The sequence below is a fragment of the Pteropus medius genome, unplaced genomic scaffold (assembly GCF_902729225.1).
Source record: "Pteropus medius unplaced genomic scaffold, Ma_sr-lr_union100, whole genome shotgun sequence".
NCBI classification, from domain to species: domain Eukaryota; kingdom Metazoa; phylum Chordata; class Mammalia; order Chiroptera; family Pteropodidae; genus Pteropus; species Pteropus medius.
Window position 1 is genome coordinate 13,854 of NW_024352540.1, and position 72,089 is coordinate 85,942.

General features: G+C 40.9%; 1 protein-coding gene and 2 pseudogenes across 4 annotated transcripts; 2 read left to right on the plus strand and 1 right to left on the minus strand.

Moving 5' to 3' along the window:
• Window positions 1-2,074: 2,074 nt before the first annotated feature.
• Window positions 2,075-5,432, plus strand: LOC120589484 (tyrosine-protein kinase JAK1-like; annotated as a pseudogene).
• A 6,223-nt stretch (window positions 5,433-11,655) lies between these two features.
• LOC120589483 (formin-2-like) lies at window positions 11,656-46,797 on the plus strand. 4 transcript variants are annotated; one of them, XR_005649496.1, is made up of 4 exons: window positions 11,656-13,824; window positions 45,657-45,823; window positions 46,239-46,383; window positions 46,581-46,797. XR_005649496.1 is itself a non-coding variant. In XM_039847003.1 (3 exons), exons 1-3 carry the CDS (start codon window positions 12,243-12,245, stop codon window positions 46,614-46,616), a joined length of 1,785 nt encoding a protein of 594 aa, XP_039702937.1. In that variant the 5' UTR covers window positions 11,656-12,242; the 3' UTR covers window positions 46,617-46,797. The 4 variants fall into 4 exon arrangements, 2 of the variants coding, with proteins under 2 accessions (XP_039702937.1, XP_039702936.1); XR_005649497.1 differs by having other exon boundaries at window positions 11,657-13,824; window positions 46,261-46,383; XM_039847003.1 differs by lacking the exon at window positions 46,239-46,383.
• A 19,512-nt stretch (window positions 46,798-66,309) lies between these two features.
• Window positions 66,310-66,428, minus strand: LOC120589485 (uncharacterized; annotated as a pseudogene).
• Between the last annotated feature and the right edge of the window lie 5,661 nt (window positions 66,429-72,089).

Here is a 72,089-nt window from a genome sequence, read left to right on the forward strand (position 1 = left end):
AGGGTGGCATATAATCACTTGGCTCCTACCCTACCTACATAAATAATCACAGCGATCGTCTAGTTCTTAAAAGATAGTAAATAATTCATACTCCATTCTGTTATATTTAAAATAGGTGATAAGTGAAAATATAAAATATTGAGACTTCCCAGAAACTTAGATGCTGTGAAAGAAAGGTCATAGATTCTGAGGCATGAAACTTCTTTATCAGTTGCTTTTACCAATAAACTACTTGGCTTCCTAATGTTGATTCACACATTTTCCTCTGCCCAAATACTTTTCTGACACTTTGCTTGTTTGCATCCTTCTTATCTCAGTCTTTGCAGTTTCTAAGAGTTGCTTCTTGGAGAGATTTTCCCTGACTACCACTTTAAAGAAGGTTATTCCCATTCTTAGACAAAGCACTCGTTCTTTTTTTCAATTAAAATTACTGAGGTGACATTGATCAACTAAGTTTCAAGTGTACAATTCAACACCATATCATATATATACATATATGTATATATATGTATGTATGTATATGCAATATTTGTAGTATGTATGTATGTATGTATATGCAATATATATGTAATATATATGTATGTATGTATATATATGCTACTACCCATGGTTAAATTAAAGCACTATTCTAATCTCCAAGTTCTCCCAATCACAATTTGTAATTACATAGTTTATTGACTTGTTCATTGTCTGGCCTCATCCATTATACTGTAAGCTCCCTAAGGGCAGGGGATAAGCCTGTTTTAATTACCACTATATATCCACCTGCTAATGTACTGCTTAGAACTTAAAAGAATCTCAACGAACCATTAACAATATCAGCAGTACATCATATGGAAAAAAGGTTTTTAACTATATGATGTGATGAATGTTAACTAAACTTATCATGGTAATCATTTCACAACATATACGTATGTAGAATCATCATGCCGTACATTTAAACTTATACAGTGTCGTGTGTCAATTATATCTTCATAAAACTGGGAAAAGAAACAAATAAATTAAAAGCGAAAAACAAAAACAGAAACACCAGGGTCAAGAAATGCCTTTAAATGTCATTTAAAAATCATTTAAAAAACTGCAGTGGCCACCTTCTGATCTTACCCTGGGAGTGTTCAGCCAGTATTGGGAAAATTAGTTAACTTAGCACATGCCTGTCCTCAAAATCCTCAGAGCTCAGGCCTAGACTGCCCACTTTCGGGCACACACTGTGCATGCCCTGCTTGAAGTAGGCAGGTCAGAGAGAGAGAGGCAGGGAATGTGTGTGGAAGGGAGTGGTTGGGACAGAAGGAGAGCAAAAAACCCTATTATCCATGTAAGTCCCCAACCCTCAACTCCTCCGGGCACTTGATTCTCCATGGAGCTGCCTGCTTGGACTTCTCCCAAGTGTAATTCATTTGCTTGCTTTACTTAATAAAATCGCTTCCCCTTGCTACTCTTTGCCCGTCATCTTTCTTCTCCGAGTGTGGGACCTCCATGCAAGTCTTCGTGGGAATCCAAGCACCTCCTGGGACTAACCCAAGGCAGACATCTAAGTGCCTGTAACAGATTCATTTCTGATCAGAACAAATTCCCACTTATTTCTGTGTGGAAGTGCAAAAGTCTGAGGCATTTGTTTCATATCCAGCAGGCAAACCCCTGCCTCTAAACTGCAATATTTATTTTCTCGTCTTCACCCTTTTTGGTCCTTTTCTATAGAATGATAATTAGCTAAATTGACTCTTACATTCTAAGAGAAAATGTTGACATTTAGAAGTCAATGTAAAAGCATATTTTAAAATGTATAAATAATGGGGATTTTAGGGAGCCACATGTTTTAAATCAATATTAAGATTGTCTTCCGGAGCAGACTGCAGGCTGTGCAGGCCTGAGTCGATGCCTAGGTCACCCACCCTGCGCCCCCACCTCTGCCTCGGGCACTCCCACCCAGGGGCCTTGCGAGGTGACCACTTAGCGAGCAGGCAGCTGGAACCCCTGTGTGTGCACACACGGAAGTGCTCAGCTCTGAACGGGCTTTGGAAAATAGAGAGGAAAAATCCAGTCTGCTTTTGGGGGACACTAGACAGCCAAATAAATGCAATATCTAAATATACAAGAGGACCACAATGCCATGGCTTTCTGAGCTAAAATGTGGAGCTCCAAGACCAAGGTCACCCTGGAAGTCCCTGACCCAGGGGTGGAAATACTCTTTTAACTGTCGGACAGGGAGCTGGTCCATCAGGGCGGCACAGGAATACTGCGACAGACTGGGCACTTCTCAGCCTCCAAAATGTTTCTGACTGTGGCTAGCAAGGTGGGCATCAGGTGGGATCCAAGAACCTCAGATGGGCTTTTTTTTTTTAAGAAAGATTTAGTATCTCTCCTCTGTGTCACAACCTCTTCGCTCCACGTGATGACACCAAACTCTGATATGTTCCAAGCCACGTTGTCACTGTTGACCACAGACATCCCTCTGGCTCAACTACCGGATGAGGTTCTAGTTCACCAATTGGCATGGGGTCAGTGATAATGAGCAGCCGGTATGGCGACATTCTCCAAAGAAGCAGAAAAAGGCTATGAGAACAAAAGTTTGAGAAGCACCCCCTCTCCTTGATGCCAGCTTCCTGAAGTATCTGCTTGCTTAGGGACAGTATGATTTAATAGGAGCCAAATGCCTGGCTCCTATTCGAGACCACAAGACTGAGCAGGATGAGTATGACATTGAGAAGGAATGTCTGGGAATGGCTATCTTGGCTGTCTCCCACTACACCATGATAAAGACACAGTTGCCAGAACTTCCCAAAGACATCAGCTACAAGTGATATATTCCAGAAACATTGAATAAGTCCATCGGACAGAGAAAACTTCTCACAAGGATGTGAATAAAGGATTTCCTAAAGGAATTTAGTAAGACCATTTGTGACAGCAGTGTGTCCACACATGACCCGAAGGTGAAATACCTGGCTACCCTGGAGACTTTGACAAAACATTAGGGTGCTGAAATATTTGAGATTTCCGTGTTACTTATTTCATCAGAGAATGAGATGAATTGGTTTCATCCAAATGACAGTGGAAATGTTCTCTACTATGAATCGATGGTGACTGGAAATCTTGGAATCCAGTGGAGGCAGAAACCAAATGTCGTTCCTGTTGAAAAGGAAAAAAATAAAAAATAAACTGAAACAGAAAAACCTGGAAAATAAACACAAGGAGGATGAGGAGAAAAACAAAATCTAAGAAGAACGGAATAATTTTTGCTACTTCCCTGAGATCGCTTACATTGTGATAAAGGAATCTGTGGTCAGTGTTACTAAGCAGGGCAACAAAAAAATGGAACTGAAGCTCTTTCCCCACGAGGAGGTTTTGTCCTTTATGTCCCTGGCAGACTGCTACTTTCGGCTCCCAGCAGGTGCACCCGTCATTACTTCTGCACCAGGGTGGCAACCCCAGTAATCGCCCACAACATGCAGAATGGCTGTCATGGTGCAATCTGCACAGAATGTGCCACCAGTAAATTGCAGCAAGAATGAAGCGAGGAGGAGATGTGTGAGCTATGGCGGAGCAGCACCGTCTCCGACAACATCCTCATGACGGACACCAGCTTTGAAGAACTTGAGGTGCCCGGGGACCAGAAACAGTTCCAGAACTCTCAGGTCGAGGCACACAAAGGTCACTACAGTCTGCACGGCTCAGACCGCAGCTTTCCCAGCCTGAGGGACCTCACGAGCAGATCTTGTGCATGGACGTCGGCTTCGTCCTGCAGCGCTGCTGCCGGCCCAAGCCCTGAGAAATCTCCGTTCTGCTTGGTGCTGCTGAGGAAGCCCAGGAGTGGCAGCCTATTTACTCCAGGAGTATTGATTGGACCTTCAAGAAAGACATTATGCAAGGGGAACACCTTGGGAGAGGCACATGAACACACATCTACTCTGGGACCCTGGTGGATTATAAGGATGCTGAAGGAACTTCTGAAGAAAAGAGGATAAAAGTGATCCTCAGAGGCTTAGACTCCGGCCACAGGCACATTTCTCTGGACTTCGTTGAGGTAGCCATCATGATGAGACAGATCTCCCACAAACATATCATGTATCTCTATGGCAACCATGTCCTAGAGACATGGAGAATATCATGGTGGAAGTTCAAAGTTGCTATGCAACTGGTCAGCACCCTGAGTTACTTGGAGGTTAAAGACCTGGTCCATGGAAATCTGTGCATGAAAAAGGTCCTCTTGGCCTGCGAGGGTTTTAACAGCAAGTGTAGCCCATTCATGAAGCTCAGAGACCCTGACATCCCCCTCAAGAATGTACAGAATGAATCCCATGGATTGCTCCCAAGTGTGTCGAAGATTCCAAGAACCAAGCATGGGCGTTGGCAAGTGTTGCTTTGGAATTACACTCTCGGAAATCTGCTACAGTGGTGAGATCCACCTGAAAGACAAGACACTGATTGAAAAAGATTCTAAGAAAGCCAGTATAGGCCAGTGACACTGTGTCATAAAGAGCTAGCTGACCTTATGTCTTGTTGCATGAGCTATGATCCCAATCAGAGACACTTTTTTCAAACCATCATGAGAGGCATCAGTAAACTGGAAGAGCAGAATCCAGACATTGTTTCAGAAGAAAAGCCAGTAACAGAAGTAGATCCCACATATTTTGAAAAACGGTTCTTAAAGAGGATCCGTAACTTGAGAAAAGGCCACTTTGAGAAAGTTGACCTCTGCAGGTATGACCCTGAAGAGGACAATACAGAGGAACAGGTGGCTGGCTGTCAGATCACATAGCGGGTCTGAAGAAGGAAATCAAAATGTTAAGGAACCTCCATCGTGACAACATTGTGAAGTACAGAAGCATCTGCACAGAAGACAGAGGAAATGATATTAAGCTCAGCATGGGATTTCTGCCTTCAGAAGCCTTAAGGAATATCTTCCAAAGAATAAGAACAAAATTGACTTCAAACAGTAGTTAAAATAAGCTGTTCAAATTCGTAAGGGGACGGACTTCTTGGGTTCACGACAGTATGTTCACGGAGACTTAATAGCAAAAAATGTCCTTGTTGAGAGTGAACACCAAGTGAAAATTGGAGACTTTGGTTTAACCAAAGCAGTTGAAACCGTAAGGAGGACTATACAGTCAAGGTTGCTCAGGAGAGCGCTGTGTTTTGGTATGCTCCAGAAAGTTTGATTCGGTGTGAATTTTACATCCCCTCTGAAGTCTGGTCTTTCCAACTGACTCCTCATGAGCTGTTTATTTACTGTGATTCAGATACCAGTCATGAAAATGGTAGGCCTCACTCATGGCCAGGTGACAGTAATAAGACTTGCGAATACTTTAGAAGAAAGAAAATGCTTGCCTTGTCCACCTAACGGTCCTGATGAGATTTCTCATCTTATGAGAAAATGCTGGGAATTCCAACTATTTTATTGGACAAATTTCAGAAACTTATTGAAGCACTTTTAAAATAAGAAGAAATGAATAACATTTAAATTCCACTGTCTATCAAGTCCTCCTTACCTTGATAAATATCCAAGCCATTTAAAAAACTTTTAATGGAAAAAAAATCATCTTCTGGAATATGCATAGACAAACTAATGTCTATGAGGAAAAACACATGTATGCATGCTATTTGTGGTTTCTTGGCTTAATAAAAAATACTGTGTTTGGCTTAATTTTTGTGAGCAGTCCTTAGTTTGGTAGTTAAGGCAGAGAAAGGGTTACTAAAACCTAGTGCTCTCTGGAATATAGTTTCCTCTCTTCTGTCCAGATTTTTACTAGACTCTCTTCCCACGGTCCTTCCTGTTTTATGAATTCTTTACTGCAGTGGTGGCAAGCTCTGTCAAGAGAAGGGACTTACCCTTATTAAAACTCTGTTAAATCGATCGTTTTAAAACGGTTTGTAGCGTTTCACCCACGATGTGTTAAATAAGAAATGTCATGCTTGTATTTGAAAACATGTAGTGCTGTAATACTTACATGGCATTTTAAGTCTGTCGAAATACATAACACTGTTTTAAACAATAATACAATTTGTATCAGCCTTTGAAGATTCTACGAGTTGCTCGATAAGCTCTGGAAAATTTAAGGCGAAGGCTGCATTGTCCAGAAAGAGGTAGCCATTCACCGTATGTGGCTATTGAGCAATTGCGATGTGACCAGTCTGAACAGAGATGTTGCTGTTAGTATAAAATTCACACTGGATCTCAAAGACTTAGTATATAAAAAAGAAGGTAAAATATCGTCTCAATTTTTATTTATTTGTTGTTAAGATATTTGGGATATATTTTGGGCAAAATATATTCTTAAAATTAATTTTGTCTATTTCCTTTTACTTTTTAATGTGTCTATTAGAAAACTTAAAATCATGTGATGAATCTCGCATTATATTTCTACTGGAGAGTGCTGCTCTAAGGATAAGGATTAGCGTCCTCAAAGGTAATTTCTTATTGGCTCTGTCCTTAGAATGCTTTTTGTTGCTTCTTGCCATGATGTACCTGAACAAGGTATATTATGGGCTGAGACAGAGTGGGCTTTTTAAAAAAAGTATTTTATTTTATTATGAGTTTCAAGTATACAGCACATTGGTTATATAGTTTATGAAATGATCCCTCGATTATTCTGTCACCCATCTGGCTCTCCACCTAGCCATTGTATTATTGCTGACTACATTCCCTATGCCGTGCTCCCCATCCCCTTGTCCATCTCTCAGCTACTAATCTGTACTTCCTCATCCCTTCATCCCTTCCTCCCAGTCTCCCACCTCCTCTCCTCCGGCCGTCACCAGATTGTCCTCTGTATTTGTGAGTCTGTTTTCGATTAGTTTGTTCTTTTTGTTCCCTCGATTCCGCATATAAGTGAAATCATATGGTATTTATCTTTCTCTGTCTGACTTATTTTGTTTAGCATAATAACCTCTAGGTACATCCATGTCATTGCAAATAGTAGGATTTCATTTTTTTTTATTCAAAGAAAACCAAAACACTATTATATAAAGATCTATACACCCCTATATTCATGGCAGCGCTATTCACAATAGCCAAGATATGGCAGCAATCTAAATGCCCATCAATAGATATTGAATAAAGAAGTGATGGTTCATATATACGATGGAATATTACTCAGCCATAAAAAATGAAATCCTACCGTGGGCTTTTTATCGATAATTCTGAATGGTTGACAACTTACTTAAGAATTCCTGCATTGTCCCCTTCAAGTATGTCAAACAAATTCAAAAGGAGTCTGGAAGCTTTGGCTAGAAACGAATGATAAAGATTTATCCAAGGGTCTTAGAGTTTGAGAACTGGAAACATAGCTAGGTAAAAACCCATAGTGTTCTGAAAAAGAAAGAAAAGTAAGAGTTGTTATAGTAAAAAGTGCATTCTTACGAATGATCGGTCCTGTCTTCTTTACTCTAGGATTGGCCCAGGACGATTATCAGTCAGATGTCAGATGGTCTGGATGGTGAATGCTAGTTGGGCCGGAAGATGGTCATCAGGAGGTCTGGTCACACCCAGTGGTCTAATGGCTGTCAGGTGGTCTGGAAATGTGAGTCCTTCCAAGCGGGGGAGGGTGATAATCAGAGGCTTATCTGGAGGCCAGGTGTGTATCCAGGTGTTGACATATAGTGAACATATATATCCAGGCACTGATGCAGGACCAGAAAGTTCAAAAGTTTAAGTTTCCAGGTTAGTTAGGGCAATTGTTTCCTCATGCCTCAAATTTCATAATGTTAATAATTTTAGCAGCCTCATTAAAGTGACTCCATTTTATAAAATCCCTATCTTCACTGTTTCCTCAAGTAGAAAGGCCAACTTCACTTACAAAGGGTACATCTAGAGATTCAACACCAGAACTCTTCAGCTTTGTAGGAGATTCCTTGTGACACATGAATAAAGTTAATGCTTTCAGTTCATTTGTTTCTCAATCACGAATATTTCAAAAACTTTTTGGCTAATATGTATTGAAAGCTAAAGTATGCCTACATATCTAAGAAGGAAATTTAAGTTCCATTTGTGTCGGGGAGGAACATATGTCACCTAGAATCTTTACCTTTAACTCTTCTCTAGTATAGAAACGAACTTATGGTGCATACTATATTGCTTGGGGAAATAATATTTGACTTTTTCTCTATCTCGTAAATATTTTATTTCTAAGTGCCGCAGTGGTAGTAAAAAGAAAGATGACGTTAAAAATTCAACTTGTTTGTGCTGTACATAGTTCTCTGTATAAACAGAGCTTTAGGAATTCTGTCCTGGTTAACACAAAATTTCTGGTAAGAAATGTTATCAAGTGTGTGGAGAATTATAATATTTATACAGATTCATTTTATAGAGTATGAATGTCCCAGAGAAAAGTTAATTCCCCATGTAAAATATTTAGTACGATCGAGTGTTTAAAACCTTCGTTGTGTGCTGTTAAGTTCTGCTTTTGAGTTTCTGATTTGGCTTGATTAAATGAGAAATGTGATTTCGAAAGAATGTTTGTTCTTTCACTCATTCAGTGAACATTCGTTGACTGTCAGCTCTGGTACGAGGCTTCATGAAAAGCAGGTATCTCAACCACAGCATTATTGACCTCTTGGGCAGGATCATTCTTAGTTGAGGTGGAGGCTGTCTCATACATGATGTTTAGCAGCATCCCCGGTGCCATTAACATCCCCCCTCCCTTTGTGACAATGAAAAATGTCTCCAGACAGTGCCAAATTTCCCCTGGGGAGCAGAATCATCACCCCAATTGAGAGGCATTGATGATAATGTGAGAGAACAGATGGGAGTCGGAGGTGGGGGTGAGAGGGAGAAAAAGAGTGGCAGTTGGGATGAGAAATATGAATGGATTTCAGAGACATTAAGGAGGAAGAATAGAGAAGTCTCTGTGACTGGTAAAATGTGGAGGCTGGGGTGCGGGGAGGCATTAGCAACAAGTCTGGCTTGGGCAACTGGAGAAACTGTGGTACTTTTACTGAATGGAAAAATAAAGGAGGATGAGGTATGCAAGAGATGATGAGTTCCATTTCAGACACATAGGGTTTGAATGGAGGTGATGGTAGAAGTATTCTCTAATAAGTGAGTTCCGGGGTCTGGCGTGGAGATATGAAGTCAAGACAGAGAGGTGGATTTGGGAGACAGTCTTAGTAATTGATGTTAGGCAGAGTTGTCTTTTAAGGGAAAGTCGTTCACCTGCTGGAGAAGATGAACTGGATAAGTAAAATGCAATCTGATTGTTTTGTTGGAGATTCTCAAACATTCCACCAAGGTAAGCAGAGAGAAAACTAAAAGAACAAGTAACAAAAATATTTCAGTATTGAGACATATTGAATTGAGAGAGTAATGGAGGAAGACAGCTGAAAGATGAGAGAGAAAGAAAGGACATGTAATTCAGACAAACAGGTAGATAAAAATGGAGAGAGGAAGGTTGTTTATTCATTTAGTGTTTATTGAGTGCCGTTAACCATTACGTGATTTTAATTTCAAAGAAGCTGGAAAATTCACTCATTCCTGCAGCCCAACATTTTATTATGAACAATTTTGAACATACAAAAAGTTGAAAAAGTATTTATAGCAACACCCATATAGCCATCAGCTAAATTGTACTATTAAAATTTTACTATAATTGCTGTATTGCGAATCTGTCCATAATATCTATCATTAAGGCATCTTATTTATTCGATGCATTTTAGAGCAAGATGCAGAGATCAGTACATTTATTCCAACTATATCCATTTATACATATTACAAACTGGAGTTCAATATTTGTTTAAATTTTTCCAATCTATTTTAAAATATTATTTTTAAAGTTCATATCGAAGTCCCTCTGTAGGCACCTAGTATATGGCTGGGCACAATTCGGATCTGTAATTATTTGTTAAACGTGTTTTTTGCAGTGTGATATTCTTTCCTGATTGAATGGAGTTAAGCTTAAGCCACATTCCAGGCATTTTGGGACTACTAAATACCAAGGGATGCTTTGCAGGTTGCCTTTATGATGCCCTCATCAGTCCCTGAAAGAGTAAACTATGTAGTGTTGTTCGTTATAAAGAATTTGGGATCTAATTTGTAGGTTTAAGTATTGCTTTTGCTGATATGTGACCTTGGACGAATCCCTTAGTCTGAGCTTACTCATTAATTATATTGGATTGAGAGTACCTACCTACATTTGATATGCACGCGTGTGAGTTTCAAATAAAATTTTGCATATAATAGAGCTTTACCAACTGTAGCCTGCTACATAACCATCATCTATTATTTTACATTCGAAAGAGGTAAAAAAAATCAGCAGTCTTCTCTCTAAATCTTTTTCCCTCTCTTCTTCCTTCCTCCCTCCTTGCCTTCCTTTTTCTCTTCTTTTGTCTCCAGAACTTGTAGGATATATCAGAGAAGAAAATAGTAAGGAAACAAATAGTTCAGAATTAAAGGTGTCCTGTTAAAGACAGAGCAAATATCGAGATTCACAGTATCTCAGCACTCAAAGAAGCATAAAATTCTAATCGCCTCAGGCAAACTGTGCCCTTTGAGGAGCCTACAATCTAGAAGAGTAGTCTTGTGGAAGAGGTGAAATGAAGGCTTTTCAGACACTCCAGAATTGCTCGAAGACTGGAATATTACCCTGGCAAAGTTATTAAAGTTGATTTCTAAAAAAAAAAAAAAAAAAAATTTATTCAAAAGGGCCACCTGAAGACAACTGGCCACCTGCCCTTATGTGATCATCTATTTTAAAGAAAACTATTAGATTAAAAAAAGTAATTATTGCTATATAATGATTTTCCATCAAGGATTTACAGGACCAATTTTTTTTTTTAAATTTTGACCAAAAGAGTTAAGGAAGGAGGTTTAAAATGTTGGTTTGCAATATGCAAACATTTACTTGCTGCATTTAAATTGCATCATAGGTAGTTCTTTTTCCTCCTTTGTGCTTACTTTAAAAATACTAACATGTTGGATAGTTATTACATAATTGCAGAGTGGTTAACAATGGACTTCTAACTAAATTACTTGAAACGTTGTCGATTAATGTCACTTTAATTTTATTTTATTTACTGCATGGAGCTTTTTAAAATACCAATGATTTTTAAAAATGCTTTTTGAAATCTAGGTAATTATATTTCCTAAATAAATAAAATAGCGACAAGATTAATAAGGAGGGAAATTTTAATATTAATAATGAAGCCAGAATGTTAACAAACTCCATCACAGTGAACTATTGCAAACTTTTAAAATGAAAACAAAGACAAAATTTGCTTTCGAGGGTCTGCTTGAGAAAGTGGATTTATAGCCTAACATCTACTTTCCCGTGTTTGTGCCAAGGGCGCTTCCTTTTTGTCTTTTTCCTTTTTACAGGCAGCAACAATAGAGACATGTTTAATATTGATGAGTTTGACCTCCTGGGACTTATAGGACATGCACTCTTTTAAAATACAAATTCTGTTTGATTTATATGGTAAACATAGAATTTTAGAGATTAGCATTTTAATCAACTCTAATGTCTCTTTTTTTTTTCCTGATTACCCCATTTAGCCATTATGTCAAAAAAAAAAATATATCCTTTTGAAATGATAGCCATTTTCCCACTGACATGTAAGGTTGGCATGAAATATAAAAGCAGCACTATGAGTAGTAACTTTTCCTAAACCATATGTTCAAACATAGCAGTGTTCAAGATGATTAATTACTAAGGAAAGGAACACTCCATTCACCCAACAAATATTTATTGAAGAGCCATGCTTACGAAGGCAGGTTGGGCGAGTGTCTGTGGTTTAGCACCTCTAAACTGAAATTTGGCTTTTTTTCCCATTCCTGTTTAGACTTTTTAACTTTTCTTGTGGCAGGTCCCGGAGCTTTGAAATTCTGTGTGCATCTTCCAGCACGAGCTCTTCGGGAGGGTACGATGCATTCAATTCGCACAGCGGGGATTACAGTCGCGGAGACGCAGGAAACGCTTTTTCGCGCTCGCGGGGCGTGGGCCGGCAGCAGCAGCGGCGGGCTGCGAGCCAGGCCCTGCCTGCGTCCCGCGCAGCCATTGGCTGGCGCCGCGCGCTGCACTGAGCATGTTCGCGCCCCGCGGGTCCCCGGCTGCAGTCGCAGCCGCAACCACCGCGCATTGTGCAAAGCGGCGGCGGATGAGAGCGGGGCCAGTCGGGCTCGCCTTGGCCTCCCCTCCTAGCTGCTTGCCGGCCCGCCCAACTGGCCAGGAGCCTCCTCCCGCCCGGGCCTGGGGCCCAGGAGGGCCGGGATGGCCTGAGTGTCCGGGGGCGCGGCGGTGCAGCAGCTGCAGTGCAACATGGGGAACCAGGATGGGAAGCCGAAGAGGAGCGCAGGTGATGCCTTTCACGAAGGCGGCGGTGGCAGCGCGGAGGATGCTGTTGGGCCCAGAGATGTGGAAGCCACAAAGAAGGGGAGCGGGGGCAAGAAGGCTCCAGGCAAACACGGCAAGGGGGGAGGGGGCGGCGGCGGCGGCGGCGCTGAGCCCGGCAAGAAGAAGAGCAAGTCGGACTCCAGAGCCTCGGTGTTTTCCAACCTTAGGATCAGGAAGAACCTGTCCAAGGGAAAAGGCGCTGCCGGCTCCCGCGAAAATGTGCTGGACTCCCAGGCCCTGCAGACGGGGGAGCTGGACAGCGCTCCTTCCCTGGTCACCAAGACCCCGGACCTCAGCCTCTCAGCAGACGAAACGGGCCTATCGGATACCGAGTGTGCCGATCCTTTTGAGGCGACCCGTCCAAGTGGCCCCGCGCTGGCGGAGACGGGGTTCGGGGGCCCGGCGGCCTCCGAGGATTTGGAAGCTGTGGTAGGGGCTCAGGATGGACAAAGGACCAGTTCGGGCTCAGACACAGACATCTATAGCTTCCATTCGGCCACGGAGCAAGAGGATTTGCTCTCAGACATCCAGCAGGCGATACGCCTGCAGCAGCAGCAACAGCAGCAGCAGCACCTCCTCCAGGGCTCCGAGCTGCCTGCAGTGTCCCCCACCGCCGCCTCCCCACTGCCCGGGGCCTTCCTGGGCCTGGACCGGTTCCTGCTGGGGCCGAGCAGCGCGACTGGAGAGGCCCCGGGCAGTCCGGACACGGAACAAGCTCTGTCCGCGCTCTCTGACCTGCCCGAGAGCCTGGCCGCCGAGCCCCTGGTGCCTGAGCAACCGCCGCCCCCCTGCGGCCGCCGAGCCTCAGAGGCGCGGGACCTGCGGGTAGCACAGCTCACGGCCGCAGACTCGCCATCGTCCACCGCCTTCCTGTTTCCCGACGCCGGACCCGGGGAGGGCGCAGCCGAAGTCCCCGTGCGAGAGGCTGGGGACACGGATGAGGAAGGCGAGGAGGATGCTTTTGAGGATGCTCCCCGAAGCTCTCCGGGGGAGGAGTGGGGTCTGGAGGCGGGAGAGGCCGCGCAGGGGCTGTGGGGAGAGGCCGCAGAGGGGGCGCCAGGGCCTGGCGCTCCCACCGGCGCCTCGCTGCCCGGCAGCCCGGCGCCCAGCCCACGCTGCTTCAAGCCCTACCCGCTCATCGCCCCTTGCTACATCAAGACCACCACCCGGCAGCTCAGCTCGCCCAATCACTCCCCGTCTCAGTCCCCCAGCCAGAGCCCCAGGATCAAGAGGCGGCCGGAGTCATCCCTGAGCCAAGGACCCAGAGCTGCCTTCCCATCCGCGGCCGCCCCGGCCAAGAAGCACCGGGCCGAGGGTGGCCTCGCCGGCGGCCTCAGCCGCTCTGCGGACTGGACGGAGGAGCTGGACGCGCGCACGCCGCGGGCGGGAGGCTCTACACACCTGCTGGAGCGCGGGGCGGCTGCGGACCGTGGGACGCCTCGAGCGCTGGCAGCCACGGCGTCTGGGGTGCCGGCGGCAACGGACGGCTTCCAGAACGTGTTCACAGGTGAGGTCTCTCTGCCGCTGGGGCACCCGGTCGCAGGTCGCCTGCCATTCAGGGCCTTCCTCTGCTACTAACCCTTCCGGGCTCGGAAAAGCCAAGTCCGCTTCTGGCATATCTCTTTTTCGAAGGGAATTCTTTCACGTCCATTCACCTGCTTAGTGAAATCTCTGTTTCCTTACAACGTTGTAAAGGGAACCACTCAGTCATGTCTGTCCTGTCATCTCAAGAGAGGAGGCTCCTCTGCCTATTTCTCCAAAATATCTACTGTTCTCTGTTCCAGGGTCAACCAGGCAGATAAACTCCTTTTCTGCATTGTTAGCTGAGGCATCATCCTTTTTCCTTCCTCATCCCCACCCACAGCACGAAAAAGAACAAAATTGTTCATTGTCCTTTGAAAGCGTGGAAGCCAAATCATTTATTCTAGTACTATCCAAAGGTGATCTCCCACTGCTCTGATATACATTTAACTAGGTGCATAATAGTTTCTGTCTTGCAGCAGTCTGGGTAGACTACTTAGTGAAGTTAAGTGATCACTCCTGTTTGCTAATGCAATCAAATCTAAAACACGGTATTAGAAAATTAATAAATAGTGAAATAGAATATTAAGAATAATTTTTATTTCCCTAATATTCTGGTTTCGTGGGCCAATCAGAACAGGGTGGAGATTGGAGATAGTGAAGGCGAGAAGGCCCAAAGCAGTTATCCCACTGGTACTTCTCCTTAATATTTGTTAGAGACTCATGGACAGGTAAAGCTCAGCTGAAGCCTCATTTTACTGTGGCAAAGGTCAAGTTGTCTGCATTTGTTCTTCTAGGTTTATAGGTTCCAAGGCCTTACCTTAAGAACCCACTGATAGTTTGTTTCATACTTACTTCTACTCTTATTAAGTGGAATATTGAGTGTAAGAATTTAAGGAATAGGAAAAAAAATGAAAATCTATGAAGATACCAGTATGTTTGTGATAAATATTAGAATGACTAAAAATTTTAAATGTAATTGGAAAAGCTGAAAATCATATGTTTAAATTGGTTATAAAATATTACCTAGATGACATTTCTCAATGAGCATAGCTACTTCTTAGTAGGCTAAATGGTGTTTATGTTGTGATATTTTATTGATTGACCACATTTTTATTTTCATGTATAGGCTATCTTTTGTTTTACATTTATTGATATTTATACTTAAGAGTAGCATTTATATGCTTGCCCCCCCCCCACTTTTTAAACATTTTTCCCTCTCCTTTATTGCATAGGTTAAGATAAGAGGAATGTTCATAGTCTAATACCCATTAGGTAAATTGTAAACAAACAGCCCATCCTCCCAAAAGACCATTTTTGAAAGAAGAAGTTTGGAAAGTTCTTGAGTTGATTTTTGTGAATTTAATGTTGATGAGAAATCATGTATTTCCTCTTTATTTAGGTAACATTCATTTATATAATGTTTTTCTAAAAGCGAAAATGTCACCCTAATTAAGACTGTCATTCATTAATATTAATTGCTCTTTCTAGTAGCATTAGACTTTGGAAATATATTCATTTAATTCCTTTAAAAAATGCATAGGTATATTTATACACACACACATGCATGCACATGCACACACGGCAGCCACGTTGTGTCAGGAGATATTGCTAGATGGTGGGAGAAACGAAGACCACTATAGTTCTACCTTTCCAGGGCTCCCTGAGTGCTCAGGAGCACATAGGTATATGCAGTAAAATGCTCTGGGAGCATCAAGGATGCAGTAATTTACCTCTTTGGCAGGGGGTAAGGGACGAGGATGGCATAGAAGGATCAGTCAGAGTCCTAGAGATCATAGGGCACTAAATTGGTTCAAGTTTTGTTTAAGAAATAAAAAAGGTTTACTCTTGGAACTTACATTTTCATTTGCCAAGTATTTCCAAATTTACAATTTGGAACTCTTAAAAAAGTCTTGTTCAGGAAGTACTTGGGTTTTGTTGACCCCTCTAGGCAGAATTTTTTACTGTGCAAAGTAAAAGTGCAGAATTAGTGGTTTTAATATGGACATTACCTACTTTGCATTTAATGGAGGAGATAGTTGGTCAGTGACCAGTAGATATTTGTATAGCAGTTTCCACATCTTTATCTCACCCACTCACTTTCTTTCCAATAAACAAACAAACAAACAACCAAACACCACATACACACACACACCTCCCCCCCCACACACAGACACACCACACACATAATTGGTAGGTTTAACCTAATCTTGTAACTGGTCAGGGAATGGAGATAGATAAAGAGATGAAATAACTTTCTCAAGGTCACACTGATTCATTCAGAGGCAGAGCCAGAAATAGAAGCCCCATCTACTGATTTTAGTCTGAATGTTCTTGCTTATTACTCGTTTTGGGAAGTTCAACACTGTAAGACAACATACAGAATAAAAACTTGAAAAAAATTATAGAATTTTAGGCCTTCGCTTTGGGGATTTTCTAGTTTCTGTTTTTAATAAGGTGGATTCTTTTAGTTGTTGGACATGTGGCCGTACTTGGGCTCTGCAAAAGGTGGTTGTGGATCGGAGTGAACCATGTTTTCTCTAGGCAGCTCTCATGGAAACTGTTCTTCGGTGGTGGAGTGAATCCAGATTGACACAGGCCCCTGCTTCTCAGCTGTTGCCGTTTTCTTGTCATCTGACATCACATTTGTTTTTTTGCTATCTTTTCAGATTTTATGAGTGTCTTGGAAATTACCAGAGGCCTGGGGAACACCAGCATTATCCCTAGGGAAATTGTTTTTGGGCCTTAATTTTGCCTGTCATATAATCGATTAATTGCCAGCCGCTTTTGAAGCAGGCGATCATTATAAATTTCCATACACATCTTTTATTTTTAAACCATAGAATGGAGGTTGTCAGCTCTGCAAGGAAGGAACAGATGTTTTTTGCTTTTCACTGACTTTCAAATGTAGGAAGAAAATTCAAATGAAAAGAGATCTCTGTGTCACATGTTTGTGTTTGTTTGGCAGATATAAACACATTTAGCAACGATGGAGACCAGAACTTGACTTGTTTTAGCTGTTAAGGAACTGTTGATGTCCTAGGTCATTTGCACTGAAATATTTCCCAGTTAATTTGTTTGAAGGACATCTCTTTCACTGTTTAGGAGAAACAATTGCTTCTGAAATTTGAGAGGTTCTTTGCACATTTAAATCTAGCAGAAGCTTGTTAATAGCATTTTGCAGTTAATTAAAGTTTAGACAGGTAAAGTGTTAAATTTGTAATGATAAATCACTTTTGATAGGAATCTTTCCAAAGTCGTTTATATGCTTCTCTCTTTTTAAATCGTGGAATAAAAATTTATCTGTTTTAAATGGCTTAATGTCGCCTTCAGGCTCATCATTGTTACATCCTTTGAAATCGTTGGCGACGCCCTCACCAGCTATTGACATGTGTGGGCTTGTGGCTCCAGCTGGCTGTTTCAGAGTTTTTGTATCTGTGTAGTTTTCTTGAATCTTTCCTTGCTGTCAGCCATTTATTCTTACAGCTATCTTTAGTCTCTTCTCCCCCAACTCCATACTTCTAATTCCATTTTTCCGATCAATTAGTTACCGGTTTCTAAATCCAGTAATTATTATATTAGCTATATTCATTACACTTCTCCTAAATGCCACTCTGTGTTGGTGCATTATATAATTGTCTATAATCCTTATAACTATATCTATAATCCTTGAAGTACAGCTGTTTATCCTCATTTTTCCATTGAGCAAACTGAAAGTTCAGACAAGTGGAATAAGTCGCCTAAACTAGTAAATGGCCCACCTAGGATATGTACTTAGAAACTCAAATCTGTTGTTAATGTGTATAAAATAAAAACCAGTGCACCAGTGAGCTCTTGGATGACTAGCAAATTAATAAAGGGCTTGGGGTTTAGAATTTGGATTGTGTCATTCTCATTTTGGCTTTTCTGAAGGTTATCTTGGTTTTTATATCGCTAGAATTTTCTCGTATAGGTTGGTAATTATTAGACGGAATCTTTTAAGGCCAGGAGTAGTCTTATGTCTCGCAGCAGCATCTGACAGAGTATAGGCGTCCACTTAATGTCCACTAAATGAATGAAGGTCAGAAATCATTCCTGATATGTAATGCATCCGCCTTACCATAACAGGAAAGGTGATTGCAAAAATGCTGTTCTTTTCCCTATATCTTGCCTTTACTAGGTTCCATATATCGATAGAATTGATGAACATATGCCGGGACTGGGAGTCCTGTTCTTAAATCCTTGTAGTTTGGTCTGAAACATCCTTTCTCATGATTTCTTTGGACTGTGGTTTGGATCAAAGTCAGTGATGGATTTTAATTACTGCTTTATGAGCTGAGGACTGGCCTAGTTTTAAGTGCATTTAGGCATTTGGATATAAGCCACGTGTATTTGAACTTGAACAGGAGCTTTTAGAGCGGTGTTTCCTTCTGATTCTCTACTGAAATGACGCTTGGCGATGGTAGCAGTCGTTATTCTTACTACTATTATTCTAGGTAAATTTGCTGCTTAGTTAAATGACTCTCAAAATAACTTTTTTCTCATGTATGAAGGTGGAGGAGGAATTTCAAATTAGTGTTAAGATTAAATGAAATCGTCTATATAAAACCCCCACAACTCTGCCTGGTACGTAAGTGCTATCTGCTTTCCTGTCCTGGTTTATCGCTTAATAAACTTTATTGCTCAAAGTGGTCAGAACCAAATTCTTAAAACAACTCTAAAATTGTATCTAAAAACTTGGCAGGTTATATTCATATGGTAGTTGAAAATTAATATTTCTAGTCACTAGTTTTTTGCAAATCGTTTATTTTATACATCATGTTTTCTTTTTCATAATTTCCTATGATCATAAGCACTTTTGTCACTATCAGAAATTGTAGTTTACTTTCAGGTTTGAATAAGATTAGCATACGGTGGGGGTATGGCTATGTGAGTAGGAAGAGGTGCTGATTTTTAAACTGTGGATGGGGAAAAGGAGCAGGTTGACACTCTTAGTATTTATGTTCTGCACAGCATCCGGCTACAGACACCTGACTTTGCAACCTTAACCTCCCACAGTTTCCTTCATAAACTTCCTACTCGAGGCAAGTTAATCTGCTTACTGTTCTATGAACGTGCATTTCATTTTCCTAAGTGTGCCTTACTTAGTCTTGCAGTTTTTACCCTCTTGGGGCACGCCATTGGTCTCTGTTGATTTAACATATGAAAAGGGCTGATTCAATTCTCATTTGTTTTGTATACTGTCCAGCTAGACCTAACTGGAAGTCATATCCCTGTCTCTGCACTTACTGTCAATATCATATTTCATGTCCCTCTTGGATTTAGGGATGATTTTAAGTTTCTTTCTCACCAACTTTGGCTTTTCCTTCCTCCTTACATGCTTGCCTGATTCTATTCATTCACCATCCACTCTTCCAGCAACCAGTCCACAAATATCTGTTCTGTGCCTGCCGTGTGCCAGTCACTGTGACAGGCACTGACCTGCTGAGGTTTTTGGCAATAATCGTTCTCTGCTTTGTTTTTAAACAGTCAAGTTGGGTCTCCTGGCTTATTGCTGGCAACTAAAACTAACTGAATTTAAAGTGTAAAATTACTAACATTCTTTTGGTTGTTGCAATTGATTATTTTCATTGATGTGTGATTTAATCAGTGGTAAAGGTTTAATGTACTTTGATAGAACCTGTGTTAAGAGAACAACGTTTCCTATTTTTGTCCATTGATCTTAAAATAGCAATGATAATGCAGTAGTTTTGAGCTTCCACAGATAAATTTTATTGGTAATGAAAGAGGTAAAGGAAACAGAGACACTTTTATTACTCTGTTCATTCCTGCTTTTGGATTATAAGTAATAAAACGATATTAATGAAATTTAACACTAAGAGAACGTTAGGAAGAAACAAATAAGTACTGCCTTGTGACTTGATAGTTATTGGATATCATTTTAGTGGCTTAAAACTTTCTAAGGCTTTTTTTATATTAATAATATAAATACATAGAAAATATTACTCTAAATCAATTTTAAATGGTTGTAAAGCAAGGTATTACAACATCAATATTATAAGAATAAATAATAAAACAGTTGTTGGATACTGTCTGAGAATGCAAACCATGCTAGAGAGCGGTTGGTTATCCCTTGACATCTGCTCCACTGTGGGTGAGACAAAGGACAAAAATGAAGTCTTCCTCCTTTCCAGGGATGTACTTGGCTGCGTTGATCGCAAGGAAAATTACTGCCATTCTTCTGCATCCAGTCAATCTCCAGCATATCCTGGACCCCCTGGAAGCTTTATTATCTGCTACGCCAGAGCTGCAACGGGCTGAAATAGTCCTTTTATTTACAGGGGTAATAGAATAATTAATTGAGAAAATCAAGCCTGTATTATGTCTTAAAATTATGCTTAAAAATGTCGAAACAGTACTCAGTTGGCTCTCTTTTTATACTTCAAACAAAGGGTTCTTTGTTGTAGTACTCAGTGATGTAGTGGCTCTGTATGGAAAATAATTCTGTTTCATTTAAATTATTGTTTTACATACACGCACAAGGGAAAATAACTGTTTATCAGTAAATTAGCATTGCTAGGGCGATAGTGCAGGTTGAGAAGTCTTTCAGTCTGCCTCCCTTTTAAAGTATCCCATTGACGGGCCAATACTCTCTTAGCGCTTCTTAGTAGCCTAGTTTCCCAGGTTGCAGGAGTGAATACAGTCTTGCTGGGAAGCTGCTTCCTTTAAGTCTCAACCCTAAGATTTTCTAGCGGTGACGGTTCCTGCAATTACCTTTCCTCCTACTAGTGATACTCTGCAAATTTAGAGCTTTTCTTTATCAGAGCTGAAGAAAATCCCTGTGCTGGAGGATCCACTTATACCATGGAGTAAAGATACTTTGGGTATCGGTAATAGCTGATGGTGAGAGCCGTGATGTTTTGACATTGATAGTTTTGATGAATTGTTAATTGATTGGTTAGGAAATTTGGATTGATTAGGCTGTGTGAAATTAGTGCCTTGTGTTTTTGAACAGTAAGGTAGTGACTCTGTGTGGTGGGTGCGTTATTGAACCCCAATATGTGAGTCCGTCCACCTGTGCGCCCTGGCTGAAAGAAGTGAACAATCCGGGGTTTGCAGTGGTGAAAGGAAGTTATTTATTATTATAGGATTGGCCAATATGGAGAGTGTGAGCCCTGGTCTGAAAGGCCCGACTCCATGATGGTGTGTAAATTACAGATTATATAGGGCAAAATCATGAGACATTGTGTGTTAGGGGTTGGGGTCGCGTTAGGAGCTGATTGGTTGGATGTGAGGTTAGGGTAATCATTTCTTCAAGTCTTGAGGACAGCTCTGGTTTCATGGAAAAGTAGCAAAAGGTCCACCTTAGGGCTCAGGAGCTGAAACCTAGGTGCAGATGTTATCTTTTGCCTGCCAGAGGTCCAGACCTTATGACCATTAGTCAGGCCTGGGTTATTGTCTTCTGCTGCCTCAGGGGTAATGTTAATAAAGAGGAAAGGCTAGGTCTCTGAGGTGTATAGAGAGAGGGGGGATGGGAAATGATTTCAAGAACTGTAGTCACAAAGCAAATCAAAATCATGAAGACAGGTTCAGGTGGTTGACAAGTTAGTTTTATGGAAATATGTGAAAGGGAAAGCTGTGTTGTACAATGTATAACCCAAGGGTTTAGTGTATATGGAGTCTTTCTGATACCGGCAGCAAATAAATTGACCGAGTCCTTTTAGATTTATTATCTACAATATAAGTCATCTCTTATTCTTGGATAGATTATAACTTTTGTGTTTTTCCTTTGAGTTTAAACTGCTCAATAAAAGTAGTACTTTTAATTATCTTATTTCAGTATACTTTAGGATGTTGATTTCTGTTAGGTTTTTAATATTCTCTATTATTGTGTATATTTATCGAAATAATTTCTATGAGTTCATGATATTCCATTTAGAAGTTTGCACTGGTATGAAATATTTCTTAGAGACTAGAAGACTGAAAGATTTCGAGAGCTCTTAGGGTTTTTACTTTTTAAAGAAAGTTTTATTGGCTTTAAACAAGTGTGGCTTGTTTAAGCCCATTAAGAAGCAAATGGACTAGAATAGAACTATTTCAGGATCCCAAATTAATGCATTTGAATACTCTGGAAAGTTTTATAAGCAATGAGTCTCTTAATTATTAACATACAAGTCTATCTTTTAAAAGAGTAATAAAAACAATGAGATAACAATAGAGATACTTTTGCAACTCTTTTTTTAACCTATATACTTGTAGATAATTGCTTTTAAAGCTGTAGACCAATACTTACCTGTTTGCAGAGGTAAGGTATGTGAATTCTCGATGGTAGGTGTTACATTTTGCAGCCACCCAAGATGTTCTGCAAGCCAGTTCTACCTTCCTGTCCTTGTAGTGCTTCATATTAAAGGCTTTGAGGGTATAAAATGTTTGGATAGTATCCTGCCAGTTCATTGATCAGTCTCTATTCTGGTTTTAGAGAAATCCAAAAGCGTGTTGACTCTGTTAGATCCAGTATATTAGGGCACATGAGGATAAATAAGAACTGTAATGATTCAGGTAGAGAGATATTTGGACTGAAAATCTGATATAAGTGAAAAGTGATCCTTGGAAGCTATTTGATTCTCTAAAGAACCTTATTTGACTCTAAATACACAGATGAGTTTCATTATCATATGCTTTGGGATAATATAAACTAAGGAATGTGGTCTTAGGTTTAACTTTAGACTGAACTAGGGTTGAGCCACCAGTTTTCTTTGTGCTTTCTCGGCTTCATTACCAACTAAAGTTACCAATAGACACTGGGTCTGCATCTCTCGCCCCGTCTCTCACCTGGGCATCAGGCACATCCCTCTTGGATATTGCAGGTCTAGGAGATTGACTGTATCTAAACTATACTGATTATTTTTCCTACCCTCTAAGCACTGTTCTTCTGGGTTTCCTGATCAAGGCATTGCTGTCTAGCTTTGCCATATTACTTGATTCTTCCATTCTTCTCAAACTGGAACTTGACATCAACTAGTCTTTCCATTTTCTCTATTCTTAAACAGAGAAATAAGTCTTCTAATTTCTGTCCCCATTGTCTCTACATTTTCTAGAACAGATCACCCAATATTAATATCCTAAGCATTCTTCCTGCCTACAACCTGGCTCTTCTCTAATAATTCTCTAAAAGGCAAGAGAGTAAAATAGTTAAAATACAATGATGAGGCTCCCGGTCAAGATGGCGGAATAGGTCAACACTGTGCTAACTCCTCTCACGACCACATTAGAATTACAACTAAACTACAGAATAGCCATCATTGAGAGTTGCCTGAAGTCTAATTGTAGAAGTCCTACAGCTGGGGGCCCACAGAGGATGGCCATCTCGAGACTGGTAAAAGGGGCAGAGAGGTGAAATGGGCTGGTCCCACACCCGTGAGAGGCGGCAAGAATCGGGAGGGATATCTCACCTGCAGTGATCCCCTTGGAAGAGCTAGGGGTCCTGGCCCCACATCGGGTTCCCCAGACCAAAGTACCAGTGCTGGGAAGTAAAGTCCTCACCTCTTCTGGCTGTGAAAACCAGTGGAGATTATGGCTGAGTGAACTGGCTCTAGTCCCAGGCCTTTCTCTTAAAGGGCCTGCACGCGGACTTACCGCTGATGAACTCATTCTCTGAGACCAGTGCTGGGGCAGCAGGTCGAAAATTGCCAGGCACATATGGGGAGGAACTGAGTTGTCTGGCTTTGGGACGAGGGCTGTAGGGCAGCTTTCTTCCAGATAGAAGAGCTTACGGAGGGCATTGTTCCTTTGTTGAGCCCCCCTCTACCCCGCTACACACACAACCACCTGCTTGCAGACCCACGCAGTGCCATATCTAAGTCTCCATCAACCTGGCTCACACTGATCGCCCTGCCCTGGTAATTCCCTGAGACCCTGTCTGTCCCAGCTTGCAGGTCCAACCAACCTGCTTCTTTTGGGATTTCCATACAAACAGCTTGTCTTGACTCACGCTTTAGACTTTTCTAAAATCTTTCAAAGGTTCACAAACCTCAAACAAGCAGCATCTGGATTCAGTGTGCCCCGTACCTCTAGCTGAGCAGCCCCAAGCCCGGCACTAGCAGCAGCCAGCCTTGGTTTGTGGCTTGGCCTCTCAGGGTACATCTAAGCCTAGTGTGGGTGCCGGCCATCTGCAGATTGCTTGGTGGCTCATGTAAGGTTGCCCTGGGCAGGGCGTAGTCTACAGCTGAACTTGGCCTATGCCATTTCCTCTCCCAGGAAGCCCTGGCCTGTATGCTAGGTGGCCGGCCTCAGTCTGAGCCAGAGCACCACCCAGGATCACATCTGAGGATGACACACCCAAAGGGCAGACAAGGCAGGCACTAGAGCCCTGCTAAAGGGAATCCTGCTCTGTAGGGTCAGCCTCTGCACAACAGCTCCTCCACTGGCCATGGTTAGTCCGCACAACCAGTCAGCCTGAGAGTCAATTCCTCCCATTGACATGCAGACAGCAACCAAGGCTCAACTGTAACAGGAGGACACACATGATTCATACAAGGGGACATACCTGGAGTACCTGGCTCAGGTGACCAGGGAAGACTGTATCATGGGGCCCCACAGCACATCTACTACATAAAGCTACTCTACTAAGACTGGAGACATAGCAGCTCTACCTAATACATAGACGCAAACACAGGGTGGCAGCCAAAATGAAAGACAAACACATCCGAAATGAAAGAACGGAACACAGTTTCAGAAAAAGAACTAAACAGAATGGAGACAAACAATCTATCAGATGCAGAGTTCAAAATACTGGATATAGCAATGCTCAATGAATTTAGGGGAAGAGTAGATAAATTCACTGAGAACTTAAAGAGATATAAAAATCAAGTAAAATATAAAAAAAAATTTAAAATAAAGAATACAGTAACTGAAATGAAGACTACCTTAGGAAGAATCAAGAATAGATTACATGAAGCAGAGGATTGAATTAACGATTTAGAATTTAAGGTAGCAGAAGACACCCAAATAGAACAGCAACAAGAAAAATGATAGTTTAAGGGGCCTCTGGGACAATATCAAGCATACCAACAGTCGTATCATAGGGATAACAGAAGGAGAAGAGAGAGAGCAAGGAATTGGAAACCTACTTGAAGAAATAATGACAGAAAACTTCCCTAACCTGGCAAAGGAAATAGACAAGCCCAGGAAGTGCAGAGAGTCCCAAACAAGATGAACCCAAAGATGCCCACACCAAGACACATCATTATTAAAATGCCAAAGATTAAAGACAATCTTAAAAGTAGTTGGTTACCTACAAGGGAGCTCCCATAAGACTGTCAGCTGATTTCTCAACTGAAACTTTTTAGGCCAGAAGGGACCGGCAGGAAATATTCAAAGTGATGGAAAGCCAGGACCTACAACCAAGATTACTCTGCCCAGCAAAGCTAACATTTAGTATGGAAGGATAGATAAAGAGCTTCCTAGAAAAGAAAAATCTAAAGGAGTTTATCACCACTAAACCAGTGTTACAAAAATGTTAAAGAGACTTCTTTAAGAAGAAGAAAAACAAAGGAAAAATTCTAAGTAATATAATGGCAATAACTACATATCTATCAACAATTACTTTAAATGTAAATGGATTAAATGCTCCAGTCAAAAGATAGGGTGGCTGAGTGGATAAGAAAACAAGAACCCTACATACGCTGATTACAAGAGACTCACTTCAGATCTAAAGACACGCACACACTGCGAGTAAATGGATGAAAAAAAGATGTTTCATGAAAATGGAAACAAATGAAAGGCCGGGGTAGCAATACTTACATGAGGCAAAACAGAGGCTATAAAAAGAGACAAAGAAGGACCCAGTTATCCCACTTCTGGATATTTCTCTGTAGAAACCCAAAACACTGCTTTGAAGGGACATGTGAATCCATATGTTCATTCCAGCATTATTTACAGTAGTCAAGATATGGAGGCATCCTGGGTGTCCATCAATGGATGAATGGATAAAGAAGAGGTGGTACATATACAATGGAATATTACTCAGCCATAAAAAAAGAATGAAATCTTGCCATCTGCAACAACATGGATGGACCTAGAGGGTATTGCGCTGAGTGGAGTAAGTCAGACAGAGAATGACCACTGTCATATGTGCAATACAGAGAACAGGATAAAGAAACAAACAACAGAAACAAGCTCGTAGACATAGAACATTTTGATCATTGTCAGATTCAGGGGTAATTGGATGGATGAAGGGGAAACAGATTAAGAGGTAACTACATTTTGTAACTACAAAATGGTAGTTACAAAATAGTCATGGGGATGTAGAGTATAGCATGGGGAATATAGACAGTGGTATTGTAGTAACTGTATGGTGTCAGATGGGTACTGGATTCATCAGGATGATCTCTTTATGTTATATAAATGTCTAATCATTGTGTTGTACACCTGAAACTAATATAAATGTATATGTCAACTACAATTGAAAACAGTAAAGATGTAAAAATTGGAAAAAAAATACAATGACGGATTGGCCAGTCCCAGGTTAGAAACATTTCAGTGATTCCCTATTGCCCTGAGGCTAAAGTTTAAACACTTTAATATACATATACAGAAGTACAGTGTATAATATATAAATAATTATATCTATCAAAGTCATTGCTTCTTACTGGAATATAATATTCCAGAATGAGAATTTTGCTTGGTTGTATAACACCAGGGGGCACTGTTCATCTTTCGTAGTATGTGGATAACGTCCCCCCAGAGCCCTGCAGAATGGTGGTTGTTGACATTCTTCACATTTTGTCTAACATTTGCTCAGGGATGAACATCTACGTTCCTATTCTTCTCTGCCACCACAGATAACACTCTGAGAAACATTCCCGTCCGGGATCCTGTGTGAGAATTTCTCTGGGCTGTACATTCAGGAGTGAGACTGCTAGGTCATAAAATGAAGATTTACTGAATTTGTCTACACACTGCCAGATTAGTATAAAATGTTTTTCCTCAGCAAATTAGCATTAATCTAATTTTTTAACTTTTACCAGTCCAATGAAGGAGAGTGATACCTCATTGTTCTACTTTTTACTTTGTGTTTATCTGATGGCTAATACATTTGAGAAACCTTTGTATATTTTTAGCCATTTGGGTTTACTTATTCATATCTTTTAACCTTTTTCTATAGCGTTTCTTGATTTTTCTTATTTATTCACAGGGGTTCTTTGTATATGCTTGATATGATTCTTTTACCAGTGTTTGGGACGTGATGGGTTGTCATTAGTCCTTCTTCTTGTCTTCTTTCCTTCCTTATGTTAGAGGCTAATGTAAAAGTGATATTTCTCAGAGTCCCTTGCAGGTAAAGTTTCAGATGTGGTGTAGGTTTGGTGAATTTGTGCCAGGTTTAGAAGACCTCAGCCAGGCCTAGGACTAACTTTTGTTGTTTGCACTTGTAAGCATAGCGGAACTATCCGATTCCTCTCGGGCAGCATCGGCAGAGGCCTAGTGTCCAGGTACTAGTTTCACTGAGGCCCAGGATGGGGCGCGGTGCCTCCCTGCAGCTGGCATGGCAGAGCACAGCTCTGGGGCTGGCAACAGAGGTCGCGTTTGCGAATGAGGCTTCCTGATGCCAGTGATGGAAGTGTGCTGCTGGGGTAATGAAAAATTTTTAATGTCTTTCAGTTGTGAATATTGTATGATTTACCTTAAGAATATTTTAAAACCTAAAGGTTAGCTCATAATATCTGTAGTCGATAGTTAAGATTCTGACACCAACTCCTTTTGGGTTTTGAGGGAGGCTTAGACATAGGCATTGTAACTGGTCATTGATAACGGAAGTCAGTCTCCAGCTCCTCTCCTGTCCCCAGCGGTTTGTGTGGTGGAGGGTGGCACTGAAAGTGCCAGCCATCCAGTCACATGTTGGTCCCCTGGGGATCAGCCCCCATTCTTAGGTGCTTTCCAAAAGTCACCTTATTAACATAAGCTCAGGTAAGAGAGAAAGGCGTTTGTTATGAATATCAACACACCTTTACCACTCTTAGCTCTTATCGCTTAGGAAATTCCCAAGGTTTCAGGAGCTCTGTGCCGGAAACTGAATGAAGACCACACGTATATTTCTTGGAATAAGTCACAATATCACAATAGGCACATGGGATTTTAAAGGCAGTCCTTTTACTTTTTTACAGCACAATAATTGAAACATAATCATAGGACATAGTATACATTGCTTAGATTCTTTGGAAATGATTGTGAATTTCTCTTTGGCATTATATATGATGAGGTTTTGTGAATCTATGCTTTCTTTGGGGAGCCATAGCCTAAAACCCTGAAACATTATTCATATTTTAATTTAGTAGGTTGTATTTGATACTCAACATTAATAAAAATCTCCAATTATTTAAAATACTTCAAAAGCATCATTTAAACAACTATATAATATTTTTCATCCAATCAGAAAAACATCCATCTCTTGGTTCCCATTCCATACTTCTCCCTGGTTTGCCTTCATCTGGTCCTCTTCTTCCACATAATCCTTGCTAACAAAATGCTCCATTCTCCTTCATGCTTCGTGGTGAGTTCAACTTAACATCTACCCAAGTGAATCCTCTTCATGCGTCTTGACTCCAGATTCAGATTTCTGCTTCAGCTCTCGCTTGTGAATTCCAGATGTAGATTTCCTGTTGCCTTTAAACCGTCTTTAAACAGATAGGGGAGTAGATCTTATGAACTCATCTTTCTTCCCAACCCAAACTGTACCCGTATTTATTGCCTGGCCTAGTGGATGGTAATATCATCCAGTACAACCCTTTCCCACTTTCTTAAGCTGAAGAAAATCTGGCAGTTGTTTAAGTTAGCCAAGTTCCTTACACTTCCTCCTCTTCATCCAGTCGCTTAATCCTGTTATAACAGGGGTCCCATCCTCTGGGCAGAGGACAGGTACTGGTCCATGGCCTGTTAGGAACTGGGCTGCACAACAGGAGGTGAGCGGTGGGGCAGCCAGTAAAACTTCATCTGTGTTTACAGCCGCTCCCCAGTGCTAGCATCACCGCCTCACCTCCACCTCAGATCATCAGCCACTAGATTCTCATAGGAACACCAGTCTCTGGTGCCAAAAAGATTGGGGACCGCTGTGTATAATATACCTCCAAACAAAAACAAAAAAACAAAACAAAACAAAACAAAACAAAACACAACCCAAACAAAACAAAACAAAACAAAAAACTTATCTCCTCCTTCCAGAAGAATTTTTAATGCTCTTCTCAGAATTATTAAATGGCCCTCCATTGACTACCAGGACAAATTTTAAAACTCAGATTTATATTCCAGTGGAAAATCGAGTGTATTCACAATGCAGACGCCAGATTTGCCAGCAGTTTGTATGATTCAACTCAACATCAGGGAGGCTGGCCCTTATAGAAAGTTTGGTGTTGGGGTGGGTGGTTTGGAAAGGGGCAGTTTCACTGTTCACTGGCGATGTTCAGAGACTGGATGAAGATCTACTGAGGTGGTCACAGCCCTGCAGAGGCTGAACCTGATGACCCTGACGTGTCTTTCAACTAAGAGTCAATGATGTTTGACTTCAAAATTAAGAGCAGCAGCTTTGGTCCACCTGTCTCATTTCTTTTATCTGAGACGGCTTTAAATATGTTAAAAACTCTTCAGCCAGAGGTATTTTAGAAGCTGCCATTTATTAGATTTACTTTATGGATTTAACGAACTAGATTAAAATTACTTTTTTCTGTTACAGCATTTTTCTTCTAACATTTTTATATATTTTTTTCCTTTGGACTTTGATTTGCTTCATGATCTTTTTAAAAGTTACCAAAGAAATCCATAATTTAATATAGGTCCAGAAAAATGGTTGGTAGTCTTTGTCATATATGTTCTATGATATTCTTTGAACAATTTTATTAGATTTACCAGATTAAATTTCTTGGTTTATTCTTCTCTTATTTCAGCTCTTGATTAATTGAACTTGATAGTTTTTTTTTTCTTTCTTTTCTCCAGGAGAAAAGCCTTGATGTAAGCTGAAATTGACTTTAAATTTCTATAAATTTTAATAGACTGTGTAGTGACTGTAGTCAGAGCTCTCGGTACCAGGCCACTTTTTGAATGCTCTGTGTCAGTGTGATGTTTTATTGTAATTGATGTTGAACATTTTTACTAGTCTTCTAAATATTCTCAGTGTGTCATGTAATAAAAATGCATCAAATGTGAGTACCAGTTCTCCACATAAAGCAGCTAGCTTCTTTGAAACAATGATCTAGACACACTATTCGAGGACTCAGAAAACTAGCAAATCTGCACCGGTTGGGCAAGTGTTTTTATAAAGTTTAAAATATCTAAGGATTCCTTTCTTACTCGGAATTTTGTACCTGACGACATGCTCAGAGGAAGGGCTCTTCTTCTGAGTGTCTAAATCAGTGCTATCTATAGGTTCAATGAGTTATGAAGACTCCAGAGGGAATAGCTTTGTCCTCCTTTTTGTCTGAATCCCTTCATGAGTTGTGGTCTTCTTCTTGCAGGTGGGGGCCAGGGATTAGTTAATCTTCATGTGTCCTGTGACTTGTTTTTCCTATGATTTATCCAGCCAGTTGACTGCAAGTTTGTCTTATTTTCTGGAGACAATCCTAGATATTTATACTAATGAGAGTCTTCCCCTTACTGTAAAACTTACAATGTCAATTTTGATTTGATCGTAATTGGCCTTATCTGTTTTTTTTCCTATGTATCTAGAATATATGATACATAACGTGTGATATCTCTGTATTTACTGACATTGTAAACTTAAGCAATTATCATTAATGTCTAATTCTAGATATTATTTCCTATTATTATTTCAATTGATAGATAATATGGGATTTCAGGGGAAGTTTATTAGATAGATGTCTGAACTAAAAGATCAGAAAAAAATTTAATATAATGAGACTTCTGTTTCTCATTTTGCATAAGGTATGTGGCTTGGAAGAAGTAGCAACTTATGTTGATATCTTTAAAATATAGCAATTCTATTCTGTTCATCCTTCAACCAGTAAAAAATATGCAAAAGGAAAAAATATCAATGATGTGTTTATAATTTGTAAAAACATAAATTTTAAACAGATGATTACACATGAATGCTATTATAGGACATAAAACAACACAAAACTTATACTTTGCTCTCTTCCCATGTTGACCTTATATATATTACACGAATATTTGGGTCTTGCTTTCTTTACAGGCAAAATTAGAGGATTGAGCTAAATAATCGCTAAGGTTTCTTCTGGCTCTAAAATACTGAAAATTAAAAGTTGTGTATTGTCACTGAGTAATTTAATCCTAATAACAAGAAGTTATTATTATTTGGGTTCAATAAAAACTGAAAGTTACATGAATCATCAAGGCTAGTGGAAAAAAGTCTGTTGTTTGCATGGGAAGGTTTCAGTAGTGAAAATTTTTCTTTTTGTTTGGACATTTTATTGTCTCCAGCAAATGGAGAAAGTGCTAGAAGCTCTCCCTGCTCTCCGTCATCACCAGTTAGAAGCCAATATTCTGCATTTCTTATACAAGTGTATCCTGCCAACATTGTCCTAAGTACCATGTTATTACTTGTTCGGGACAGACAACATGTTTTCTTCATGATTATCTGCTCTGGTGCAGGGTGTCCCCAACCCTGGGGCTATAGACTGGTACCAGTCCACATACCATATCATGGCCTGTTAGGAACGGGGCTCACAGCAGGAGGTGAGTGATGGCTGAGGGAGCAAAGCTTCATCTATATTTGCAGCCGCTCCCCAGCCCTAGCATCACCACCGCAGCTCTACCTCAGATCATTAGGCATTAGATTTTCATAGGAACACCGGTTCCTGGTGACAACAATGTTGGGGAACGCCACTCTGGTGGACCTAGGACATTCTTGGGCAAGTGATAGACTCCTAAGTGCTTGGTTACATCTTGGCTTTGCTGCCTTTTTTTTCCTTCCAGTTCCTCTAAGGCTGTTTAATTCAGATAGCGTGTTTTAAATAGACTTCATTTTTAAAGTATTCCTTCTTGAGCTTTGGTCATTGTAACTTGATCGTTACTCCTGCAGAGGGTAGACTGTGTGGACTGTTCTTTTATATTTCAATACAGAATTTGATCAAAAACTTTTTCCAGAGTTGCCGGCCCACTTAGCAGAAGCGGAAGGTTTCTGGAATAAAAATTAGGAGAGCAGAGTATGCATCCAGTTTTATCACTGCCACTTTCCAGTCTTATGACCTCAGGGAGATTCTAGAACCTATTCATTCTTCAGTTAGTTTCTTCGAAATTGTGAGAAATCCTTGGTCTGCTTCACAAAGCTGGCAATAGATGTAGAAATGACTTTAAATTGTATAGTTCTGTCCAAATGAAACTCCAGTGCAGGGACTGATGATTTTACTTTTTCCTTGTGCAAGAGGATCACTGCATCTGTTGTGATGGTAAATAATCCTGATGACTTTCCCCCTGGCTGTTGTTTCCACATTTATCCTGCTTTGTGATTTTTGCAAAAAGAGTATTAGTAGATATGTATGACCGCAAAGCTGATTCCCCAAGATGAAGGTGGGACTCTTTATTAACTAGAGTTTATAAGTACATGTAGGAGAGGGGATCAGTGTAGAAATAATCGATGAATATAAATGATTAGTAAGTTTCCTGTCATTGGATGAATATTATTTTTAACATGAATTTAATAAATTTAGTAAAACAATGAAAGCTTTTTTTTTTTTAAATAGAGGTTAGGAATTATTGCAAGAGGCTTAAATACTATATATTACCTTATTAATATAATTAAAATCCATTGAATATAAATAACTTAGAGGCCTAAGATATTTTAATCTGTGATTGCCTTATTTTACTTTTACAAATGATTTTAAAATTATTTTTCTAATGCTTTTAGATTATGAATACATTTTTTTTTGAGTTCACTGTTTACTTATGATTTCCTTCAAGTCGAACCAAATATTTATTTATCTCACTTACAAGTACAGAGCCTTTGAACTGTATCTTAATAAAATAATAGGAAACATTTATTGGGCACTTTGTCAACTGATGGTCATTGGTGCCAATTCATTGCCAACAGGAAACTTTAATCAGTGTAAGTAGCTCAATTGTGATACAGTATGGCTATGAGGTGGCCCTGGGGTGAGGTGGCCCGTGGCCAAGTGGCCCTGGGAGTAGGCCTCTCTGGGATGAGGCCCCTCTACTAATAGACAGCTTTGTCCTGCTTTGCCTGCTTTGTTCTGTCTGCTCTGTCCTTCGCCAGTCTGTTCCTCTCTGCTCCAGGGAGATATCTTCAGCGTTTCTGCTCCAGTGGTGGTTCAGCTCCAGCTGGAGAGCACAGTCTTTAGTCTATGGTAGAAAGGGAAAGTGCTCTCCTAGCTGGAGGAGAACTAACTAATATAGAAAGAAGTCCCTGCCCCTTATCCCTGATTGGTCTGTAATTATGCAAATAAGGACTCCAGATCCTTGCAGTTTAATTGGTCCAAAAGGCACTGTCCTGGTTGGTCAGAATGTAGCCAATCTCATTGGTCAGTGAAGATATGGCAACACAGTTCTGATTGGACAGGTAGAGCCTCAGTCCTATTGGCTGAAATACAGTTCCGGGAACCTCCTTTTTAAGGGCTGGCTCAGATGTCAGGAACACAATGCAGGCAGGCCATTCAGTGCTGGAGGCAGGCAGCTTAGTGCAAGCTTCTCCCTGAAGTGTGGTTCGCATAAGAGGCCCATGTTTAGAAATGGCTGCTAGACTCAGCTTTAAAATTTTTAGCCCATTAGGAGCCCTTCTCGGTAGGTATCTTCTTTCTCAGGGTACATACTCATTATAAGATTATTCTCACACCAATCTTAGGGGTAAAAAGGATGATTATTTCCAGTTATAGATGAGAAAACTGATGCCTGAGAGGAGATGAGTAACTTGTCTATGGCCATAGCTATGTTGACATAAGAATATCCAAACCTGTAGAGGATTTTTATAAAATTTTTTTGAACCAAACAGAGAGGAATTCCTGGAAGCAAGATCTTAACAGACTGAGAAAGTGCTTCTTAGAATGGCAGTTTGCCATTTCTTTTATGTATTTAGAATTGAGAGAATGTGAGGAAGATTACATGAAAGTAGGAGAAAGCAAGGAGAGGATTGGGTTACAAGTTAGTTAATAAGATTACGTGCTCTGTTGAGAGTGGTTATGCTCATCCAAAAGTGTGTTAACCCAGATGCACAGAAACAATGGACAGGGCTGGCTTAAGGCAAAGATAAACCTTTTACTAAATAAGTGACATGCCCAGGGCATGACTGCTCACCAGGACCTGCCCAGTTAAGAATTTATGATCAAAATCACCCTGTGAGGTTGCATTTTGTGGATCTGCTTTTTTGTCCACACTTTCTCCCTTTGGCCATAAATCAGTTTGAAGGATGCTGACCAACCTTTTGGTCAGATAGTGTCGTCTCACAGTGCTAGGAAGTCTCATTCCTAGGAAGTCTCAGTGTTGACGTTACCTTTTTGAAATGGTGGACTATTGGGAACGGGGTGATGCTGTAATCATGAGATGTGAGTTGAGGCTGAATTTTCCCAAAATGGTAAGGGCAGGTAAAAAGGGAAGGGCAGATAAAAAGGCAGTCAGGTGTTATGGCCTTCATTGTGAAGAAACAAATTGGATCATTTCTATCCTGTAAACCCAGGGTACCCAACCCCCGGGCTGTGGACTGGTACCAGTCCGTGGCCTGTTAGGAACTGGGCTGCACAGCGAGAGGTGAGTGGCGAGCTGGTGAGTGAAGCTTCATCTGTATTTGCCGCCGCTCCCCAGCTCTAGCATTAGCGCCTCAGCTCTACCTCAGATCATCAGGCATTATATTCTTATAGGAGCACTGGTCCCTGGGGTCAAAAAGATTGGGGACCACTGCTAAACTATCATGATTTGAGTTTTGCCTTCTGCCTAATTTTTCTGTATTTTGTATAGAGTATAACATTTACATAAGCCATTAAAGGAACATTAAAAGTTATCTTATACATTTTCAGTAATCACAAACAGTTGGACTATATAGAAAAACCCAAAGAACAAGTATAACTATTATTGTGACTCATATTAGCAGATGGGCAAAGACAACGAAACAAAATGGTTTCTGAGTTCAGCATCAATCTACAGATATGCAGGCCTTGTCAGTGTCTTGAGATAGCTGTCTACCTCTGATGTTGGTGGCTTCTCATCCTAAGGGTGTTTTCAATGCCCGTTGTAGGCAGAGGTGAGTGTCAGAGATGGGTGGATGTCCATACATGGTTAGGTGACTGTTTTAGATGATAAATGTGAATCATGAGTTAACCTTTTTAAATTTAACTGCACATGGATTAATTAGCAACACCAATAGACAAAACCTTGTTGTAGCCAAGGTTTTTGAAGTCTTCGTCTCTTGGGAACACGCTATGAAATGAATCAGTTACTAATTTGTCAGTTTCTCTGAGCTGGTTAAAAAGTCCTTGACAATATTATAGAATGTCTCCTCTTAACGAGGTTTGTCCATATGCCTGCTTTGTCAGATTCATAGCGTGGCCAGCGACTGTTTCATAAGGAGGAAGGCTATGCTTATCTAAAGGGGTAGATCGCAGGTTGAGGAGCATGATAGGGATAGCTTTTGGCCATGGGAGATTGAAAGCTTCTGAAAATTGCCAGTTCCGTTTTAATTGTACTGTTGGTATGTTTCACCAATCCCAAGGACTGGGGGTGATAAGCGGTGCAATGAAGATGCTGTAGAATATGATAGAAGATTGGATAAGAAGAGGTGGTACGGTGGAATATCACTCACTTAGCGATAAGGAACCATGAAACACTGCCATTGACAGTGGCAATATGGATGGACCTTGAGATAATCATGTTAAGTGAAATAAGTCAGACAGCGAAAGTTGAAAGCCATATGATTTCACTCATATGTGAGATATAAAACTGAAAGCAATGAACAAACATGACAAAGACTCATGGACATGGACAGTGGATTAGTGGTTACCAGAGGGAAGGCGGGAGGGGGAGGTAGACGAGGTAAAAGGGTCACATCTTTGGTAATGGAAGGAAATCTAACTTTGGGAGGTGAACACACAATGCAATATACTGTTGAATTTTACACTTGAAACTTATTTGATTTTATTAATGTCACCCCAATATTTTAATTAAAAAAATGCTGTAGAGTAGGCCAAATGTTACAAATCGATTACATTACTTGCCCAGTGAAATAAGTTTGCGAGTCATTATGTAATTCAGAGGGAATTTCCCAATTGGGAATTATTTTTTCTAATAAAAATTCACCTACCATTAAGGCTGTTGCTCTCCTGCAAGGCAACCCAATGACAAATACCTCAACCCAATGACAAATACCTCAACCCAATCACAAATAACTCATATGATTGAGATGGTGACATTTGGATAAAGTCCTATTGCCAGACCTCAAATGGACCTAAAGGTAATGAGGAATGTCCCTGGGATCCATGGAGGGGTTTTCAGGCTTATGTTTTGGGCAGATGAAACATCTGCTACACACTTTATGAGCTACAGTGGGAGAAGGTTTCCAGTATTTGTTTACTCCACAAAGTCATCTTTTCAGGACCCCAGCATGTTGGTTCACGCACATTTGAAGTGCAGGCGATTAAGCCCCTATAGATGAGATCGGTTTCCCATTGGGTCCAAGCCATATCTGTTTGGGTCTGGGTCAAGATTCCCCCCTTTTTGTTGCCATGTCTTCTTTTCTCCTGTAGCTGTCTTTTGAAACTGTAAGCTAGAGTCTTTTATTGATTTAGCAGAGAGCAAAAGACATTCTTGGGTCTAGATAATTTGACTGCTCAGTGCTGTCTGTTTAGCTGCAGCATCAGCTAAATGCTTTCCTTTTGCTTTCATGGTGGTAGCTTTAGAATGTCCAGGAGATTTGATCATAGCCAGTTGTCTCAGTTGCTGCATGACATCTAATAATTCTGCAACATATTTTCCATTCTGTATAGCAGGGGTCCTCAACCTCTGGGCCGTGGATCGGTCCCGGTCCTTGGCCCATTAGGAATCGGGCCGCAGAGCAGGAGGTGAGCAGCGAGTGAGCGAAGCTTCATTTGTGTCTGCAGCCGCTCTCCAGCGCTAGCATTGCCGCTTCAGCTCCACTCAGACCATCAGGCATTCGATTCTCATAGGAGCACCGGTCCCTGGTGCCAAAAGGTTGGGGACCACTGTCGTGCAGACCGCCCTGAGGAAGTTCAGAAGCCTCCTTGCTTCCATAACATTTCAAAGTCATGCACTACACCAAAGGCATAGCAACCGTCAGTGTGAATCCTGGCTATTTGATCTTAGGCCAGTAGACAAGCTCGCATTAGAGCAATTAATTCAGCTTATTGGGCAGATCTTATTTCAGGTAAATAAGAACTTCCAGTTACGTCCACCATAGCAATTACTGCATAGCCATCTTAGTAATGTCCCTGTTCATCTCTGAGATAAGATCCATCTCTGAACCAAATTAAGTCAGTGTTATCAATAGCAGTTTCCTGGAAATCATTCCCACGAGCAAGACGGTCGTCGGTAAGTAATATGCAGTCTTGAGGATCTTCATCTTGTAAAGAAGGTAGTAAAGTTGCTGTTACATTGAGCTAAAGTAATATTAGGCAGAGAAAGTAGGAGTACTTTGTAAGAAGCTAGTCGGCTGACCGAGTATTGCTCAGTATGGATGGAGTTTAGCAAAGATTCAACAGAATGAGGGACATAAATGGTTAAAGGAGAGCCCATAACTGTTTCTTCTGGTTGTTTGCATAACATGGCTGCAGAAGAGAGGGACTTCATATGGGGAAGGAGCCCTTTTGCTACCAAGTCTGCTTGCTGGATATATTATCATATGGGTCTATGATGATCTCCATGTTTCTGAGACTTCCTAAAGAATTTCCATCATTTTCATGTGTAACAGGAAAGATGAAGTTTATATTTATGGTGTGCCCAAGTGGGAGCTTTAGATAATTCTTCCTTTCGAGCTTCTAAATCTTGTTTACTTAGGGTTCCATTGGTTTGGATCAGGTCAATCTGATTTTACTAAGGTATGTAGACGTTGAGCCATTAATGAACAGTCGGACCCCAGTTGTGATAGTACCCACTCAGCCCTGCAGAGCCCCTAAGCTGTTTCTTAGTTCTTGGAAGAGGAAAGGGTATGATTCTTCTGAGTATTTCAGGGTCAATTATTAGCCCGTCTTTAGCTATAAGATGGCCAAGGTGTTTTACTTGAGGCCAGCAGAACTGAAGGTTGTCTTTTGAGACCGTACGTCCTTTTGTATCAGCTAGCTGTCGTAATAGGTAAATCGTGTCCTTTTTGGAGTCTAATAATGTTCTAGAGCATGAAAGTAAATCATCCACATATTAGATTAGAGTGGAATCTCTGGGAAATTCCACATCATTTAATCAGCCTTTAGTATTTGAGAGAAATATACGGGAATCTTCATATATTCCTGGGGAATTACAGTCCAAGTAAATTGGTGATCTTCCCAGGTGAAGGCAAAGAGATATTGAGTGTGTTTTTCTACAGAAATGTGGAAAAAGACACAATGTAATTTTATTACTGAGAAATACTGGCAGTCCACAGGAATGGCTGATAATAGAGTATGTGGATTTGGAACTACGCAATGTCTGGGAGTAACTATTTTTTATAGCCCTGAGATCCTGTACAAATCTCTGTCCTTTTTCATTAGGTTTCTTTACTGGGTAGGAGAATTGGAAGGATAGGAGAATTACAGGGATTTGTATATGGAATTATAAGCCTCCATTTAAGTAATCTTGTATAATGGGTTTAATTCTGGCTAGCGCATCAGATCTTAAAGGATATCGATAATATTAAGTAGAGGCAAAGTATCGTCAATGGTTATGTTGATAGGATGGAACGACTTGGTCTTGCTGGTGTCTGTAGTGGAAGGGGCCCAGAGTTCTGTAGGAAAGTCCTGCAACAAATGCTCGGTCTCAAGATTAGTTTCCTTTAAAATCATTATTTTCTCTATCGGTTCATCATCTGGTTGAGTTCTCAATACATCTCTCACTTCTGAGACAAGTATATATGGGCATCATGGGTTTCAAGAAAGTCTCGCCCTATCGGGAAAGTCGGGGGTAGATCTGACTAGCAAACATATGTGTTGTCCTGTACCATTCCCTAACGGAGAGGGGATAGCTTCCGATTTAAAAACAGATAGTGTTTCATTAGAAGTTCCTAACATTTGTGCAGAAGCCATAATCCAGGGAGAGGGTGGCTTAGTTGGTAGGGTGGGGAACGGTGGCACCAGTTTCTACCAGGGGCTCCATAGCTTTTTTCACGGTGATCCCAGTTTCTCATGAAGTATTGGTAAGGGGGAGGGGAAATGCTCTCATGCAATCCTTGCAGCACCCCCATGCTTGTTTCTGGCTCCTTGAGTTTTCTAAATCCCATTTCGATTTTCTGCAATTCTTCTTAGGATGGCCTGGCTTTTGATGGTAAAAGCAGACTCCCCTTTCCTCTCGTTGAAAAAGGCCTTTGTGGAGGTCTGACTTGATTGCTTGGTTGCTGGAGCTGTAATTTCATAATTTTAGTAGCTTTATCCTTTTCTTCCTTTTTGAATAGTTTTAAGTAGCCGATTGGCCAGAGCAGCCAGTTTGTCAGCATATGTGGTCAGCCCGTTTAATTCATGTGGTTCAGTCAGAATTACAAGCTCCTCATGTCATCCTTTCAGAAATGCGGAGTTGAGCATCGGGTGAGTTTGACAGTCTTTAAAATTATCTGGAGACCATCCTGAATATCATTTGGAATTTTTTCTTTCTTTATTATTTTTTTTTAAGATTCAAAGGAATCAAGTGCGGTTTCATCAGATTTATGTCTACATTGCTGGATTTTCGTCCAGTCTGTAATCCAGGGAAAAACCTCAGGGATGGCTTGGTGAAATCAGTGGGTTAATTGCCTACATTTCCCACCTGTTTCTCTTTGTTTTCAAAAACCTTTCGTAGGACTTTTCCAGACTGGCCATTATGGTGCTTTGCTCTCAGAAACCAATAGGTACATTAGTCAGAACAGGTCAGAATAGCCAGGATCATATATGCTAAGGATTAAATTAGATTCCTTTGCTAACCCAGCAGGGTCTTGGAGAGGAAAATCTTTAGAGTCCTTAATTTTTTTTTTTTTTTACAATGCATGCCTTATTTTATGAAAAATATTTAGACCTAGAGGACAAAGAGGAGGTAGATGGAAATGATTAGAATTGTGAGTGGTTATTGTTTTTCTATGTATTGTTGACATTACCCAAATTGCAATGTTCTGATTTTTATAATAAAAATTGTTTTTTATGGGCTGGGGGATGCTAAATATGAGAAGATATTCAGCTTCACTCAGAATAAAAGAAATGCGATAAAACCAAAATGCGACATTGCTTTTCACCTATCACATCGGCGGTGCATCCATCCAGAAGTGGATGTGCCACAGTGGCAAGGCCAGACACACACCGCACACGCCAGTGCTGGGCGTGGGTTTGTGCTTTTGGACGATATTTCTCACCATGTGGTGCATCCTGCAGTTTTGCGCACACGTACACACAAAGGCAAGTGAAAGAGGTTTGAATGTACTCTGTTCACAACAGAGAAAGAGTGAGAACAGCCTAAGTGCCCAACGGAGGGGAACTGGGCAGGTAGTTTAAGGATCATCCGTCCAAAGTCCTGGCATAAATACTATAGCGCCGATGCGATGAATGAGGCCCCTCTATGAGCCGATGTGAAACCATCTCTGCTTTGTGTGAAAAAAGCAGGGAGTAGACCAGTTGGATAAAGGGTGATCCTTCAGGGGTTAAAAGGGTACAGCAAGCAGTGTGTGTTTGTAGGTTCAGAAAGCACTGGCAATAGCATTTGCCCCGGGAGAGTAGAACTAGATGGAACCTGGAGGTCAGAGGTGGGAGGGAGACTGACTTTTCACTGAATCCTTTTTTTTAACTTTGCAACCCTGAGCCATCTGCATGTGTTACTTTTCTACAGTTAGAAATTAAATCAGTGAATTGGAATAGTCTGGGGGGGTCAGGAAGACAGACGGCCTTGGCCCCTGGGTGTCCTCAAGCTCTGGTGTTCTGGAGAGGGCCTGAGAGGACAGAGCGAGGCCAGGCCAAGTCCCAGAGGCACTGGCCTGAGGCAGCGATCCACGTCCTGGTCGCTCCCACAGTACTGGAGGCCTCCGTGTCTCAGGGCATCCTCAGAGTTGGCAAAAGCCGGTTTCAGTCAGGGTCAGAGTCTCCACACCCAGAAATCTTCTCTGCTGTGGCCCTTAGTCATGGAATATCCAATTCTGATGACCCTTCTTCCGCAGCCTCACGTGGCCCGTGATGGCAGCCAGGCACCACGTACATCCTGATGATCAGCAGTGTGCTGCAGTGCTAGCGTCCTTACTTCTGCTTTAGTCCAAGGAGAGTAAATTCTCACTGGTTCCTCCTGTCCCGAGACTGGTTTTTCTCCAAAGAGAGTGACCAGATTTCTGGTTCTTCTAGTCTATCCTGTCTGGCTTTCTATTCTTATTTTCCCCTAAGTCTGTCGGGGCTGGGGGTGGTGGCTGGGGGTGGTGGCTGTGTAGGGGAGAGAAGAGGAGGAGGAGAAAGGGCGGGCAGGTCTGGAAAGGGAGCTCAAAAAGTAGTGGGGCTGCTGGAGAAACTGGGGAGGAGGGGAGCCGGCACTGAGCAGTTTCAGAAGCTTTCTTTAGTTCAGAGGCAGCCTTTAAAATTTTCTTATTAACTTCCCGAAGAGAAGAAAGTTTATTTATCTGTGCTCCTTTCAGAGGCTTCTGTTTTCCAATCAAGGTAAGTGTTCCATTCATGATTTAATTTTAGAGCTTGCTTTTTCCAACTGAGCATGCAAAAATTAGTTTGGAGATATCAAGAGTCCCATTTCGGCCACCTTAAGCTGATACGATTTTTAGTTAAATCTCCCCATTTCTGTCGATACTTGCAAGTTGAGCGTCCTCATGAACCAGGTATGAAACTCACTAGAGCTCTGAGGGGAGGGGCTGCTGGTGCTGGGCTTGTCAGCCTCGGAGACGTGTTTACCCGTAGTAATTTTAATTTTTTTTGAGCCGATACAAAAAAGCCAAAATTAAAAGCAGCTGCAAAAGAACAGCTCAACTAAAGTCAGAAAGCACTACCTAAAGTGGGTCGGTTTGGGATTCCAAGAGACAAGCCCCCCAAGTTCACCCATTAGAAGCAAGGAGCTAGTGGGGTACAGTGGCCTTCGCCAGTGCCCAGTGTGGCCGTGTCTGGGTGGTGGTCTGTGCGGGCAACTCTAGGATCCTGCCCACCACGCCAAGTTTCAGTGTAAGAACGTCCAAACCTGTAGAGAACTTTTATAAAAATTTGAATCAAATAGAGGATCCATCTGGAAGCAAGATCTGAACAGTTTGAGATGAAACACTTCCAAGAAATGATAGTTTGCAGCTTCTTTTTTGCATTGAGAATAAGAGGGAGGGGAACATAAGGAAGATTATGTAAAGGTGGGAGAAAGCAAGGTGGGGGTCAAATTATGGGGTGGTTATGATTATGTGCTCTCTCGAGGGTGGCCTGAAAGGGGGCATTTCAGAGGTGGGGTTAATCTGTCCACACAAAAACAATGTGCAGGGTTGGTTTAGGCAAAGAGAAGCCTTTTACTAAGGAAGTTCCATGCCTGGGCCGTGACTGCTCCCCGCCCCCCATGACTCACCCAGGTAGGAATTTATGATCAGATCACCCTGTGAAGTTAATTTCCATAGAACCCCTTTCTCATCGACACATCCCATGAGGAGACAGATCCCACACTTACATAAATTCAAGAGCTGAGCTCTCTGAAGAATAAAGGGGAATAAGGGGAAAAAGCGCTGGGGTGTGCGATTTTACAGAGGGTGGTGAGGAAGTCCTCTCAGTGGAAGTGACAATTAAGCAGAGATGTGAGTGAAATGGAGGAGTGAGTGAGTCGGATGTCTGGGGAAGAGCATGCTAGTGCGGAGACTCTGGGGTGAGCCTGAGCTCAGTGTCCCAGGAGGCGGGAGAGCAGAGGGAGGGGGAGCAGGAGGTGGTGAAAGGCGGGGAGGGCCTCTGTGGTCATGGTGAGGGGTTCGATTTTACTCTGAGGGTGACGTGATGGCAAGCCGCAGGGGTGTTTGGAGAAAGCTTGAAATTTGGACTTCGGGAGGTGGTACAGTTCCTGATGAGGACATGGGAGTGGGTCTCCAGTGTGGGGTGGAGAAAAGTCTGGCTGGAGGCAAGGATTCAAGGTCTAGGATGAGGTTGATACCTTGCTGAGATATCTCCCTGAATGATGATAGGATTAGAGGTGGAAATCAGGACAGTGAGTCAGTCCGTGAGGTATTTAGTGAATGGGGTACAAGGAGGGGGCAATAAGAGATTAGTGGATGGCACAAAGGAAAAGGAAGGCGGGGTATCTGGCCAATGGCAGGAGTTTCAAGGGAGCTGGTGGTTTTGAGGAGAATAAATAATTTGGAAATTCTCATGGGGATTGGGGAAGTCTTCCTCTCACTTCCTGTTCCTAAGATATATGGGACTTGACATTAAATGTCTCCATCTGAGCAGACAATGAGAGGAAGTCACGAGGGGCAGCCAGGTTACTGTTAACGCAAGGCGGGTGAAGTCTCCTTGAGAGGGAGGTTAACGCAGGGGTTCTCAGCGTAGGGCGAGTTTGCCACCCAGGGGACGTGTGGTAATGTCTGGAGGAATTTTTGTCTGCTACAGCTGGAGGTGGGTGTTTGCACCTCCTGGCCAGTGATGCCGCTTAAGGTCCTAAAATGCACGGGACAGCCCCGCCCACCACAGGCTTCTCCCACCTTCATCCAGCTGGGACATGCTGGATGAAGGATTCAGGTGGTATTTGCTCATCATAGAACTGAAGTTCTGGGGGTTTATAGGTCCCTGTCTTCCTCATTATTCCATAATCTTTTTTGAAAAATTGTGAGTTGATACACAGTTACTCACACGTGCATGTGCGCACACAAATGGAAAGATCCTGTCTCCCTTATTTTTGGTTGTACACGATATCTGAGGTATGGGAAAGAACTAATTAGTTTTATGGCTATTTCCGGTCATACCATGAGATGTGGAAAATGGGTATACTGCAATGATAATAATCACTTGAGAATTAGGGACGAGGTTTCCTAGGTGTTTGGTTCCAGTTAGGTGCAGGCAAACTTAAGTTCTGTAGGGGAAAAAAATTCTCTATTTCCCCTCAAAAAAAAAAAAATAATGTCTTGAGAGACCAAAGAATGTTCCCTAGTGACCTAAAGGAATGGAGAAAATAGGCCTCTTTTGTCTTTGTCTTTCCACGTATCGGAGGCAGATTTTGAAATTAATTTTGTTTCACAAGCAAAAATAGCAAAAGGCAAGAAAATTGCATTGCTCTTGTCTTGACAGAATTGAATATTTATTATGCATTTGAAATTTAGTTGTCGTAACTAAAATATAGACCTGGGCCTGGTTTCGTGCAGCTCCAGACTAAGGACATTTTTTACATTTTCAAAGTTGTTAAAAACAAAACAAAACAAAACAATATGCAACGGAGATTTTGCATGGCCTTCAAAGCCTATAATATTTATGATTTGGTGTCTTAACAGAAAGTTGGTGGACCGCTGATATAGACTGATATCTCATTTTCAGTTCTGGCCATGATGTGAGTGAGCCTCTGTCACAGAATTGCATTGTATTCATCCAGAAATCCTGAAAATATTTATTGATGCTTCTTATGTGCAAGTGGCTAGGTTTGCAGGATATTTGCTGGCTCTCAGAGAGTTTATGTTTTAGTAACAGAGGTAGGCAAATCGCACCAATAATTAACTAAAATGATTAATTACACAAAGGAGCTTTGAAGGGTGCCGAAAGAGTGTGGAAGGGGGTCACGAAATCTATTCTGGATAAGTGGTTTTAATCTGAATTTGAAGACTGAACCCACTAATCAGAGGGAGGAGCAGGAACAGGGCAAGAGCTGAGGGAACACGCCAGCCCTGGAAGGGACCCTAGAGATTTCCTGTTTCTTCTATCGAAGTTGATTAATGCGGAAACCAGCTACATAAATTTCTGAAGGATAATAAATTAGAACGAGTAGTATCAAACATGAATTAGGGACTGGACCCGTGGCTGCCAACTCTGGCTAATTGGAATGAGTTGGTGATCAATAAAAATACCGAGGCCTGGGTCCCACTTCCAGTCATCCTGGTGTCCCCCAGTGAGGCTAAGGTACAGCCGGGGTTGAGAGCCAAGGGGTTAGGGGGACCGAGGCCCTCTAGGGTCCTCAGCCAGTGTCGTTTTCTCTTTGTGCCTCTGTTTCCTTGTGTTTTTTTTTTTTAGAGAAATAATAAAAAAAATCTGGGCATACTTCAGAGCTATGTTTCTAGTGTGCATGTGGGAAAATGTTCGAGTTTCTCTCTATCTCTTTCCTCTTCTGGGTGACTTGTTTGGTGGTCAGCTCCCTTCCCTTCTCATGGGTCGATGCCTTTCTCTGCCTCCTGGTCTCTCCCGGCCTCTCCCCGTGGCCATGCCTGTGGGTGAATATCAGCCACCGACATTCCCTGCCCACGTGCTTGTTACTGACTCTTCCCGCAGAGACATGTGAGCGGGAAGAAGGAGGATTACCAGTGAAATCCCAGAGGCTCGGCCCTTCTTCAGCTGGGAGAAGCCGCGGAGCTCACAACGGGGCGTCCTGTTTCGGGGGGTGGCAGAGAAAACCAGAGCTGCCCCCTCCAGGCCTCTGACTGCAGAGTTTTCTCTGGGGTTGAGAGGCTGCTTTCTGTGCAGTCAGTAGCCTTGGCGACCGGGCTGCTCCCTGGCTGTGTTTGCCCGTCCTCTCTCTGGGAGACAGGTGATCTGTTGGTGCTCCCTTCTAATCGCCGTGTTTCACCTGCAGGGCGAACTCTGCTGGAGAAGCTGTTCAGCCAGCAGGAGAACGGACCTCCAGAAGAAGCAGAGAAGTTCTGCTCACGGATCATTGCCATGGGCCTCCTGCTTCCTTTTAGTGACTGCTTCAGGGACCCGTGTAATCAGAGTGCCCAGTCAAGTTCAGCTCCATTTGATGTAAGTAGGAGAACTCACTTCTGTTCGTGAGGCAGTAGCAGTTGTGATGTGTGTCTGCCCGATCACCTATAATTTTAAAAACATGTGATGCAAGCCTGCCTGCCCTCATCTCCTCAACAGCTCAGCGTGTCTGTTTCTATGCTTTCCTTTTTGACTGGGGTATTCTTAAATATATTTATCCACCAAACCTCCTTTTGGCCACTCCTGACAGTTTTCTAGCCTGCTTTAATCAGTGATGATTTTTAAGTGGCTCTGAGTCAGGGTTTCTGACTTTGCTGGCAAGGACATTCCTTCAGAAGCAGCTCCACAGGGCAAGAGTTTTGTTCCCACTGGGCCGCAGGTCTCCATGGGCCCTAGAATGCTATCACAGTGCGTTCACAGTTCACCTGTGTACAAGATATTGACAGTGGAGCAGCGTTGTCTGCTTTCTCCCCCAGCTGCCATTCACCAAGAGAGCTAAAACCGCGGAACAGTAATTCAAGCTGCATATTCATAATTCAGGACGAATATCAGCACAGCTGGATTATCATTTTCAAGCCACAGTATTGCTAATCTCTCAGGTATGTGGTACGACGCTGATTGTGATTAGTATGTCAGAGATCATACTATATATGAATTCTTGCAGATGAATTTCTTTAAGAAAATTAAAGGTTTGCTTGGCTCACTTGTGTGTAGGTGCGAGTGAGGCAGAGTTCTCATCCGGATGGGTTAGTTACATTTGTTCCATTGCTTCCATCTGTGCCCCCTTCTCTTACAGACTTCTTTAATTTTTATGCTGTTGATCAAGGAGTGAAATGATGATGAGTTTTGAAAGACAATGAAAATGAGCCCTGGCTGAGATCAAGATGCAATCAATACTAAATAACCAAATGTCCTTATGTGCCTGTTTTTCTTTTTCTGCTTTTTTACCCATTACAAACTGTGGTCTTCCTTGATCTTCCTTCAGTATTAGGAAAATAAATTGCATAAAGTATTGTGAGACCATTTTGGTAACTTCTCACGTGAAAGAAGACTCCTCAGGATGTGCTGTGACTTGTGAAGCTTCCTTCTTAAGACTTATCTGTTTATTTTTTTAATGATCTGGCAGCTAATCTCTGCTAGGTAGATCTTTTTCTTCCATGAGAAGAATGGGATGATTCAAATGATTTCCTCCCTTCCCTTTGTCCTCCGCAAGCGGTGTGAGGAGTACGGTGGGCTAAAAGTGCTGTAGAGCTGTGTTCTGAGTTGGAATTAAAGTGAATGCAGTACAAAGGCAAACACTAGCCGTGTCTAATGCTTGCTTTTTAATTAAAACTCTCTGGGTTGTCTGCTCTGTCCTCCCTTAAAGCTCAGAGGTAAAGTCTTATTCTGTAAATGTGAAGTTGGAGTAAACTGAAAAGAGTAGGATAATTCTAATTCCCCCCCTTTTTTTTAGTCACTAGATCAGATGCTTCTTATCTCTGCCTGCTCCATCCTTGTGTGTTAGAGACTAGGAACTCCTCCCAGCCTTGTTGTGGAGGGCAGTGGTGTGGCACAGAGAGTGAAAAGCAAACAAGAAATAGATAAAATCCCTAGTATGGTATAAAATAATTTCCTGGGAACGGGGAATTTCTTTCTCCCAGCTTCGTAATTGCATTTTCTCTTTGTTTTATTTGTTGACCGTGTGCTCTCTACTTCCCCTGTCAAACTGAACACAAAACAACTATGAAATTAAAGGTACTCTATTAAGAAACATTGTTGCCTACACTTAAACAGCATTTCAGTAACAGATCTGCATTTTTGTGTGTGTATAGTGGAGGTTTTCTTCAAAATACAGAAGGTAACAATATAAGGAGTTTTGTAGACTGAGGTCTTAGTTGGAGAAGAGGGAGGAATGCACTTATCTGTGGAGACAGAAGTTTCTGATTTTTAGTCTTTCTGCTGATTTCCAGAAAATGGCTGCTGAGAGGGTTTCTAACCAGTGTTTCCCTTGAGGACAGTTGCCCTTAGAGACAGAACACCCTGTGGGAATAAGCTCAAGGCTGGCACTCTTCCTGCCTCTGGCTTAGCACCCTCCCCTAAGTGCCCATCCTCTCTCCTCTCCACCTCTCTCTCTGTTTACATATGTAGTTAGAGCAGTACAGTAGTGACTTGGGAACCTCCTGCTTCAGCTTATGAATTTGCCTACTTCAATCAACTCCTTTGACTTAGTCCAACTTATTTTATACATTTCCAGAGCCTAACATTTTGCTTTAGAAATGCTGTACAAAATAGGAAAGAACTTCACATTTTCTCTTACATTTTGGCTTAAAGTTTCAAAAATACTGAAAGGCAAAGAACTTTGGGTTATAATGTTAATTCATTCACAGATGTTTACCAAATACATTCTACATGCCAGGCATTGTTTTAGGCTCCAGAGATATGCCGTTGAGCAAGAGAAATAAGATTCTTGTTCTCCTGAAATTCGTATTCTCTTCATGGTGTGAAGAGTCAGATAAACAAACAAACAAACAAACAAAAACAACATATAAATGAAAGCATAAGTAATACTATGAAGGAAATAAGCCCAAGTACTGACAGAGCGAATGGAGAAAGGGTAAGGTGAATGCAGAGGGAACTCTCACTCAGGAGTCAGGAGGCGAGGTCTAAGTGAAGGCCATTCCCTGAAGCCCAAGTGGCAAGTACAAGGCCTGAGGGGAGTGCAAGCATCACTTAGGAAAGCCATAGCCAGAGGGCCTGTGTCACTGAAGTTTCATGAGATGAGGACAGGAAGGATTTAGTAGCCAGAATATTGAATGCCATAGAAAGAAAATGGATTTTTTTTTTTTTTTAAGTGCGAGCTTTTATAAGGTGTTGTATAGGGGAAGAACGTATTTATTCTATATTTGACATGGATCACTCAGCCCGGTTTTTGGGTAATAGAGTATAGGGGCAGAAGTAGAAGTAGGAACACTAGGTAAGGTATTGCAGTGGCTGAGCAAGAGATGGTGGCAATAGCTTGGGACAGGATGGTGGCGAGGGAGATACAGAAGAGGCAGGGTGTGGGATGGATTCCGGAGGTAGAGCCGATGGCACTTCCGGTGAGTTTGACAAGGGCACAGTGGGAAAAGGAAATCGAAGATGACTTATTGGTTTTGGGGTTTAAGTAGTTGAGTGGATGGTTGTGCCATTTTACTGAAATGGAGAAAACATAAGTTTTAGGAGGAAAATGTTTTAAGGACAGAACTGGTGCTCATTAAATACTTTTCTTGAATAAAATTGTGTTTATTTAGAATACTAATACTTAGCATATTATCTGACAAACATTAGCTTTTGACTTTTGCTGAATGGAATGTTATTGACTTCATTAGCTGATCAAATTTAGGGCCATGATACTCAAAGTTATTTCAGCCATCAAAAAGTCTAACAGCCCTTTTCATAACCATGTTTTCATAAAACAGAAAGAATGAGCCTCTTTATGGACCTAATAGCATTGTCTGTAATCCTTTTCCATATCCATTACTAATCTGAAATTATCAACCTACTTATTCTCTGATAGTATTCTCACAGTTGCCTTTTACTTTTGTTTGTTTGTTCCTGTTACATATTTCAAATAGAATTCTAAGTTAGAACAAGAGAAAACGCACAGATACTACTACCGCTTGTGACTTGGTGGATGGAATCGTTGAGTGCCTGATTATGTTTTTTGTGGTCTAAGCAAAGACTTTTTTTCTTTCGGAACCTACTTTAGTCATCTCTCTCAAGTGTGAGGAAAAGTATGTCTCTTGAAATTTTTATCATGGTTTCCAATTCCTTAGAAACAACAAAACCTTCACGTATGATAATCATATAATTATGTTTTGGGCCCCTGCCCTGACACCTGTGAACAGGTCAGGCTGGTGCTCAGCCTGTTGCCAACCACAGGCCCGGGCTCCTTGCCCGTTAGTTGTGAATGGAGGTCATTCTGCAAGAACAAGTCCAGTATGTGGCCCCTTAAGTTTCCTTTTCCTTCGAATGCCTTTATTCATATCGTGGTCCCTTTCTTCTGGGTCATATTCACCAGCAGCTCTTTTCCAGAAAACTGTAATTATCTCACTTAATTATTGATTATCCATTAGCAAGTTTTTTCTAGGATTTCTTCAGTCCTGTCAGTTACCACATTATCTCTTTATGTCACAAAAAATTAAAGCAAGTTTACTTAGCTCAAGGATTTTGGCAGGAGTATATGGTCATACCGGTTTAATCTTTTTAGAACTAGCTTAAATGTCTTTCTAGTAGAATATTTTTGGATGCAGGTTTTGAGGCTTTTTTGAGTTTAGCAGATCTGTTGATTTTGCTAAATATGTAGTTATCTCTGTTCTTACGAGACAGGCAGGAGGTCCTCGGTATTTCAATGAACATAGGTTTACGTGAGTGTATTAGTGAGACTAGAATTAGAGGAAAGACATGAATATTCAGTATTCAGGAACATGATCTTGAACCTGTTGAAACATGTCAGTGATGACTACCAACAGCAACCACTACAAGAAAACTAGGGAAATGCACTCTGTTCATCGTCACCAGTGGTCAGAATGAAGACGTAAGTGAACAAATAGAATTGATTATTTGTATTTGAATTAATTATTTTTTCAGAGTAGGAAGAATTGCTATTTAGTCAAACCCACGGTCTTTTTCTGAGAAGCAGTAGAACCCATGACAGCTTTCAGCTCTAAGAAAATATATGTTTATGTGTTTTTTGCTGTATTTTTATTTTTGAAACATTATTGTGTATAGTATTAACTCTCAGTTCTTTTTATTTTAAATGTGGTATTAAAATTATACTTACTTTGCAGATCAGCTTTTAAAATTATTTCAGCTGCATATTTCTTTTCCTGGCAGACTGCTCTAATCTCAACGTAGAAGTCAGTAGTAAAATAGAAGCTTTTACTTACCAAAATTCATTTTGTAGGCATGTTTTACATCTGTTTCATTAGCCTGCTAACTATTGCATCAATCCATGATAAGGAAGATAACAAAAGTAGATTCAGACTGTACTTCGTTCCCGCAGTTTTACTCATTTGATTTTTCTTTTTAATTTTAAGCACTTAAAAAGTTCTGTGGTACTACATCCACCTGGGTAAGGAAAAGCTGTGCTGTGACAGACAGGCAGCAGGGCCCGCCCCTCGCCCCAGGCTCCTCCTTTTGGCCCTTTCCCCAGGGTGGTTCCCTCTGCTCTGGTTTAGAAGTTTCTGACTTTGAGATTTTTGTTTGCTGTTGCCATGTCAACATCACCATCACCTCTAGCTGTAACAGGTGAGGATTTAGGTAAGCCCGTCTCCTACTTTCCTCTGTTCCTTTCAGTATGGTTAATATTGCTATTCTACTTTACCTTGAAATAATTCTTATTTTAACCTAAGATAACCTTTCACACTTTTTGTTTGCTTTTGTTCTATCAGCTTCAGATAATACCCCCTGCCGCAGCAGCCACTTCTGACAATTGGGCTAATTAGTGCCTCTACCTTCACCTCCGGGGAGTCTAAGACCCTTGTACCTCCCAGCTTCTACCAGGCACACTTTTATCCTTAGAGTACATTTTTAAGATTAATGTTTTGTCCATACGTTTATTCTAACAGTTGAAAAGCATTTGGACATTGTAAACATTGCCCTGCAGACACAGTAGTGTGCCCTAATTTCCTTCTCAATATCTCAGTACTATAGCCCCAGGCTAGTCAAACAAGGATATTCCTGGGGCCAAGTTCAAGTGGGTTCTGTTATTTTAATAAACAATCACTTTTTCAAAAGTATCTATATTTACTTTCTTTTACATTTGGTTTATCCCTTATATAGAGATTCCTTATCTTGCACAACAGAGTTTTTGATCGTCTTTTCTTTTGGGAAAAGAAACATGTATTTTCTTCTCTGTATTCTCAATATCTTTGAGTTTGCACCTCCTTCTTACCACTTAACAGAGTTCCTTCAATTCTTCTTGAGACTACCACCGTGGTCTTAATATTTGTCCGCCCCCCGTCCCCCACCCCCTCAAATGCACGTGTTTGGATCCTCACACCTAATGCGATGGTGATAGAATTAGATGAATGGAATTAGTGTTGCTATGAGAGAAGTTACACAGTTCGCTTGCCCTTCCCCCATGTGAGGATACAGTGAGAAGGCACCAGCTGAGAACCGGGAAGAGGGCCCTCACCAGAGAACCAGGCCATGGCTCCTTGATCTCAGATATCCAGCCTCTGGAATTGTGAGAAATAAATTCCTTTTGGTTTTTGAGCTACTGGTATTTCGTTATAGCAGCCTGAATGGACTAAGACAATGATTGACTTCCTTTTCTGATTTAGATCGGGTTCTCGATATGTAATTACAACTTGTATTTTTTTTTTTTAGCTCATTTCTTTTTCTCTGCCCCATCCCTAGATACTAGGGACACAAAAATGGAAAGAAAACCTCTATTCCCAACTGGCTTACATCCACTTTAAAGAAATAAGATGTTTAAATAAATTATTGGAGATTAGTAGTTGAAGTGGTTTTGTAGTCAGACTGTCCTGGATTTGAGCCCTAGATTTCCTACTTACTGTGTAAACCGATGTAAATGGATTAATTTCTTCTTCTATAAAAAGAGAAGTAATATAGAGTTTCTCATTAAGAGGAAATCATGAATACAAGTAACAAAAATAATAGAATACTTAGGGATACATTTAACAGAGGAGGTGAAGGACCTATACTCTGAAAACTACAAGACATTATTGAAAGATATTGAAGGAGATACAAAGAAATGGAAAGATAATCCATGTTCATAGATTAGAAGAATTTACATTGTTAAAATATCAATATTACCTAAAGCAATCTGTAGATTCAGTGCAATACTTATCAAAATCCCAATGATGTTTTTCACAGAAATAGAACCGAAAAGTCCTTAAATTTATCTGGAGCCACAGAAGATCCCAAATAGCCAAAGCAATCCTGAGAAAAAAGAACATAGCCATAGGTATCACATTCTCCAACTTCAAACTATACTACAAAATTATAGTAATTAAAACAGTATAGTATTTGCATGAAAACAGATACACAGACCAATGGAACAGAATTGAGAGCCCATAAATAAATCCACACATATAGGGGCAGCTAATTTTTGACAAAGGAGCCAAAAACATACAGTGGAGGAAGGAAAGTCTCTTTAGTGAGCAGTGTTGAGAAAACTGGCAATTGAATGAAACTGGACTGCTATCTTATAACATACACAAAAACTAACTCAAAATGGATTAAAGACTTGAATGTAAGACCTGAAACAATAAAATATATAGAAGAAAACATAGGCACTGAATGTATGGACCTTGGTCTCACAGGGATTTTGTGAATTTGACCCCAAAGGCGAGGGAAACATAAAGCAAAAATAAGTGAATGGGACTACCTCAAACTAAAATGTTGCACAGCAGAGGAAACCGTCAGCAAAACAAAAGGCAACCAACCAGATAATAAAAGATATTTGCAAATGGTACCTTCATTAAGGGGGCTAATATCCAAAATATATCAAGAACTCATAAACTCAACAACAAAAGCAAACAGCCCTGTTTAAAAATGGGCAGAGGACCTGGATAGACACATAACAAGGAAGGCATATGCATAGCCAACGGACATATAACAAGGTGTTCGACATCACTATTTATCAGGGAAATGCAATTCAAAACCACAACAAGACACCTTACACATGGTAGAATGGCTGTTATCAAAAAGACAAGAAATAACAAGTGTCGGAGAGGATGTGGAGAAAAAGTTACCCTCGTACACTCTTAGTGGGAATGTAAATTGGTACAGCCACTATGGAAGAGAGCATGGAGGTTCCTTAAAAACATTAACAATAGAACTACCATATGATCTAACAATTCCTCCTCTGGATTTTTACCTGAAAAATATGAAAATTATTTGTAAGGATGTACATACCCCTATGTTTATCGCAGCATTATTTACAATAGACAAGATGTGGAAACAGCCTAAGTATTTGTTGACAGATGAATGGATAAAGACAATGGAATATTACTCAGTCATAAAAAGGGTGAAATATTGCTGATCTTGACAACATGGATGGATCTCGAGAGTATATTCTAAGTGAAACAAGATGGAAAAAGGCAAATATCATATGATTTATAGTCCTATGTGGAATATAAAACAAAAAGTGACAAATAAACCAAACTCATAGATACAGACAACAGAATGGTGGTTACCAGAGGGAGAAGGAGGTAGGGAGAGGGCCAAGTGGGTAAAGGGGGTTGAACATGTAATGGAAGGAAACTAGACTTTGGGCGATAAGCACACAGTAGAGTCTACAGATGTCTAATCGTAATCTTGCACACCTGAAAATTATATGTTATTAACCAATGTTACCCCAATAAGTTTTATAACTAAAAGATTTCAGAGGGGGAGCTGTTCTACTGATTCTAAAGTCCAGCCTGTTGGTGGAATGCCCATTGTCATTAGGACTGAGCAGCTCGGGGTGTAGGCTGGAACTTAAAGTCCCATGGGCTTGTGGAGGGTCGATTTGAGATGCAGGCACAGGACCGCGTGATAAAGTCCTTCAAGAGTATAAGGCTGTGTCCGTGCTGAGGAGGTCAGTGTCTGCCATGAGGAGGGATAGATGATGACGCTACTGGATGGTATGGGCTTCAGAGGTGGAGAGGATATTGCACAGGGTGGGCTTGGAATCTATATGATTATGGGGAGGCTAGATTATGAGGCCATGTGATGTGAGAGGGATGAGGACAGTCCCCTTTCAGTTCAGTCATCACCTGCTTGGATTATGGACTTGGCCTTTTTAAATACCTTCTTAGGTCTGCCCGTAACTGGTCCCCTATCCGGTCTCCTTACTCCGGCCCCGTGGTTCTCAGTTCGGGGCCGTGTTCCTCTCTGGGGTGCATTTGGCAATGTCTGAAGACAGTTCTGTTTGTCACAATGCGGGGAGGTGCAGCTGGCCTCTAATGTGTAGATGTCGGGGATGCTGCCAAGTGTTCTACAAGACATCTCTCCCTTCCTCCAACAAAGAATCACCCAGCACAATATGCCAATAGTTGAGGAAACCCTGTGATGTACATTTCACATAAAGCCTTTAGTGTTGTGTTTTGTCGTTGTTGTTGTTGTTGTTAGAATCACGTACAAATTCCTTGGACCTCCACGATCTTCCTCCTGCCTTCAACACTTTCATACTTCTGCAGCTCATGACCCACTTCCCTTTCTGTCCCTCCAAACTCTATCCTTCATCGTATGGAACTGCTATGTTTCCCCAGTTGTCCACACTTTCTCTTACTTCTGTGGCTCTGTGAAGACTACTCCTTCTGCTCCCAACTGTTATTTCTTACTTAAGTTTATCAACCTAAATAAAGAGGTGAACTGTGGCAAGCTCGAATTACCAGAAGTTGAATTCATTTGGGAATAGCAGATGAATTGCAATTTCTGGAAACGCTGTAGCAGGCTACACGTGAGGGTTTGGTATGGCCTGTATTCAAGGGCAAGCTGTGGAAAGGAGGGTAGTCCAGCCAGGTCCAGGCACGTTTATTGGCTTGAGGGCGGATTGTCATTGTTCAGGAGATCAGTCTCGGTGTTCTGTAAATCGGTCTCTCAGCTCTTAATTCTATTCTTCTGAGGGTCCATGTGTGATATTCTCCATTTCATATCCTCTGGTTCTATTTTCACAAGATCTATTTTTTCCCATAGAATGCTGTTCAGAGTTAGATGTCATTCTCTCTCAGATGCCTTCTTTAACCCTTAAGCCTGCTTCTTCTCTCTCAAAGAACCTAACAGGTTTTATAATTGGCTTTTATCCTATTGTGCTGCAATGCAAATTAAAAGTTATGTGAAGGTGTTCCTGTGACCAGTGTGATGTTCTGTCCCTGTGTTTACCAGAGAAACACAGATCTAGGGTAAATACAGGATCAGGTCTCCCCAGAGTGGTGAAGAGTAGACTACTCCTAGACTGGATTACAATTCCATCTCCTCCACTCACTTAAGAGCTTAGGACATTTACCCAAAGTCACAGACTAAAATTTTTCACGTGTAAGTGTAGTGCCTGCCTCTGGGGTTATCTTGAATATTAAATGAGATTAATTGATTCAGAATTTAGCACAATGCCTGGCACAAAGTAAGTGCCCAATAATTATTTGCAATACTTTTAAAAATTATTATCTTTATTTTTTATTGTGGTTCACATGCAATGTCATATCAGTGTCACGTGTACAACTTAGTGATTTGACATTTATATTTTTGTGACGTTACTACCATAATAAATCTAGTAAATATTCATCACCATAAAAAGCTATTACGATGATATTGACTATTTTCCCTGTGCTGTACATTACATCCCCACGACTTAATTTTTTAATAACTAGAGGTTTGTGCCTCATCTCCTTCACCTTTTTCACCCCTCTTCCCACCCCTGGCAACCATCAGTTTGTTCTCTGTATCTATGAGTCTGTTCCTGCCTTGTTTTATTTGTCCATTTGTTTTTTTTTTTTAGATTAAACATGTAAATAAAACAATATGATATTTGTCTTTCTCTGATTATTCATTATCTTTCAAGTTTCTGTCATTCTATAAATATACCTTGATTTTATGAAGAAGGGGATTGTAAGAAAAGCCTTAATGACAGAGGAGAGGAGGAACTGGAGAATCTGTTAAGTTAATGATTGTAAATGGTCAAGAGTGACTTGTATTTTATAATCTTGTTAACACTTGGAGGGAGAGAAGATGGAGGATGGGATCGAATGCGGATTTGCTGGGGAATCAACTGGCTTGGGAATCAACTCATGGATCTCTGCTTTTGGGATTAATGCCATATTTCTTTCTTAACCTATTTGCTACTTGTAATTTTACTACTGTAATTATCATATTTCCCCCAATCCTGCCTCCCTACATCCTTCTCGATGGAGTAGAATGGAAATGGAGAGAGGAGGGAAAGATGCAGTAACTGCACGTTGTGCAAGTGGACCCGTGCGCCCACTGGGTGTCGTATCCATGGCCAGTCCATGGTGGCTGACTGCTTTCCCTGGTTCTGAGAAGGATCACACTCAAATATTAGCTTATAACTTACTTATTTGTAGCTTTAGCTCTCTGTGTTTATGTGTGTGAATGTTTGACATACTACATAGAAACTGTGGCGTGAATGAATGAAAGTACCACTTCTGTCATCTCTCTCCTAAGAATAAGGACCTCCGTTTCACTCAGAATTCCTAAGACAGAGAGGAACTATCTTTTGGCACAGTTTTTAAAGCTGGCTAGATAGAAATTGGTTTGCTCTTCTCTTTCAGAGAACTCACTGCATGGAACAAGTTTGGTTTTCTTGGTTGGATAATTCTCATAGGATAAAATTATTGAAGGGAACAATCAATAAATAGACACAGGAAGGACTCTTTTTACTATTTTTAATTTTCTCCGAGGGGCATTTTTTCATCTGATTTTATTTTTAGTTATAAAATAAATTTATTTCATAAAGAATATGAAATAAATGGATATGTTTCAAGGAGTACCAACTTGATTTCTTTCTTTGTAGACTGTACACTTATATGGTTCAAAAAAAATTTCCCCATATTAGTAATCTTTCCTTACTGCATGATTGATTGTATAATGAGCAGAATCCCATCCCCTATGTTTGTAATCATACAGTTCAGTGTGAACTAGAAGGCTTTTAATATATATTTTAAAATTTGTTATTTCTCTGCGCTTTGTCACATGTATTCTTATCCCTGTAATTTATAGTAATTTGTCTCAACTTACTACTCAGTGAATAGCTGTATGACTGGATCCTGTAGAAATCGGTGTCCAAGTTTTTATACATATGAGTTTAAGCATGTATGTTGTGAGATTATTTTGTTCTCCAATCTGATACGTGACTTAGTAAATAGCTAATATGTGCTGCTTTTTGCATATTTTATTTTAGTCAAAACAGGTGATTTTCCCCCCCTCCTCCGCCCCCGCATTATGCTGAATTCAAGAGTATTATTACAAAGCAGGAGGATTATGATTGTTATTCCCTTCTCACAAAGTTTTCTGAGCTTAGAAGAAATGCTAATGGTACTTTTGTGGCTTTTAGAATAGTCCTCAACCATAAAGTTAATTGAAGTTTTAGAAAATAGATTATTAAAAATGCATTAGTGGCAGTCACACTTTTTAAGGCAGTGACATACTTTCGTCTCTTTGATGTTTTGGCTTTCACAAATGACACTTTTGTCACCCATCTGACAAACCGTGTTGAATGACTCAGAATTCATTAGGAATTTGTATGATGAACTTTTATTAAAACGGATGACTCAGCCCAACTTTTCTGTCATGATTTTTTTATCCTTCTCCCGAATATGCACTGAATATTAATTAGTTCTGTTGATGTGACTCGCATTTCTTGCAGCCTTGCTTCTCTTATCTGAAGAGTCAGGAGGAAGGGTAGAATTGTAATTCTATGACGAAGCGAAGATGCCTTGGACTGAGAAAACATTAACCAGCCAGGAGCTTCAAGGGTTATTTTTTTTTTTTCCTCCCAATTTTTACAGGACTTTGGAAACCTGAAAGAAGATTTATTCCTTTTTTATTATCTTTTGACACAGTTTTTAAAGCTGGCCAGATAGGAGATATTTTAGCCTTAGTAAATATTTTATAGTCTTTGTCACAACTACTCAACTTTGACACTACAGTATGAAAGCAGCCATAGACAGTGTGTGATGAATAAGCATGGCTGTGTGTCCTAATAAAACTTTATTTAGGGAAACAAGTAGCTATCTAGATTTGGCCTGCAGACCCCTGGTTTACACTCAGGTGAGAGACATAAAATGTGCATTTATTGTGTAAGTTTGACTTTTATTTCTGTCCCTGACCACGTGTATTCACCAATCAGTCACATAATGTTTATTGAATTTTTCCACGAAAAGTGCAGATAGTCTCCCTGTGCTTCTTTGCTTCTGTCAAAAGGATGAACAGACACAGTGGCTCAGTATCCAATGGGGTCGATAGGAGAGTTTCGAGGTTTTTACTGGTCATTATGACTGGGACATAAAGTTGCAGGGTGAGGTAGCAGGGGCAGAGAAAGTATCTTAAGACAAGATGCTAGATGGCACCAGAGCCATTTGTGAAGGCTTCTTGAAGAAGGGTCTAGGAATTGGATTTTGGTCTTGAGAGCAGTAGGAGCCACTGGAGGGTTTTAGGTTGAAGAAATGACGTGATAAGGTTCATGTTTTAGAGAGAACATTCTGGGTGCTTGTGGAGTATGGACGGGTATGGTTTGGAGGCCGGAAGATTCTGAGGAAGATGTTGCAATTTCCGGGAGAGGGGGAATATTGGCCGCAACTGTGTAAGTAGCGGTGGGGATGCAAGAAGTACGACTCTAATGATACTTAGGTTGCCGGTTCTCAAAATGCAGCGGACGGATGTTGGAATCACCTGGGGGAATTCTTACAACACGTCCCTGGGCTCCGCCCCTAGATTTTCTGATTCTGTGGTGTGAGGTGGGGCTGGAAAGTCTGCATTTCTAACTAGTTCCCAGGTGATGTTGATGCTGCTGGTCCCAGACCACACTTTGAAAAGTGCTGCTATAGAAGATGGAAATGAAGAGACTTAGGAGTCTGATGGATCATGTAAAGGTGAGAGAGAGGCAGACACAAGGATATGCTCACGTTTCTGGCTTGGACGATGCTGTTTACTGTGTGTTAAATGCAGGAGGAGCAGATCAAGTGGATGGTTCAATTTAGGTCTTACTGAATCTGAGGATGTCTGTGGAAAGATGCAGTAGTAACAGGTTATTTGAGTCTAAGGGCTGGGAGAGGTGAAGAACCTTCAGCGTGCGGGTGATCCCTGAAGCCCATTATGTGTTGAAGAGTGCCTGTGGGGTGAGAAGCAAGGAGGGCCCGATGTGCAGATGAACACTTACGCGTTGGGCAAGGAGAAAAAGCTGCAAGGAGGCAGATAAAGAGCAATCAGAGAGGTAGAACAAAAATAAAAAAGATTAAAAAAAGACAGATGGAGCGTTAAGTGGCATAAAATGTTGCCAAGAGGTCAAGTAAGATTAAGACTGAACAGCCATCATTGAAGTTACCAAAATGATTGTAATAGCCTCGTAGAGAGGAATTTGAGTGGGGCGCTGTGGGTGCTGAGGTTTGAATGGGAGGGTAAGGGGGTTGGTGAACAGACAGGAGGTGGGGTGTGCTGGTGCGAGATTAACCCCAGAAGTTTTGTGTCAACGAAAAGAAAGAGTGGGTTATGAGTGGTGAATGAAAGCTAATTTCTGCTTTTTCTTTCTTTTTTTTTTTAAAGAATGGAGAAGGTGTTAGAGCACGTGTAGATGCTGATTGGAGGGATCCAGTAGAGAAGGAAATGTTGACAGTTAGGGAGAGAAAGGAAAATTGATAGGGTTTTGTCCTGAGAAAGCCACAAGGCATGGGATGTGAAGCACGGGTCGGGGACGGGGCCTGGGACAGGGACAGGGACACCTGTGTATGAATGTGAGCATGGAACGGAGGGTGCAGATGAAGGCAGGCTTTTTTAGGTTGATGATGGGACGTTCAGGCAGTGCTGCTGGCTTCATTGTTCTCTGTGAATGAGGAGGTCTCACCTTCTCTATTGGGCGATTAGGGGTATGTGAGGCCAGTTGTTTAAAAAGTATGTGGAAGACGTTTCATTTGGACATCACAAAAACGGGACTGAGAGCTGAATAGAATAACAGGGATGCCTGATGGGGGTCAGCTGAGGTGGAAGATAATGGATTCATATTGGTCTGTCCCAGCACTGGATGAGGCAAAGGCAAAACATTGCCCTGGTCTGAGGCTGCCGTTCGGCCCCGATGGATGCATCTGATGGTAAGTGAAGGTAACAGTCGAGGATACTGGTGCGGAGTGCCGGGAAGAGTGGGCTGCAGAGTTAGAAGACAAGAGCAGAGGGAGTGGGTGGTAGAAAGTAGGGGAGTCAAGATTCTCAAGGTCTGGAGGGTGAAAAGTTTCAGATGAGATGTCTCCATATATTTTCCCACCGGTAAAGTGGTTTTTGTTGATGAAGTGGTTGAGAGTGTGGCTAGGTGAGTGGACAGCTGCCTGGGGTAAGGTGAAGGTGAGATCAAGGCGAAGGGTGTTTCCTTCATGAGGCAGTGGTGTCACTCAACCAGTGATGAAGGGTAGACTTTAATTTGGGAACAGTTCGACGAGGGGTCCTTTGATGATAAATGGATTGATTTAGAATGATAATTCATATGCGGAATGTACTATATGCATTTACAAAGTAGAAACAGTGAATTACACATGTAATAACGACAGTTAAAATATAGATGGTTCTATTTTAATCTTAGTCCTTACTTAGTAGGAAACTGGGGTAAAACCTTTGTGAAATCTGGCTGGGAGATATATCTCTGTTCTTTTGCTTGTATTTACTTCACTCTCACTTTATTTTCTCCTTTAGATACAAATTACTTGCTAATCCTGGGTTCCATTCCAGGCTGTGACCAGTCTGCAGAAATTGTTAGTTCCTTGAATTGGTGCCTTTATTTATTTTTTTTAAATTATCTTTAGTACTTGAAAACACATTATGGTTATTATGTACCAGTCACCGTCCTAAGCACTTTACAAATATTAATTCATTTACTCTTCATAACAATCCTGATGAGATAGGTTTTATCTCCATTTTACAGAAGAAACTCGAATACTGGGAAATTATGTTCATTTTCCCTTGCTTAAATTTCAGTAATCAGCACAAAATCTTCTGTAATTTTGCAGTTCTGGCTGTCGCTGACACTAATTTGTCATTACATAGATCCAAACATGTAAGTGATATCATGCGGTTTACAACTTTTTCTGTCTGGCTTATTTTGCTTCGCATGTTTATCTCAAGGTCCATCCATATTGTTGCAAATGGCAGTATTTCATCTCTTTTTATGGCTGAGTAATATCACGTTGTATATATGTACCACAGCTTCTTTAGCCAGTAACCTATGTATGTCTGGAAAAGTCTTAATTTCTCCTTCATATCTAAAGGAGAGCTTAGCTGGATACATCATTCTAGACTGGTAGTTCCTTTCACTTAATAGCTTAAATATTTGATTCCATTCCTTTCTGGCTTGTAAAGTTTGCACTGAGAAGTCCGAGGATAATCTAATGTGTTTACCTTTATAAGTTACCATTTTTTTTCTCCCTGTCTGCTTTGAGAATTCTTTTGTTGTTGATTTTTGATAATTTTAATACATTGTGTCTTGGCGAAGGCCTTTTTAGGTTGAGATAATTGGGTGTTCTGTTGACTTCTTGAATTCTAAACTCCAGCACATTCCTTAGATTTGGGAAATTCTCATCAACTATTTGTCTGAAAATGCTTTCTAATCCCTGTTCCTTTTCCTCGCCTTCGATAATGCCCATTATTCTTATGTTTCTTCTACTGATGGTATCAGCTATTTCTTGAATTTCTCTTTCATTATTTTTCATTCTTCGGTTTCTCTCTTCTTCCTTCTGATTTATTTCTAGATTTCTGCCTTTGATATCACTGATCCTTTCCTCCATTTGGTCGACTCTCTTTCCCAAGCTTGCTATTTCATTTTTCAACTCTTGCACTGTGTTCTTCATCTCCAGAAGTTCTATTTGGTTCTTCTTGAGGATTTTAGTCTCCTTACTCTGCTTATCTAGTTGTTTTTTTCAATTCTTGAAATTGTTGATTTGAGTTGTTTTGGGGATTGAGTTTTTTCAGAAGTACCATCCTGAATTCTCTGTCATTTAAGTCGCATATTTGTATGTCTGTAAGCTTATATCCTGGAGATTTTTCTTTTTCTTTCCGAGATGCCTTGTCACCTTGGTTATTCATGGTGTTTAATGGGCTATTTCTTCATCTGGGCATTAATGGAAATGTATTCGGCTTTTTTTTTCCAGAAAGATTTATTATATAAAGGTCTCTCTTTAGCCTGCTGCAAAGAAGGCACTTTTGTTTTGGTTTCCAATAGGTGGCATCTAAGTCTCTTGGATCCCTGCTTTATATGAAGCTTTAAAAATGCATTTTTATTTTCTTATAGATATTTAATCTCATTTGCAACCCTCAGTTTCAGTCCCTGTCAGTGTTAGCAACAGTTTTGGTAGCGTTTGCTCAGATTCCCCAGGACCCTGTGGTGTTTTGTTTTGGAGGGTATGGGAGGAAGGGCCCACTAGTTTGGGGATTAGGGGCTGTGGCTCAGCCTTGGTTTTGCAACCATAGTCGGTAAAAATCAACCATTGTTTCTCCGCCGGTCGCTCCTCTGCTTTTTGCCCTGATGAGTGGGACCTGGAGCCAGCGGGCCATGGGAGGCTCACAACTTTCCCAGGCAGGGCTGTTCAGGGAACTTGCCGCTCCTTCTCTCCTCCCCCTCCTCCTGCAGGGAGCTCCAGAAGCTGTGAGAGGCAGTTTTGGTCTCGACACCATTTGCTCAGATTCCTCTGGGGCTCCACATTGATCGATCTCGGAGGGTATGCGGAGAAGGTCCCTCTGGGTTGGGGATTGGAGGCTGAGGCTCAGCCTCAGTTTTGCAACCCGGGCCAGGAATAATGAGCTGTTGTTTCTCTGCAGTCCTGCCCTGCTTCTCTGCTTTCTGCCCTGATGACTGGGCCCTGCTGCCAGCTGCTAGAAGTTCTGGTGCTTCTAGGCAGGGTTGTTCAGGGAAGTTGCCGTGCCTTCACCCCTCACCCTCCTCCTATAGGGAGCTCCAGCAGCTGTGAGAGGCATCTTCTTTATCTCCCAGTCCACCGCCTGCCATGACACCCGGGGTTCTGACCTGTAGTTCCTCTCATGTGCAGATCCCATGCTCAGCTGTGCTAGTGTGCAGGTCGGATGTTTTTTATTGAGTTTTAGATTTTCAGCTTATGGTTGTTTCATGCAGAGAGATCTGCGGATGTCTCTCACTCCTCCATGTTTTTTCCGCTCCTGCGTTAACTATTTCAAGCCATGTGTCTGTGTGTTGTACACACCTGATTGATTTTGTTTTTCAATAGAACAACAAAATATCAAAACTGGAGAAGACTTTAATGATGATTTAATTTAGGCCAATTCTCTTAAGTGGACAAGGAGGTCACTGAGACTCGGAATGGTGAAGTGACTTGTCTGTGATTGCAACGGTTTTGGCAGAGCCAGAATCGTGGTCTCCTGACATTCGGGTCACTTGGCTTCTCTCCATACCATGTCACCTCCGTTAGAGGAGTGCCTTCTTCTGCTTGAAATACATTTGAGCTTTCAGCATCATCTTTATGGTTCACGGTCCCTGTGCAGTCATTAAATGAAGTTGGGTAACGTCTGTTTCTTTAATTATTGTGTAATTTCTGGGTCAGCTGAATGTTATGAAGAATCTTGGACATGTTTAGAGACATTGAAAAAGAAGTTGGAGATCAAAAATACTAGGGACTCGAAGATGGATGACAAGTTAAGGGAGTGGCGCTTAGTATTAGTACCCTGAGAAATCTGCATGACAAATAGGGACCAGAAAATATACTTTACATACTGTGGTGAGAAGAAGACTTTAAAAAGATCTTTAAGGATCATGTTTCCCATGATCCTTCCTGTGGAAAACCTGGTGTTCCTTTGAGAGCAGCTGCCTGGGAGGGGGGCCATTTTGATTAGAGACTGAAGGGGTTGTTTTCTGTAAGTAAGAGGAAGGTGGCCGAGTTGTCATTCCTGTTTTCTCATGCTTAGGTTCTCAAGGGACTGGTTAGGTCATATTAAAGGTCCCACTGAGCTCGTCAACGGCAAGAAGATAGAGTATCCTTGCAAAAATTATCTTAAAGCAGAGCCAAAAATATAACTCTGAGTTTAGAGACTGTTATGATGGAACTATTTTGAATCTGAAAATTGCCTTATATTATAGTACATATATTCTGTATGTATTTATTGAAGGCTGATAGGGAAGAGGACTTCTGAAAAAGTGGAGAAAATCTATGCTCCTATGGTCACAACATGTAGTAGAAAAAAGCATTTCTTTTCAGTATTACATAAAAAATGCAACCAAAACCTCAAAAGTCAAGCTAAGGTTCAAGGAAGAAATCTTGTGTTATGTACCTACAATGCTGCAACTGTTCTTTTTTTTTTTAAGTTTTTAATTTTTAATTATATTTGGCATATGATAATATATTAGTTTCAGGTATAAAACACAGTGATAAATTCTGGTACCCATCTGATACCATATACATAGTTATTACAATATTATTGGCTATATTCCTTTTGCTATACCTTAATCTCCATAACTGTTTGGGTACAATCAATTTGTACTTCTTAATCTCTTCCCCTTTTTCAAGTACCCCCAACCCCCTTCCCATCTGGCAACCATCAAAATGTCATCTGTACCTATGAGTTTGTTTCTGTTTCGTTTATTTTGTTCCTTAGATTCCATATGTAAGCGAAATCATATGGCATTTGCCTTTCTCTATCTGACTTATTCCTCAGCATAGTACCCTCTAGGTCCATCCATGTTGCAGATGGCAAGATTTCATTCTTTTTTATAGTTGACTAATATTTTATTGTACATATTACTACCTCTTCTTTATCCATTCATCCACTGATGGACACCCAGGTTGCTTCCATACCATGACTGTTTAAATAATGCTGCAATGAATAGATGGATTCCCATGTCCCTTCAAAGTAGTGCTTTGGATGTCTTCAGATAAATACCCAGAAGTGGGATAACCCACTTAGTCTTTTGTTATAGCCTTTGTTTTAAAGTCTATTTGTTCTGGTATAAGTATTGCTACCCCAGCTTGTTTGTTTGTTTGTTTGTTTCCATTTTCATGAAACATCTTTTATCATCCTTTTGAGTCTGTGTGTGTTTTTCGATATGAAGTGATTTTCTTGTAGGCAGCATATGTAAGGGTCTTGTTTTCTTATCCATTCAGCTACCTGTACTTTGACTGGAACATTTCTATATTACATTTACAGTAATTGTTGATAGATATGTAGTTACTGCTATTATATTATTCAGATTTTTTAATCATTTTTCTTCTTAAAGAAGCACTTCCAACATTTCCTGTCATACTGGTTAAGTGGTGATGAACTCCTCTACCTTTTTCTTGTCTGGGAAGCTCCTTTTCTGTCCTTTGATTCTAAATGATAGCTTTGATGGGTAGAGTAATCTTGGTTGTAGATTCTTGGGTTTTCCTAACTTTGAATATTTCATGTCATTCCCTTCTGCCCTGCAGTTTCTGTCGAGAAATCAGCTCCCTGGTAGGTAGCTAACTGCTTTTAAGATTCTTTGTCTTTATCCTTTGGCATTTTAGTCATGTTGTGTCTTGGTGTAGGCCTCTTTGGGTTCATCTTCTTTTGGAGTCTCTGCACTTCCTGGGCTGGTATGTCTATTTTCTTTGCCAGGTGAGGGAAATTTTCTGTCACTATTTTAAAATAGCTTTTCAATTTCTTGCTTGCTCTCTTCTTCTGGTATCCTTATGGTGCAAATGTTGGTACGCTCGATGTTCCAGAGGCCCCTTAAGCTATCCCCATTTTTTTTTTAGGGGGAGGGATTCTTTTTTTTTTTTTTTATGTTAGGCAACCCTTGGTTGACCTCACAGATTGCAAGGACCTTGTCAGCTTACAATCCCTTATTTTTTTATTTTTTATGCCTACAGCCTCTGGTCTTCCTAAGTAGTCTCCCATCCAAGTACTAACCAGACACAACCCTGCTTAGGTTCGGAGATCAGACGAGATCAGGCTTGTTCAGGGTAGCATGGCCGTAGATGAGATTCTTTTTTCTTGTTGCTGTTCTGATTGGGTGTTTTCTGATATCTTAAATTCTAAATCATTAATTCGATCCCTGGCTTCATCTAATCTACTGTTGATTCCTCCTAAGGTATTCTTCAATTCAGTTATTGTAGTCTTCATTTCTGACTGGATCTTTTTTATGTCTTCTATCTCCAATTTATGTTTTTTATCTCCTTGTTAAAGTTCTCACTGAATTCATATACTCTTCCCCTCAGTTCATTGAGCATCCTTATAACAAGTGTTTTGAACTCTGCATCTGGTAGCTTTCTTGTATCCATTTTGTTCAGTTCCTTTTCTAGAGCTTTGTTTTGCTCTTTCATTTGGGACATGTTTCTTTGCCTCCCATTTGGCTGCCTCTCTGTTTGTTTCTATGCATTAAGTAGAGCTGCTATGTCTCCTGATCTTAGTAGAGTGGCTTTATGTAGTAGGTGTGCCGTGGTGCCCAGTGGCTCAGTCTTCCCTGGTCACTTGAGCCAGGTACTCCAGATGTGTCCCTTGCATGGGTTGTGTGTACCCTCCTGTTGAAGTTGAGCCTTGGTTGTTGTTTGCTAATCAGTGGGAGGGATTGGCGCTCGGGCCAATTGGTTATGAGGACTGACCATGGCCAGTGGAGGTTGTGTTGTGCGGAGGCTGACCCTACAGAGCAAAATTTGCTTTAGCCCGGCTCAGGTGCCTGCCTTGTCTGCCTTTTTGGTGTGTCATCCTGAGATGTGATCCTAGGTGGTGTTCTAGCTCAGACTGAATCCACCTACTGGGTGTGCAGTCCGGGGCCTACCGGGCAGGGCCCTGCAAAAGCCAAATTCAGCTGAAGCCCGTGCCCTGCCCAGGGTTGCCTAGCATGAGACACCAGACAATCCAGATGGCTGCCACCGACAGTGGGCTTGGAATGGCCCTGAGAGGCCAAGCTGCAAACCAAGTCTGGCTGTAGCTAGTGCTGGGCTTGGGGCTGCTCAGCTAGAGTTACGGGGCATCCCGAGGCCAGATGTTGCTTGTTTAGGTTTTGTGAACCTTTGAGAGATTTTATGATAGTCCGCAGCATGAACCAAGACAGACCTTTTGCATGGAAAAGCCACTGGAAGCAGCTTAGGGGCCAGCAAGTTGCGGGGGTGGGGAGGAGGAGATGAGTCTCAGGGAATCACCAGGGCAGGGTGACCAGTGTGAGCCACTTTAATGGAGACTCAGATATGGTGCTTGACTGACAGTGGGGAGGACTCAACAAAGGAACAGCGCCCTCTGCCAGCTCTTCTGTCTGGGAGAAAGCTGCCTCTGCCATTTCATTTGCAGCTGCTATAGAATGCATTCTTTAAAATGGTATCTTGACAGAGCAGGAATTTCATTTTGCTGATAGGCAATGAAGACCTAATCATGGGTGATGGTTTCCTCAGTGTAAGGAAAATGGGAGACAGTGATTAGATCCTGTCGTTAATTCAGATCAGCGAATCCACATGGGTGTCTCTTTTGTCTCCCAGTCTAGGTGGAGACAGTCAGGAACTTAGAACTTATTTCTTGTTTCTTTATGCCACACTAGACGGTTTGTGGCTCTGAGGATCATCATAACAGAACCAAATTATTTCCTTCCTTAAACATTTCTCTTTCTGTTTTTCTTAAAAACAAACATTCCTCAGCAACATTTACAGAAAAGTGAAAGTGGCCTTGGGTCCACATACACAACATCAGGGAGCTTTTCATTCCCTTTTAAAAGGATGTTTCTCAGAGTAAACCTCGGTGGATTATCTTTCTACAGCAACATAATTAACAACAACAACAAAAACAATAGCAGCCAACATTTAGTCAGTGCATGCTAAGGGCCGAACACTATGCCAATAAGCGGATCGCTTCAATTGATTGATTTAATTTAAATTACTTATTTAATCCTACTTCTATTTTGTGATATGAAACTGGGACTAGGGTAACTTGCCCAGTCATGGTTTTGTAAGCGGCAGAGATGGAAATCAAACCCAAGAAAGCTGACTCCATTATCTTGTGCCTTTTCTTCACCTTCCACAGCTAATCTATTGCTATCTGCTATTGATTCAAAACAGCCAATCTCTTGTTAAATTCCATTGATTCAAAGGTCTATGTAGAAACTATGGCCCTGTTTTCTTTTTCCTTGCCTTCACTCTGGTGTAAGCCTCCTTCATCTTGTGCCTGGGCTGATGCACTCGTCCCCTTCTATTTCCTTCTCCACGAAGGGCTGATCATGTCACATGTGCTGGAGATGCTGTACCTTAGTGTAACACCGACGCTTTTATTCATGGCCTACCAGGCCCTCTGTTAGCGACCTCCTGGCTAAATCCATAGCTTCATCTTCTGCATCATTTTCCTTTGAGATGAGCCTTCTAAAACGCTGACTAATTCTTAGGCTCCATTTCTGGAGAGTCTGGTTGACTAGGTCTGAGGTAGGATTCTGGATATAGGGATTTTTGATCTGCCAGGTTTGGGAAAGCCTTGCTCTAGATAATGTGTTCTGTGAATCTTAGTCATGGCTTAAATGCGGAAGCTGCTCTTGGCCTTTTTACTTCAACTCCAGGGAGGTCCTTTCTTTGAATTCTCAAGAGTTTTAGCTCTGCTGATGAGAAGTGCTGTGCTAGAACTTAGGTTAATGATGGAACATTTTCCCTGGATTGCTCATTAAGGCGTTGGTTCACTTTTTGTGTATAATTGGTAAACTGCTAAGCTGAGAGAGGAGGGTGTGGGGGAGGAAGACGGGGAGAGAGAGAGAGAAGGAAAGAGAAAGAAAGAGACAGAGAGAGAGATACAGAGACAGACAGACAGAGACATTGATTGATTGATTGATTGATTGGGAGAGATTGAGGGAGATTGAATTGGTCTCCAGGTAGTTAACAGAATCTTCAGTGGAACTAATGCTACTTTAATTTCTTTCAAGAACTTTCGCTGTTTCACTCATTTATTGTTCTTATTTGGAAAACAACAACAACAACTTGAGATATGAAATACAGATATTCAGACCTGGAAATGTAACTGAATTTTAAAACCCTGTCTTTAAAAAAAAGTATATTAAATTTAATCTTATATATTTCCTGTGACACCAGGCCTATCCCCAGGAATTTTTTTTCTTTTGCTTCTTTCTTTATATATGTTCTTTAAGTATGTTCTTTTGAAATGTAATTGAATGTATAAGGAATTATGGAACATTGAAGTTATAGAATATTAAGACAATAAAATTAAAGTTTCAAACAATCCTATACAAAAATGTTAAAACTTTTTGAAAAATCTCTCTATAGGTTACATGTTCTAGGTTAAGAAGTTATTATGGAATGTATATATGGACATAGATCAAATTCTTTTTATAGGTTCATTTTTTAGAGATATTTTTACATCTTATCATGCATACCAAGTATTTCCGATTTTATTTATAAACTTTTTAATTGTATACCATGTGTTTGCATAAACCGAGCAAGGAACTGTTATTATTACATCATTTCATTTATTCTGTTTAATCCCAAGCAGTTCTTCAGTTCTTTATTCTATCACAATGTTCATTTACATACTCTTATTTTTGCCGAAGAGAATATTAGGTTGACATTTCTTCTGGGCATGTCTGTAAGCTCAGCATACATTAAATATAGCAACTGAGGTGCTAAATTTCAGTCAAAAATAGAACTCAGCCTCTTTTTGAAGTTTCTTCCCCTTCATGCACAGGGATCCAAGAATGAAATGTTTTGCGCTGCCCTCTGCTGGTTACTTCAAATTATGGAAAGAGAATTCTCAGAATAGTATTAATTTCCAAGTTTACAGAGTGTCTGTAAGACTTTTTAAAATTTCAGCACTACAAAATTAATAGTTTTGGTTTTTAAAACTAAAGAAAACTTTAGTAAGTCTTTACAATTGAAGAGGAATGGAGGCTCTGTACACTGCTCAAAAAAATAGCATTTGTGGTTTCTTTTTCCAAGTACAGATGAAAACAAATATGGATATAGTTAAGGTTAACAGTCATATTAGAGAAAATAATCACATGTTTTAAATGCTGATGTTGACAAAGTTAAAGGATTTTTTTTTCTTTGGTATGTTTTTGACGCAGCACTTAGTGAAAGCTCTCGATAACTACCTTAAGTTGAGTTTTAGGTTGAAGGAACACGACTTCCTTTTTAGATAAAACAGAACTTTCACTAAGTTGAATTTGCTCAACAGGTATCTCCTTAGCCAAAGGATTAACTCTTATTAAAACATTCTTGAAAAGATTTGTGCAAAAATGTTGTAAAGGAGCTAATAGCAAGATTATAAAGATCATGGATGCCTATAGATATGATAGGCTACAAGTGCAAATTTGAGGTCAACCATCTATCAGGCATAGTCACCCAGTGTTAATGAAAAACAGTCTCTTTTGTATCCAGTAGTAAAATGACTACTGATTAAATAAGTCATCCGTTTATCCCACGGTCTCCTTAGCTATGAACAGGAAGCAATATCTGTAAGCATGAGGAAAGTTTTCACAAAGTAAGACCAATTAAGTAAAGCACAATTAAGACACATTTCACTCAGAACCTTGTTGGCTCATGGCTTTAATTAAGGTCGCACTGACATTTAATAATAATTTGAGAACTAAAATCCAGCTAAAGAGTACTGAGCTGGGTGTTTGAGAATTGATTTTGTTTTCAAACTTGTTACTAATTAACCTCACTGGTAAAAAGTCCAACTGAGTGATCTCTAGGGACCTTTTTAATAACAATAGTCAGACAGTTTTTGAATATTTACTTTGCTGAGGATTTTACACATCATTTGATTCTTATGAGCCTCCAGGAAGTATTATTATGTCAACTTTAGAGAGAGAGAGACTGGACATTGTTATTGGCAGAGAAATGGTTCCCATGTAGTGCTGAACTCTGAAATACCTGCTCTTAACCACTGAGCCCTATTATGCAGAAGTCTTTGAGTCTGTTTTAGAATAATGGTTACAGGCCATGAATAGAAATGTAGTAGCATTTCACAAGTATGGTCAAAGGCAAAGGCAAAAGTACTAAGAGGAGCTTTTCCTTTGTCAATAGCTTCAGAAAATTAGTAATATGTAGTAGAAGCAAGATTAAGCTAATAAACTATCTCCCCTATGGGACTATACATGGATAGGATGGAATTGTTGGTTCCGAAGTCCCAATTGTTACTTTAGTTTAAGTACTTGGTCTTTAGAAATGGCTTGTTCAAAGTCGCTACTTTATTTGGTTAGTTATATTTGAGCTCTGTAGATGAAAGCACTGCTTGTTAAGGTAGGCCTTGGCTTAAAATGATGGTGCTAATAGTTGGAGCCATCATGACTCCACGAATTAATTTCCCTTCTAAACACCGCACTCTCGTCTGTAAGTAGCAGAGCACATTGCAGATCTTTAACTCCCTTCCAGTCCGTGGTTGGTGACAAATGTTAAGGCTGAGCCTTTGTTTTAGCTTCTCTTTCTGTGATGAGAGTCAGTAGGCCTCTTTAATATATTCTCTACTTCTGCTTGGTATGTGTTTTTCTGGAGTAAATGACCAAACCTCATCTTCAGCTAACAAACACCTTTGAGAAAATGTAAGCTCCAGTGTGTGATGGCTGGATTCTGAGGGAGAGGAGATGTACAAAATCACGAGTGTAGTTTACTGCAGTACTTTGAGCTAATAAGCAAGTTTCACTGTAGGCATTTAGATA

What these genes read in the sequence shown, in the direction of transcription:
- LOC120589483 (XM_039847002.1), top strand. Translation starts at nt 12,243, where the DNA reads ATGGGGAACCAGGATGGGAAGCCGAAGAGGAGCGCAGGTGATGCCTTT. An exon ending in CTTCCAGAACGTGTTCACAG is followed by an intron (nt 13,825 to 45,656) that starts GTGAGGTCTCTC and finishes TTTCACCTGCAG; the next exon opens with GGCGAACTCTGCTGGAGAAG. An exon ending in CAAGTTCAGCTCCATTTGAT is followed by an intron (nt 45,824 to 46,238) that starts GTAAGTAGGAGA and finishes ACAGTGGAGCAG; the next exon opens with CGTTGTCTGCTTTCTCCCCC.